At 42.2% G+C, this 61,893-nt stretch overlaps 2 protein-coding genes across 2 annotated transcripts in view; one reads left to right on the top strand and one right to left on the bottom strand.

Annotated features, from left to right (window-relative positions):
* Positions 1 to 2,995: 2,995 nt before the first annotated feature.
* On the bottom strand, positions 2,996 to 27,926 carry pitpnc1b (phosphatidylinositol transfer protein cytoplasmic 1b). The gene is made up of 10 exons (XM_050047071.1): positions 27,302 to 27,926; positions 19,496 to 19,644; positions 15,509 to 15,597; positions 14,473 to 14,480; positions 14,247 to 14,318; positions 11,150 to 11,242; positions 9,026 to 9,181; positions 8,062 to 8,125; positions 7,714 to 7,800; positions 2,996 to 5,074 (listed from the first exon to the last, which is right to left on the bottom strand). Exons 1-10 carry the CDS (start codon positions 27,347 to 27,349, stop codon positions 4,917 to 4,919), a joined length of 924 nt encoding a protein of 307 aa, XP_049903028.1. The 5' UTR covers positions 27,350 to 27,926; the 3' UTR covers positions 2,996 to 4,916.
* A 17,669-nt stretch (positions 27,927 to 45,595) lies between these two features.
* LOC126391796 (glutamate receptor ionotropic, NMDA 2D) overlaps positions 45,596 to 61,893 on the top strand; it is a 64,524-nt gene continuing 48,226 nt past the window's right edge. Inside the window, exon 1 of the mRNA XM_050046737.1 lies at positions 45,596 to 45,872. The gene's annotated coding sequence lies outside the window, so the exon portion shown is untranslated. The remainder of the gene's footprint in view (positions 45,873 to 61,893) is intronic.

Raw genomic sequence — 61,893 nt, 5'->3', positions numbered from 1 at the left:
ATGAATTGACATCATTCCAGACAGGATGTTAGTGTGTCTGTGACTTCCTGTACGGACTGAAGGCTGCTGGAAACTGTCGGGAAACTGTCCGACTTCACCGCAGCTTTTTGTCACTGCCCCCCGCTGCGGCCGCCTGCTCTCGTCTACTTCCCAGGCGAGGCACAGTTAATCTCTAACGACCCTAATGACGCTGTCGGCTAATGGGCTTGTAGCGACTTACGTCTTTCAGATGATACGTCATGTTTGTAGTCGACCAATGAAGATGAGTTTACATATCACCTTGGGTTCATCCTTCACCTTCTCAAAATGATCCCACACTTTGGATTTCCTGCCCAACATGTTATTTACTAGCCTGTGGAATAACCTCAGGGACCAGCCCGGTAAATTAGGGGCTGTACACATGCTGCATCTTTAACTGCCTTGAAAACGTGAGGTCATGTGCTGTGCGGTTGGGAAGGTTGCAAAGACCTTTTAGGTTTTGATTTATTTTGACAAGGCGCAGTTTCACGTCTTCTTTTCTTTTTTTCTTGCGACTAAGCAACCAATGAAATCTTGCCGACTAATGACCTTTCCTGTCGACTAACATTTCGTCGACTACTAGGGGGCAGCCCTTGGTCTTAATTTTTGGTATCTCCATAGTGTCTTCACCAAAATTAGAGCGTATAAATGGGGTCTTTCAACATGGGAAAACCTGCTGAACCTAGGCAATTGATTTTCTTCCTGTTGCCAGTAGACCAAAGCTGTGTGCATGGCTCTGCAGCAGACAGGTATGCCTGTCAAGATGATCAATCAATAACCTATGTCAATCTGAAGACAGAACTAGCAACTAACATTAAATATTACAGTGACAAAATACATTTTCCCCCCTGTTCTCTTGCTACCTTTCAGTTCAGTACAGTGATGAGCTTGAGAATAATTTGGACATCCACTAAAGATGAGCTTTTTTACCTTTTTTATTACCAAACTCTAACAAAAAAATCCTTTTTAAAGAGACTACTTCCAGCAGCAGGTGGCCTGTTAAATAGCCCCACAATGCTCTGAAAGCCTGCCTGGGCTTTCAAACCATCCACACTTTGGAGGAGTGTGAAAAAACAACATGTGTTATAGAGTTGTTAAAATCCCTGTTTCAGCCTGCAGGGGCAGCACTGAGTATGAACTTCACTCATACAGTGATCGTTAAAGCATGACTCATACTGTGTGGACCTCCAAAATGTCCCCTTTTGGCTCGCCCATCCACTGCTGGTTAATTTGCAACAACGCTGAGGTCCCACTGTTGGATTGAGAGCAATTGCATGCATCAGACACACACACTGAAGCCTTATTAAGTCAATGTTGGCATGTGAAATACGCTATTAAGTTAGCGACATACTAAACTACGTGGCTTAATGGTCACTCTGCTTTAAGGACTGAGTTAAAGATACGGCACAGCCACGAAAATGGGGACTCGTTTGAAAGACACCAACACACACACACATGCACGTGCACACATCGTCAAACAAATGAGGCGGTTGCATTAGTGTCTGTCTAGTGAATGGAGAGTGTATATTGATCTGGAGGAGAAGCTCGTACATCAGTGTGGTTTGGCAAAATGCCATTAAGGTGGAGGAGAAATTATGAACACCCACACACATTTATCCTTTTCTTTCCCAGAATAAACTGGCTCAACTTCCTGCTTGTTAAAACCCGCTTTTTATCTACATTTTATTTTTTATTGCTCATTGTGGTGTCTCTCCTTGATCTCCTATTCCTTTTTTCCCTCTTACTTTCCCCCCTATGTCGTTCCAGCGCCCTCCCTCCCTCTCTTGTGTACCCATAGGTGTCCAGCTCAAGGTTTCACATGAAAGTGACTGTACAGTCGAGCACAGTGCTGGGGACGGCAGTGCAGCCGGCTGGTTGCGGCTCTGGAGAGCGTCCCGTCTTTCCTCTGCCGTGCTATTTGTGAGGTCTGACGGGCGGACTGGGAATAGCAGGATGATTCAGCGCTACAGGGTCAGGATCTATGATAATGTACCATGGGGAACATTTCCATATAATGAACACAGTACATCTTCTTTAGAGGCCCTCTTGAGGAACGAAGATGAGGACACACAGATAAAGAGGAACGAGAGAAAGGGAGATCAAGGGAGATTTCAAGAATGAGAGAGGGAGAATACAGGAGGAGGACGGAGAGAAAGGAGGGGAATAGTGGAGACGGCAATAATGAGAGAGAAAATTTAATGGGAGAGACAAAGAAGTAAAAGAGAAAGAGGTAATGTTAATGCAGTGCAGCCGGCAGTTTGTGCTCCCTCTGCAGCACTTGTGAACACTCCTGGCTGTGTTGAGCACTTGCTCTTTCATATCAGCCTCCTGCCGCTACTGTAAAAAGACACATTGAGAGAAAGAGTTTTGCGTGCATTTATTTATGTGTGTGTATGTGAATGCACGTCTGCAAGCCCTTTGTCGCGAAGCTAATAACAAATTGTCATGCTGGCTCTTGATTTGTATGGATAAAAGAAGCCATAATGAGCCCCATAATGCGAGCTATTTAGTGCACCATTTGAAGCAAGCTGCCATGTCTGTCAGTCACAGGAACTTCCAAGTCTCTCCGTGACAAGCCTGGGCTTTTGTCCTGAAGTCTCGAACAATAAAGTGATACAGCGATGACAGACATGCACACACGCCCAACTCACAACCCCGCATCTGTTAAACATTCATTATTCTCCTCTGCGTTGTCTTGCAGAAAGAAAACTGCCACGAGCTACAGAGCCAAAGCAGGCTGGACCAAGTGTCTGCCTCTTTTCATGTCCATTGCTGCTGCTGCTGCTGGAGTCGGTTCCACATGGCACACAAGTGTGAAATTGGTGAGTAGATTACATGTGAGTGCTATGATGTGAGAGCAGCTGCTCCATCTTTACAGGTCAATACTGATCAAACATGGCTGATAATGTGTGTAGGGAGTCAATTTCTTTTCTCCTGCTTATCTAGGCAGATATCAAGACACGTGTGAATCCTCTCATTTGAAATGCATTGTATTTATTTATTGATACAAATCCATTATAAAAGACTATACAATGAAATTTCCACATGCATTTTCCACTTGATTCATTTTTAATACTTCATTCAAGCTAAATGTTTTTACAAATAAGGACAGCGGACAATTATTTCATCGTCGCTGTCGTTGATCCCTGATAATGAAAACCCATTCTCCTGGGGTGTGCATAAAAAATGTAGCTAATAGTCTTATAAACGCTCACATCATTGACTCATAGTTGAAGTTTAACCCTGACTTAACCCATTTGCAGCTCTCAGCTAAGTGATCAAGGAACCAATACAACGCCTCACTGCCCTCTGTCAATACACCTGGTCTGACCTATTGGCGATGGTGGAGAGGGGAGCTGATCCATAGCATTGACAGCCTCCCCCATTCTCCTCTTCTCTCTCATTAGATCTACTCTATTAAACTCCTTATGCATCTGTCTGTAGGCTGCTGGGCTGGGGCTGGGAAACAATCGGAGAACCCCTCTGGTGGTCGCTGATCTCCACTATGGCTGGAAAAGTGCTGAAATGCACTGCGTTTGCAGGTGGTGGAAGACACTGAAAGGTTTTTGACTGCAATAGTAGAAATAGTCTTTGAGTAGGCACAAAGTGTTTGTGTGTTCTTGCGCGGCAGTTATGTGGTGTTTAACTTGCAGTAAAGAGAGAGCAAATATGTGTGCGTAACAATAGATAAATGTATCTACAGTGGTCTTAAAAGACATTTGGGAAATATACTTATTTTCTCTCTGATGGAGAAGATTAGAGGATTGATAACACTCTCATATCTGTGCTGTGAATATGGAGCCAGCAGCTGAGTAGCTTAGCTTAGCACAAAAACAGCTAGTCTGATCTGCACGATTATTTCAAAATTCACCCAGCAGCACGTTATATCTCACTTGTTTAGTCTGCGCAAAAGTCAAAGTGAAAAAACAATTCAGTGTTTTATGGTGATAGAAAAATATTTAATCACCCCTGTAAAACGACCATTTTTATTGTCATTTTCATACCTTTTTTTTTTTGTACAGACTGATAAACAAAAAAAAGGTATATAGATAATGTTTAAGTCCCCTGCCTTTTCTCTTTATGTAAAACCAGGTAAGACAGTTTAAAATGTTCGAAAACTCATCCTACACAGAGGTTTAGCCATTCCAGTGAGATTTTGGGTAACTAGTTGGCCATACTAAAGTGTGTGTGTAAATCCGCACTTCACCGTACGTGGGTTCTAGCAGCTAACAGATCGCTATGGAAAGCGATAGAGAGAGAAGTGTGTTCGGAAATCAGTGGGCAAAATTGTTGTTTTCATTTCCAAAACAATGTGGCGGAAGTCTGATTCATTCATCTCTCCCTCGTCCTCCTCCTGATCTGACAGCGAGGGACGTAATTGAGGAGCCAATGGTGCGCTCAGCAGCGGTTTCCGCCATAGCTCCGTAACGCAGTAAACTGTAAGCCCGCCCACTTTTTAGCAGCCAAATCAAATGTGAAGGATTTGATATAAATCCCTCTTGTAATTGTACACCACTCACTGGGAAATTCGTCACAGCACAGCAGCTAAAGATGCTCTAACTTCTGTTTCACTGGGACTTAAGGAAGTGCTGGTAGGTGGATTTTACTATTTTTGGACAGGCTAGCAGTTTCCTCCTGCTTTCTGTCTTTATGCGAAGCTAAATTAATCAGCTGCTAGCCGAGGCCCTGTATTTGACAGACAGATATGAAAGAGGGACTGATCTTCTCATCTGACTCTCCCCCGGAGAGTAAATAAGTCCAAAATGTCCGTTAATGTCACTGTTTGCATGTGGGTGTGTGAGTATTTGAGAAACAACATCACATGACGCTGGTGAATGTTGACATTGGTTTCTGTGTGTTTGTGCGTACAGTGTTTGAGTGTGTGTGAGAGAGAGGCATCATTCAGGGGTGGAGTTGAGGCGAATGGGAGTTTGTGGCACAGAGGAGGCAGAGGGGTCAGAGATGGCCGCAGTCGTCACTCCCATCTTCCTCAGGGAGCGCTCGTCTGTCACTGAGATGGAGCGAGAGATCGTAGGACGAGAGGCAGCCGGTGGGCCTGAGATAGATAGATAGATAGATAGATAGATAGATAGATAGAAGACAGAGGGTAGGTTCTTTTAATTGTTCCTTTATCCCTGATTCTCCTTCTCTATTTGCTTTGACAACACAAATGCATTTCACGTTCTTCCAATAAAGCAAATTGATGATGACAGATTGAGGAAGAATGAGATACTCATGACATGAAAGAAACAACAAGATAGAGATAAAAGAGGAAGAAAAGCAAAAGCAACACTGAGAAGAGAAACAGAGGGACGACTGTGTTTAGGTTTACAATTTATTTAAGTATACATAAGCTCAATGTCATTCTCTTAGATTCCTATTAGTTAAATCCCTTATTGGTATTCAGCACACACCCGACTTTTTATTAGACTCTCTAGAGTAAATGACATCCATTTACTTTTATTACGACAGATGAATGAAATGAAAACTATGATTCGGTCTGTGCAGAGATCAACGCAGTGGCAGCATTTGGCCTGTAGGGGGTCATCGCGGTGCAGCGAGCTGCAGCAGGTTGAGCAATGACTGCAGATTTGTTGCAGCTTGATGTCTCTCATCATCACACAGAGAGAGAGAGAGGGAGAGGGAGAGCGCACAGGCAGCAAGAAGCTACAGGCCATCCTGGGAATTTTACCTTTGATATCTCTCACATCCAGCTGAGGTTCACCAGACTAACCAGCAGGGGGCAGGGTGACCACACACACATGCACACACATGCACACACACGACACACACACAACACATATGCCCAGACACAGACCCCCACCAGGGCTGACATTTGCAGCTAAGTGCTGCAATGGCTGGTTATTTATGTTGAGAGGACTGGTGATGGGGAGAGTTCAGCAGGTGGCTGCATTACACTGTTTATCAGGCCGACGCAGTGGCATTATCACTTCATGAGCCGGCCTACCCCTCTACCCCCAACCCCCCCCCCCCCCCCCCTACATCTGTCTCTCTGTCGTCCTTTTCTGGGCATACACCCTCTGTCTCTCTCTCCTCAATGCTTCTTGTGTTGTAAAATGCCTCCTGACTGCTCTTCCCTCTCCCTTTTTCCCCCACAGATGTGCACCAGCCATCTGGGTACTTGTAGGGCACAGCTACAGCACTAGTGGCGCAACCAGCTTCTGTTGGAGCCTGTTAGCATTACAAAGTTATTCATTCATAATAGGGATGTCAGTTTTGGTTAGTTTTGCTTTTGATAGATCAACACTCATTGACTGTTAACTAAGTGGCTAATTTTTAAGAGAAAAAACACTAAATGACGTGAAATACAGGAGGCCTTTGCTCTCAGTCTGGCGCTCCATTGACTCAGTGAGCTTTAGCACGGCATTTTAAAACGGTGTCCATTTAGAGATGATGAAATTTAAATATTTTGTGATCTCCTCTGGTTAGCTAATGTTAGCCATGGACGCTCTGCTCTGTGCACCACCTGGGTGGGAGCTAGCTAGTGGCACCACTCATTCGAAGATTACTCATGGTGCATAGACAGTGTTGCTGCAGAAACACGTTAGCCACTCTCTGGTTTCCTCCCAAGGAGCCCTGGAGAGCAAGTGGTTTCTTTTTGAGCTGCAAAATCTCTTTGGCATTGTAAAGCACAGGGCACGTCTAGTAGCTGGTGGAAATCTGCAACACCTGAGTTGTCCTCGGTCAGAAGGAATACGCTGGCAATCCAGGGACTTAACTCAACAGTCGTCTTTATTTACCACAACCAGGCAGGAACAGCAGTCTTTAGAATATTTTGCTACACATGGAAGCCCAGGTAAGATAAGTTGCAAATATCAGGACATATGTGAGGGTGTGTGCTTATTCATATAGACGCACACCAGTCTTCACAAAGGGAACAGAGGAACTGAACTAGATTGAGCAACGGACATGTGGCTCGCCACTTTTGATGCAACTGCGCTGAAAAGTGTAACATGATCAAGCTAGGGCTGCTGGGAAATGGAGTTCTTAAAGGATGACAGTGAGTTCTCTACAGGCATTGTTACTTGTGTCAACACCATTAACTGTGCTGACATGGCTAACAGCTAACAGTGATAACGTTGTTAAACAAGCTAAAGGGGCTTTGTGACAAAATATTAAGCCACCAACTACTCACCAGGGTGACCTGGGAAAGACAGGTGGGTGGGCGCAATGTTTTTGCAGCAGTGCCGTCCTGCACCATGGGTAAGGCGCTGCTAACTAGCTCCCACCTAGCCTAGGTTGTGGTGCAGTAAACTGAACAGCAGCAGAATTAACCTATAGACTGACATGGGCAAACGGTCAGAGTTGGTATTGGCATTTAACCTATTAACGGTTAACTGTTGATATCCGTAAATCATACTGTTCTGTTGACAGCAATGGATACGATTGTGAGCTGAATATATACATAATACCTGCTGAGATTCATAGTAAACACCTAATGATCTAAAAATGTGTTTATTTGCCTGCTTCGTCTACGTGTCCTCTGTATCTGCTGCTTATTAGGCTGAAATCACCACAAATATACACTTCAAACTTACTGCTCTTTTCATCTCTCTCTCTCTCTGCCTTCACTCGTCACACATCCAGCCATATCCCCCCCTCCCTCCCCCTCCGCCTGCCCTCCCTTCCTCTGTGGTATTTCAGCACTGTGCGGGTCAGGAGCTGCAACCTCACCTGTGTTGTTCTGGCTGGATTTGACTTTGCTGTTGGTCTTCTCTTGCATCGTTCGCTCGTACTCCCTCACCTCCTCCAAACTCAGCCCTGTGGGGAAAGTAGAGTACACACACACACACACACACACACACACACACACACACACATTCTTNACACACACACACACACACACACACACACACACACACACACACACACACACACACAAAGCTTCAAAACAGAGTGTGAAATATGTATTAAATTTCACAGGGTGTATATTCACAAATACGACTAAGCACAACAGCATCACTCTGAATGTTTTATCTTTTATCTATAATATAATATTTAAAATGTTGTTCTGTGACCCACCATGCCATTCGTCCATCCATGTTACTGCTTGCCTGTGGCCAACCAGGAGAATGTCCCGGATGTTCTAAAATAAAACCAGGAATAAAGACGGGGCAGGAAAAAGAAATATAAATAAAAATGCCAAACAGGGCTTTGAATTTAGAGGTGTGTGTGAAATGCGACAATCATTGTGTTACAGTGTGTCATAGCCAAAACAATGACGATACCTTTGTGTAATTACTCTAAATAAATGAGATCATGGTTGAGATAAAAGGTAACTTAACTTAGATAAGTTGAAACTTATCTCAACGGTATTATTTGCACTCGCCTTTGTCAAAACCAAAACCACATTCCCATGAACGCACTCTCTTAGCAAAAACAATGTTGGAGGCAGGGCGTCACTAGTTTTGTTCTTAGTGCTTTTGGTTTTTCTTTCATGTTTGATTGTAGAGCATTAATGTGTTGAGAGTTTTTTTTATCAGCTGTTTTAATTGTTCCACCAACTTTCACAGTGAGAAACCTTTGCCTCCTTTGCTCCAGAGGAACAATAGCACTCTTACAGTTCTTGTAAAACAGTACAGCAGCTTTTCCAATAAATCTGACCTAATGTTAGATTTCATAAAATTCAGTGCAGAGGCCAAGAGCATTCGTGGCGCTGGTCTTGGTAATGATACTTATGTCTGGAACTTAATGTCATAATCATTTATTTGTGTCACGAAGCAACACATGGCACATACAACTAACAAATAACCAATCAGGATTAAAGATCACCAATTTACTGCAGGTGTACAAACTGAAAGACTCCAACATGCAGAATGTAGCACAGCACTTTATTGAATCCAATTAGCTGTAAATTGAGATTTTTCCACCTTGTCTTACACCTATATGGACTCGTAACATTAACTGCAGATTGTATCATGATCCAACCGTCTTTACATCAGCACAGGGAAAAGGTATGGTGGAAAAAACACAAGCTCTGTCTCACTTTGTGTATGAACTCCTCGGTCCTGGTCTGGAAGCCGTACACCTCGAAGCTGCAGTGCACCCGCTTATAGGAGCACATAATGGGCTGGTGGTCATTTCTCCAGCCTTTCTCCAGAGGCCCTCGGCCAGTTTTACTTGACTGCCAGCGACTCGGGTCCTGCACAGATTAAGCAGAGGGTCTATACGTTACTCGCTGAGTCTGCAGAAACTTCGGCCCTGTGAGGCGTCTTCGGGAGGGGAACTATGGTTGTGTGTGTGATGATATGTGTGTGGAGGTAGAAGCAGATTGTTGCTCAGCACAGCCCATAGGAGGCAAGTGTGATAACGCACATTATGAAAGTGTTAGTGATATAAAATTTTCACCATTTCACTTACTCTATTAGATTGGTGTGTTTGCCTTTGTGTTGGTTTTTGCATGCATGTGTGCTTGTGTATGTATGTATGTATATTTTTTTCCACCTTTGTCTCTGTGTTCTTGTCTGCATGCGTCTGTATTGCCAGGCCTGTGAATCAACCTTTGTCTCAAAGGACTTGAAGGGAGTAAAGAAGTGTAAAACCCTTGTGGGGAGGTCATGAAGAAAGGCAGAGGAGGTGTGTGGGTGTTTTACTGATTTATGCTCTTTCAGAAGCAAAAACAAAAGCCAGTAGATCAAAGATTACAAGGAGAAAGGTGTTTGTTTTTGCATTTGTACGTCTTCACTTGCAACGTCATTAGGAACCAAGAGAAGTTCCACATTTTGAGAAATATGCTTATTTGCTTTCTTGCCAAAAGGGGAAACCACATACTGTATAAAAATAACGGACACTGGTTTGTGGGCTCCTGTTTTGAAGCCTCGAGTTTGGCATTTTAACTATCGCCATCTTGGGTTTTTGGAGCCAGAAGTCACCTTATTTGGACAAGAGGGGGGAGCTAACCCTAACTGTAGCTACTAGCTTAGTTAGCACAGGGCATTTACTGTCTATGGTCAACTGTGATGATGCTAATGATAATATTCACTAGCAAAAAACAGACTTAAAACCAGTATAACAAAATATAGTTAGATGAAAAACTGAATATTTGACTCCTTAGAGGGTCTCAAGGTACAACCAAATGCTAAACAGATTTTATTTTAGGCGACCAAAATGTTACAATTAGCTTAAATGAACTGAAAACATTGATATAGTAGATATAGTATATGCTTATACTATGTGAATTGGGGGTCAGGCATGGGACAGCAGCCCCTGTCACTCAAAGCGGCCACGTCCTTAATTATGTATAACTTTAAAGGATAACTTTGGTATTTTTCAACCTGGGCCCTATTTCCCCATGTGTATGTGTGCGTATAATTCATAGGTACAACTCGTTTTAAAATTGGTTCAGTATTGAGGGAGGCGGATGCAGCCGGCAGCCGCGAGGTAGATATAGGGAAATAGGGCCCAGGTTGAAAAATACCGAAGTTATCCTTTAAGCTTTGATAACATTTAAACAGGTGATTTATACAAAAGTTCACCCCTCAAACAGTTGTCATCAACGGGGAAATTAGCTATAGAGACCCTAACCGTTTTTTGTACCAGGCTGTAAACATGTTTATAAGTTGGGCATTTTAACATGGGAGTCTGAGGATTTTGGAGCCAGCCTCAAGTGGCCATCAGAGTTACTGCAGGTTTTGTCACCTCAGTGTTAGCTTCATTTTTCCGCCCCTGAGGTTGCCGCTTAGGGGAACAGGTAGCCTCACTTTTTAGCACTTATTGCATTCATCATTCCATGTGTAAGTACGTAACTCCCCTCGTGTTTACATTTCTGTTTGCGTGTGAACTAAATAACAGGATACAGAACGTTAACTAGTTCAGAGGTGCTGGTAGTTATATGTTTCAACTTTTGACAGAACAAGGCCAGGTCTTCCCCCCACCTCCAGTCTTCAGGCTAAGCTATGCATTTGCCTTCAGGCTGTAGCTCAGTACAAGCACAGACACGAGAGTGGTATCGATCTTCTCACTCAACTCTAAAGTGCGTTTCCAAAAATGCCTAACTGTTCCTTTAATGTGATCACACAGCTTTTCCTTTGCAAAACCCTCAACAGGCCTTCTATAGTTTTTCTACACAGGATCATTTAGTTTTGCGTGCATGTATCAGAACAGTACATACCTCTGACTCTTTGTAATGTTTTTCGGGGATGGTATCACTCAGGATATCCAGGAAACTCACACTCTCTGGCGGGGTCGGCTTGTCCCCGAACACCTACACCCAAACAGATGGGGGAGGTCATACGTTATAATGAGAGCAGGCACACATACACACACTCCACCCATACTCTCACATGCATACAGTCACTCACTCAGTGGAGAGGGGGGATGAGAGTAGATGAGTAACTGTGTAGAAAACTGAGGTCACACACCATAACACCCCTCACTGTATCCCACCCTCAGGCCCTTGGAGCAAATCACACTGGAGCAAACAGAGGAGAGAACAGACAGAGAGCAGAGGAGGAGAAGATGGGGGAAAAAAACAAGGACGTATGAGAGATATTAAAAGAGAGGGGGGAAAAAAGAAGAGTTATGAGAGCAGAATACACTTTTCCTTGAGAGAGAATGGAGGGAAGCGAGGGAAAGAGAGAGGGGGAAGCACTTTTATCTGACCTTGTTTAAAATGTGTTCTAATGCCCCGCTGAAGTTGTTCATTTCACAGTTGAAAACTAACAAATAAGAAAAAGCCGGCGTTAGATAATAGCCCGCTACGCTCCTGTGGTGCTGTTTTGGTCTGTGTCTACCCAAGGTCTTGCTCCCTCTTATGGAATGAGTTGCATTAGCTGGATGTATTGTGTTGCTTTTTACAATGTGCTCAGGGCATGACGCTCTCACTGTTTCCTCGTCATTGTCTCTCTGTTTTCTGTGTGTTCATATTCATAGAAACACTGCTGGAGGTAGTAATCAAATCCATTACTCATGTACAAGTATAAATACCACACTGTAAAAAGCCCCCTCATATACCTCTTTACCTATTTGAATCTAATAAAAAAAGCCACTCCCACAACACTAGAGGCAGTCTAACAAATTTTATTCTTATGAGATTTAAAACGTGTTTTGGGAGAAATACTTTTTAATATACAGCCACATGTCAGTGGAACAAGCTGCTTATCTCACTTTAACAAAGCCCAGTTGAGAGGAGTTTTAAATCAGATCTCAATAAGTGACTGTTAAATAATTTATAGGTGTATAAATGCCTCATGTTTTATTGTCTGATTGTGTTTTTTAGGTTTAATGACATTCTGGTTTGACACTTATGTATTCAATGTGGCGTCTTGTGCTGCAGTAGAGGACCACAGTGCAAATAAGGCTTTTTCCACTGTGGTCCTGCACAGTTTTAAATATCTTATATGTAGTCTGTCAATGTAGTGGAAGTATCAAAAGTATTAATTCCCACCATCATGGAAAACTTAGAAAACTCAAAGAATTCTGGAATCTTGTTTTCCAGCCTGGATAAGTCATAGAATTACTAAAATCCTTTCATGAAGAAAAGGGAATTCCCGCACACTGTCCCGTTACTTGCCATAAACAACATTTTGATCGTCAAACCTTCATCAGATTAACCTGATAAAGTTTATTACAAGACAGTGTGTGAGAATTCCCTTTTCTTCACCTATGGATATTTTCCTCCTACACACTTGTCTGCAAGATTTGAAAGGTGTGCATGAGCCTCTATATTCTAAAGACTAAAATCCTTAAAAGTTTTAGGTAAGTCATAGAATTTTGTTCTGTATAATAAAACTAATTGTCGGTAATCTTCCGTGGAAAACCTTCCACATAATGTAACATAATTATGAATTTATTTTTAGTCTCTGTTGATGTAACGTAGCTCTAATATGGGTGGATGAGCAATGTTTGGTTTACCATTACATTTCTTCATTGTCTCCCTGCGTTCCATCTCTCCCTACATGTGTGCCAGATTGGAATTATGCTTGATTGTAAATCTATTTTATTATTTTATTATATTTTTAAAGGAAAAAGTATGGCTGTAGTTTGAATGATTAAATTATTATTACTCATGCTTTGAGCAGCATTTTACCATTTTGTTTTTTTAAATTTTGTTTTCATTTTTAAATTTTTATTTATTTTTTTCAAGATATTTTTGGGGCTATTTGCCTATATTTGAAAGGACCGCTATAGCATGAAAGGGGGAGAGGGAGGGGGGAAATCCCATGCAGCAATGGGCTGTGGGTTGGAATTGAACTCATGGCCGCTGTGGCAAGGACACAGTCTTTGAACATGGGACGCCTGCAGCAGATTATTAGTTTCATTATTGATTGATCTGCTGATAACGTTTTCTTTGAGATATATAATTATCAAACTACTGGTTTGACAAACCAAACAGAAAAGATATTATAGAATAAAGTAATTACAATAAAATCAAGGAAAATGAGCAAACCTTCACATTTTAGACCTGTAATCCTGAAATATTTGGCATTTTTGCAAGAAAAAGGATGTAAAAGATGATTAAAATAGACTTAATTGTTCACCTCTAAATAAGTAAACTGTTGAGCAGTTAAAATTGTAACAAAGCACCATCTTTATAAGCTCTTCAAATGTTTTTATGTAATACTTAATAATAATAATAATAATAATAATAACGTATTACAGCTGTCAAATAAATACATATAGTTTAGTAAAACCTACAGTATGTCCCTCTGAAATGTATTGAAGTAGAGTTCTAAGTAGCATAAAAAGAAAATGATTGAAGTGCAAGTACCTCAAATTTGTACTGAGGTACTTAGCGTACATAATGTGCGTAGATCATGCACAACTCTATCAATTGTTTGGAATAAACTCATGTAATCTCTAACTGCCTGACATAATACAAGATTTGCCACATTTTTTCCCTACATGCAGATCTTCAGACCTCCATATTTTGACATGTTGGTTCTTGTTACTTGGCTGTTTCCTTGATTACAGCGTGCAGACACAAGGGCCACATAGTTTTGCAACTGTCACTGAATTTCTCAGTGTGTGTTGATGTGTGTGGACAAAATCCTGCATGCTCACTGCCGCTGCATGTTTGGTTAATCGATCTGTCAATACTGCATTTTGTGCTTTGCTTGTTTTCCTTGTAATGGGAACATCAATGTGATGAACATTTTCTTTGTGCTGCAGAGAAAATTGCAATTTCTCTCCTTCCCCCTTTGCCTTTCTCCTCCCCCTCTCCCCTAATCACTCCATCTTTTTCACCTCGCGCTCTCTCTCATACTCACATTGTCGTTATCGCCGTTGTTGTTCTCGAATCTCGTCTCAATGCGGATGCTGAACTTGGGGAGGAATGATACCTGTGGGGTGACAAGAGGTAAAAATGGAGGAAAAAAGGGGTTGAGGGTAGAGATAGAGAGAGCGGAAGCAGGCGGCAGATTAGATCCACTGATACTGGGAAGAGATGAGCTCTGTTGCATTCATGTACAGTAAATGATGTGTGAGAATACTTACCGAGTACTCTGCAGCACCAGGGACGTTCAATATGGAAAGGGAGAAACAACATTAGTTACTCATACATGCATGAGCACGCAATTGCTCGCACACACATACACGTTACCACGAGGGGATACATGCATAGTGATGAATATTTGATGGCACTTGGAAAACCAGCTGTTATAAGTAAATAAGTTTTGTATAATGCATTGAGATGAAAGTAACCTGATGTTTAACACAAACAAAGGCACTTATAAACAAGTTCCCATACCCATGGATGGATTACTGAACAAGCCTATCGGGTACAGGCCCAGGGGCCCACAGTGTCAGGGGAGGCCCTGGCCTTCACTTGCAAAAATCATTTGAATTAATACAGACCAGGAAGAGACTCAAAATGATGACAGAGAGATACAAAAAGACCATAAAGAGATGCAAAGGAACCACAAAGAGACACAAAATAATTACAAATTTGAGCAAAACAACCACAAGGAGACACAAAAGTATCACAAAGAGACACAAAATAACACAAAGAAACACGAAATAACCACTAAGGGACACAAAACGACTACAAAGACACAAAATTATCTCTAAGGGACACAAAACAACCACAGGGAGACACAAAATGACTAGTAAGGGACACAAAACGACTACAGAGAATCAAAATGACCACAAAGAGACACAAAACAACCACAAGGAGACACTAAATGACCACAGAGACATAAAACAACCACAAAAGGACACAAAATGACTACAAAGAGACACAAAACAACCTCAAGGAGACACAAAATGATCACTAAGAAACCCAATTACCTCAGTAAGACAAAAACATTACTTAAAAGAGACCAAGAAGACCAAGAAAAGACACAGAACAACCACAAAGAAACACTAAATGACCACTAAGAGATGCAAAACCACAAAAACATTAATAACGACTTCAAAGAGGCGGGAAATCACCACAGTTTGAGTGTCTTGCTTCTACGTAGGAGAGTTGTTGGGGCCCTTTGCATATCTGTGCCCAGGGACTCATTGACTCATAATCCGCCCCTGCAAATACCTGTGATGGTGTAGGGGTAGAAGTTCCAGGCCTTTTCTGTCACGTAGAAGAATCGTGGGACAAAAGCTTTCGCCCAGGACGGCAGTTTGCTGAACACAAAACAGGAAGAAGGAGGAATCACATTCAGCGAGAGGAAAGAGGGGAATAGGAGGAGAGAGAGATTATGGAGGGAGACAGAGAGATCCTAAGTGGTTTTTGTGCCATTTATAGCCAGATTACCTGTAGGCTACTCTCACCACAGCGCTCATTTTTATGACTCATTCCCAATTACACCTGTGGTGATGAATTGTTACTGTAGCTTCTAGGTCACATGTCAGAACATGATTGAGGTAAAATACATTTTGCACTCACTGTACTCATGTATGTGTGGTATGTGTGTGTGTGTGTGTTCCAGCATATCTTTACTAATGAGGACCAAATGTCCCACAAGCACAGAAAGATTAGGAAAATCCTCCACAGTGAGAACATTTCTTTACTTCTGTAAGAGTTTATTTTAGGATTAGGCCTTGGGTTTATAGTGGTGATTAGAATAAGAGTTGAGGTTACATTAGGGTAATGAGTGAGGTTAGCATAGGGTTAGGGAAAGAATTTAGAATTAAAAGCGAATTCTGGGTGTTATTTTAGACTGGGCTTTCACTGAAATCTCAATTCATTGATTAATGGACTGTCACTCTGAGCACAAAGCAAAGGAAACACTTCCTTTCAGCACAGTAATGCAGACGCTGCAGTCATGCGTTGCGTCAGACTTCTGTGGTTGAACAATAATTGCAACATTTCAGTCCTGATGTTTCTCACATACTTCCTTGTTTACTTTGACGACCGTAGCTTCAAGCAAATTCAAAAATCATTTGCAGCGCTTTGTTTTAATACCTCCCTATTTAGGGGGTTGTTAAAATATTTGTAAGCAGTATATAAAAACTTAATAAATGGTTTGTAGCACACTCGTAATAAATGTAATTAGATAGAAGGACAAGTGTTTACAGTCATTTAAAACTGTTAAGCTTTAATGTAAGAGATTCACTCCTGACCTTGGAAACAAACAAACAAAATCTCAACTTAAGAACTATTCATGAATAAATAATTAATCAATAAATCAAATTATAACACACTCCTGATTAATAAATCATAAGAGGTTTCATAGTTGTTAACAGAGACATTAAACGCCCAGTGTGTAGGATTTAGGAGGATGTACTGGCAGAAATGGGATATAATTTTCATAACTATGTTATCACCAGTTCACCTGTAGCTAAAGTTGTTTTCACACTGAATCTGAAGAGTGTTTCCACCACACAAAAAATTCAAAGCCAGTGAGAGAGCGTGAATAGACACAAATTTGTACTGAATGTGAATTATGCTATGCGAAGGACGAGACATCTGTTTTTGCGAGAAACTTGTGTGACGCTGTGTTGTGAAAGCCTATCAGTGTTGAGATCTGGTTGAGCATCTTCTCATGTAACAGAGAATCAGAAATGCAGAACAAACTTATTGTTGCCGTCTGTGGCACCCGGAGCTCTGCCTCTCAGTGTCAGTACTGTACAGAGACAGAACAAACAGAGAGCTCAGAGATTAGTGAGCAGAGTCATAATCTACATGGTAGGTTCTGTAAATATGTATGTGGCTCATCACATAAAGGTGTATAACATCTCAAGGGTTTCACCAATCACCACGCAACTTTGTAGGCATATGACCACACATAATCTGAGGGGACCCCTCCNACCGATCGCTGTGGCTCCCCCTGTGGCCCAGTGTTGGGTTTTTTCCTAATTTTTGGTATGACTAAGTCATGGTATGATATGCTGTACATGATCACGGAAACTGTCAGTGTGTCATTCTGTCAGTCAGTCATTCTGTCTGTCCCACGTTTTTCTACTCACTGACGTGGTCAATCTGCAAACTGCACATAGGCATTGAGGATTGGCATAGGTAGAAGGTGACAAAGCTACCAATGGGTATGGACTAGTATATTGTATTATAAGAATCGCTTGTTTTTGTTACCCTAAAATGTGCTGTTTATATTTACATGGCATCACCATGTTGTTTCTACAGTAGCCCAAAAAGGACAACCCAAATACTCTCTTGAGATAGGGCCATTCGCTTTTGGCATCGGCCATCATAGTTCACGTACTTGCTCGGCACATAGTAGAAGACTAAGCTCTGCAACCTCACTGCTAGATGCCTGTAAATCCAACACACCAGACCTTTAAAGCAACAGTCTGACATTTTGACAAACCCTTATTTGCTTTCTGGTGGTGAGTTAGATGAGAAGACTGATACCACTCTCATGTCTATATGCTACATATGAAGCTATACCTGGCAGCTGGTTAGCTTAGCTTGTTATAAAGACTGAAAACAGGGGAAAATGGCTAGTCCAAAGGTAATGAAATCCAGCTCCCAACACCTGTTCACTTCAGTAAATAACATGTCTTGGTTGTTAAATCTGCATGAAACTCAAGTGTAAAAATGAAGATTTGCTGTTTTATGGAGGGCTATGTGCTGGATATTTGCTACCTTGCAGTTAGGTCGTGTTTACTGTGTTCACAGGAATAGTCCACATGAATGCCCCTCCTGTTTTAGTATTTTCAATCTTGTTAAGTGGAAATTTTCTGAAAGTTTATGCTTTATGAGTTGTGACATGTTTAATGTTTTCAGAAATGGCAGAGGCCATTGACGTTACTTGTTGGAGAATGATAAGGTAATGTAATGTTATTTTAGTCGCTGGAGTTTTCCTTTGTAATTTTATCGTCTGTATGAGGAAAATGTCATTATTCCCAACAGCCTCATCTTTTTCCTCTGTCATTATGCCTTTGTGTTTCCTGCATTGCATTACCCACTTGCTAGCTTGCTCAACTATATGGAGACGGTAGCGTCCATGTTGCCGTTGCCTAGTAGCAGTATTCTTATTACTTAAGTACTTGATCGCCAAACATATTGTGTTCCCATGTTGTAACCTCAAGCTCAGGAGTTCAGTTTGAAGGCAGCTTTTATCTAAGGTTGAAGCAGTAACTGTAGAAGTGTACGGTGGTTGCCTGGCAACTGCTTCCAGCCAACAAATAGCTGGGCAGATAACCAGCCCATGAAACAGCAAATTGTCATTTTTCTGTACAGATTTAAGATGCGAGATATCACTTGTTAAGGTAATTAGTGAGCTTTAGATATGCTTGTAGGCAGATTTTCTACCTCTGGACACAGCTGTGCTAGTTGTTTCACCTTGTTTTCAGTCTAAGCTAACCACTTGTTGGCTTCAGCAACATATATAACATACGGACACAAGAGTGATACTGTATTGATCTTGTCATCTGACCCGCCACCGTAAAGAAAATAAGCGCAATTCCCAAAATGTCAAACTGTTCCTTCAGAAAACTCTTAAAATGTCCTCATATGTGCTCACAACTACATTACAGTGTGCTATTTCACTTGAAGTGTTTAAACATGTTTTGGAAAAGCTAAAGAGGGTGTTAAAGTGCCACCATCATTTAAAAGTATGAACTTCTATCTTTGAATTTGTGCCTTTCTTGTGAGCACACATGGTTACACTGTGACAAGCCTCTGAAGCCTCAAACCGCCGGCTGAGATCTGTTTTTATCAGGATGACGTGTTTTTCTCTGCTGAGAGTCTGTACTTACACAATCAGATAAACACAGTCTGATGAGCTCATGATACAATAATATGTCTACTGTAAACCCACAGTATAGGCCTCAACATGTTTCAGGCAGCTGGTACTTGGACTTTGGATGTAGGCAGGCTGGATGTTACTGTGTTGAAATGATGTTTTATTGCTTGTCAGTAGTGATACCTGCAATGTGGATCTATGGAGCGTAAAGCTTTACGGTGAAGTGAGAGACCAAAGATCAAACACAATCAGTTATCATAATGGCGGAGCTGACAACTGGAGGATAAGACACAGGTTGCAAATCACCAGAATTATTAGTTTAAGTGCGTCATTAGTGCAGCACAGTTGCAATAGAGTTAGATAGAGTTGCACTCTACCTGCTGAGGTAGATTTGCTTCTCGGTCAGCTGTCCCGGGCCGTGCTGGGGGTGAATATCTGACTCATTCCTCACCACCTCCACCCCTTCGCCCCCGCCGCTCTGCTCACAGCTGTGCTTACTGATCATGTACAGCTGGCCAATCCTGTACTGGATCCCGAGAAGAGGTTAAGGATGAGGTATATGGAAGTTGGGATGGGGAGAAAGCAAAAAGAGAGACAGAAAAAACTGTTGTGACACAACGTGGACTACAAAGCTAAATCATCAAAAGCCATCAGAGGTGACAAATAATGAGTGCAGTGTTTGTTTCAGTCACAAAGTGTCTGTCAATGAGTGGTCATGCAACAAGGAAAATTTAAATTGAACAGGTTTATGAAATTATGAAATAGTACTATAACTTTTGAGAAAATGTTTTTCCTCTTACAAATATAATGTTGATTTCATTAGCAATAAAAGGCACCATTGCTGGATTCATGTCTCTCAGAGGTTTTGCAGTTACAGCTGCTCTTGCTTTGGTAAGACCATTAGCTTGAAACTTTGTGTAGATAATAAAGTAGGGCTTTGTTCCATTTGTGTTACTGTTACACTACATTTTAGCATTCAGCATTATCCCATAGGCTAATCATTGTGGCCCCAGTAGTTACACAGTATCAGTTTAGCTTTTGGAGCTTGTTCATCACAAGTTTCTTATTATTTCTCTCTACTGGCAGCCCTCAGGAACATTTTTTGCATCCCCCAAATGTGACATTAATATTGCACGCATTATGTTTTATGTAATACTTTCACTTTCAAAACAAAGGAATACTTCGCACATCTATTTCCAAACAGGTGCGTAGGAGAGGGATGAGAAGAATACTGTCTAACTTGCAAAAATAATCAGGCAAACTGTTCCTCTCCTGATGAGGGTCTCATCACCGAAACGTTGCAGCATTTAAAATCATTATTTTTTCAAGTTAGACAGTGTGCGGGAGTCTCTTCTATAGATCTTAATGCTTTCACTGTCAACAGCTTACATTTAATACACTATTTGGCTACTATGTCAAACTGCAACCCCAACATACCTCTTTCAGATTAGGAGTGACAACTTGTAGAGAGCTACTGGTTGCATGGCAGCTAGTGGCACTTCGCAAGTGTAGCTGGAATTGCGTTCTGTCATCAATGCCAGTGCTGATAGCTAAAGTTAGCGGTTTTGGTGGACAACTCAGCAGTAGAGGTGTGCATTTTTTCTGTGCATCCATCAATCATTTGCTGGCTCCTTAAATTGGTACAGTTATCAAAACTATGCCCTTAAAGGCAAATTTGGGATTTGAATTGATGTAAGAAAAATTACTAGACCCCCCCCCAGCACTTCCAAGTATTGTCGGTGCTGATGTCATGAAAGCCAGTCGGATTGCTTTTAGTTTTCCTCAGAGCCGATTAGGGGTGGGAATCACCAGAGAATCCATGTTACGATATTATCGCAATGCAATATTATTGTGATTTTAAATATGTTGCGATGCTGAGTATTTCGATAACATACATTGAGATATATTATGATTTTTTTGTTTGTTTTCAACTGCTAATGATGTCCTTGAAGGAAAACTATCAAAATCTGTTTAATGTAATAAGATCAAGTTTTAAGTCTGTTCATCTGACTTCAGCAAAATGTATCTAGTGGACTGAAAAAGCAATTGATTATATTATTCTAGTAGGCTACCTAAAGGTTAATTTGTATTTGTCATAATAATAATTTATATAATTAAAGAAAATCGATACTTGGCACTGTGCAATGATACGATATTGCTTCACAAAAATGTCAGGAGCAGAGTAACTATCAACAACACAGTACACACTGCTTTGGCTTTCGACAGTTACTTTGGTTGTTCCACTGCCTGCTTTTCAGCTACAGGGTATAGTAACTGCAAATAACTTACATTCATATTTTTACGGTAACTGGGGATAGCTACCGGGGAAAACAAAGGCGCTATCCTCCTGTTTTAGTTGTGAAAAGCACTTCCTTTGTGCCATAAATCGAGCCTTCATTTTCTGGGAGATTGTACCCAGCGCTGGCAGAGAACTACACGGTGAAAGCGAGGCTAACAGGGAACCAATCTAAACGCTGATGGTGTTATTATTCTGTAGCTATTACATTGTGCAATTAACATTTACTAAATAATGATAAGTTAAAGCAAAAAACTTGTCTGTTTCCATTTTTAGGATTTAATTTGAAAGATGTCTGACATAATTTCTCTCACTGGTGGCCGCAAGCTGATAAGAATTTTCTGAGGACTTCAATAACCAATCAATAATACCACTAATCAATAAACTGCGTATTCCATTGAGAAAATTATAATAACCATCAGCCACTGAGAGGACGTAGCTGGTGGAAGTGATGACAGAGAAGTCTCCTGGCAGCAGGTCCAGCCATAGTTGCTGAGTCCTATTTTGTCTCGACAGGCACTTACTCAGTGCTGCTTAGGAGCACGCTTTGTATTTGCTCGTCATTTTTTAAATAGTCACTTGCTGTGTATAAAGATTTCCCTCAAGTGACCATATCTGACATCAAAATTTAATTTGGCCAGCGAGGGTGAATGCATGGGAGTCTAAATTAAGGGGGGGGATGGGACTTTGTTCTCTGCTGCAGCCCCAGTTTGTGCTCGATGCTGATGAGGCGGGAGTATTTTCTGTTAGCGAGTCGAAAGAGGACGAGGCCTTTGGGCATCTGGAGCGGTCTCCTCGACGAGCTCAGCCTGACAGAATCAGTGTTGCCTTTTGAACAATTTACACAATAATACTTGAGTTTCTGCACTGATGCTGCAATCATTCTCTGTCTTTTCCTCCTTAGCTTGGTTTCTGTGTACAGCGTTGCTTTAATTGCAAATCACTTTGGTGAACTTTGTTTTTAAAGTTAATATGAAAAAGCAATAAAATTATACTGCAAACAACTAAACTGTTCTGCTGTGGCCACCACAATCTAATTCATTATGTTGCCCCATATTGGTGTGCCACTAAAGCATTATTTTAATTAAAAGTAGAAACAGAGAAAGATGGGGAGGACGAGCAAAAGAGGAGGGCACATCTCAGTTTGCTATCCTTCAGTGTGCTCTGCTGACACCAACATGGCACTCCTCCTTCTTGTTCCAATTATGGTGGAATGTCAACATTCAATATTTACTTATTGGGTATTCATGGGACTTAATTAATCACAACGATGGGTGCCTTTACACCGTCTTAAAACTCACAGGCTACAGAGCATCGAGCTCCGCCCACACAGGTTGTGAATCTTTCACTTTCTAAAAGACTAATCTTTGCAGGAAGTGGAAAAGACTTATCTGTCCTTAAATCACTGTTATTGTGCTCTCTGAATAGCTGTGATTAATGATGTGTTGCGAAACTCATCCATTGACAGCTCTTGGCGTGTGTTTTCCTCCTACTGTCTTTTTAAAAAAGGCGAGGATTGGTTTACAAGCTGTGAATTTGTCATAAATTCCAGAGTGTAAATATAGCTCATCATTGTGGGGCGGAGACTCTGCAGATAGTGTCAGTGTGACGGCAACGGAAAATGAAAGACTTTGTGATTAAAGTAAAGCTCATGGCAACTTCTTTTTTAGGCAGTGATAAAGATCTAAGAGCAAAGACTTGAATTTGTTATGTAACCCTGGATGCTGGATCTGTCCTCTGACAATGACAATGAGACTGTTTTTGCAAAACAAATAGCAAAACCTTATCTAAATATTTGTAATTGATTGTATGCTCAGCTCCCACAGAAACAGTATGGAAAGAGTATGACACAGCTGTAAATCTGCCAAGAGCAGGCCGTCCTCAAAAAGTCTGTTGTCTGTTGATCAATGTCACATTAAATCTCCTTTGATTCAGTATTATAAGCCTATAAAACATGAAAACGTCCATTACATTAAGTTACAAGTTGGATGATGGGATTCATTTGCCTCAGTGCAAAGTGACACCCATGGGGAGAAATTTGTGGCTCAGTGTCTTGCTCGAGGACACATTCAGCACGAGGCGGAGATGCTCACAAGTCATTTTTTACAACTTCTAGTCTCAAGTCTCTCATGGTAGTAATGAGCGTTCTGTCATCCGCTGCATGCCATTCGGTCTGCTGAGAACACTGCATAGCTGTATAAGGCACGCAGAGCACGTACCGTATTATCATAACTCTTGTATCTATTATCATACAGTGTCACCATTGATTAGTTATTTGGTATGTTATTATTTTAAACAGGTTATTGCAGCGCAATATGAAAAAAATCACACAATGAAGCTTTCCTTTAAGTTAATAACTGCATTTCGCTGCTAATAAAATGGACTGACATACCCAGGGTAACAACAAAATATTGTTACTAAGCATGCAACAATAACTGTAACCTTCTTTCAGCTACCTTTGTTATGTAATTACACCGGGTCTACAACTGTCTACTGTAAAGGTAATCTTATAAGCCTGTAACATTATGTGCAGCACATTCTTACTCCAACCTTGTCACATATCGATGTTTGGTCATGGGCTTTCCACGCCGAGATACGATGTGCAAGGTACCCTGGATGCATTGGTAGTTGATGCTCTGTGACACCGTGTCAAGTTCTGCCTGTTACATGCATCGTCTGTTTTCAAAATACACAACCCTTTTCACAGGAAATGTACCATTTGCATATAGCCTCTTTCACATTAAACGCACTATGTCAGTACAACATCGGAAATTGACTTTTTTTCCCCTTCTACAACAAATGCATGTGTTTGCATTTAGCCAACACATGCATTTGGTTCTGTTTAGGCAACAAATGTTTAGGAAACAAGAACAGGGTTTAGCTCTACAATCTTACAGGTAGCAAACACTGGCCCAGTCGGTGGTTGTGCGACTCATCCACCACCCATCTTGCCTGCCCTACATGGACTTCAGCTGCCTTAACCTTAACTGTTACTTTGTCTTAACCAGTAATAGCAACTGGCCGCGTATCATGCTGACGTGAAAGGATGTTTTTTTTTCAGTGGTGTCTGCTCTGGAAGTCACTGACTAAGTGCCAGATTTCGCCAACTTCAGAGTGAAACTGGGTTGTTACCTGGTCAACAATAAACCAATTACTGTATATAAAAATGGATGATGCGTCTCCATTTTCTCCCACTGTACAAAAATGAAGCCTAAATATCCCGGATACGCCTGCTGCCATGTTGCATTGGTGATGTCATTTGGAGCCAGAGTCTGCATAGTAGAGATCTTCGTGGAATTGAGTTCCTGCTTTCCGACCTAATTGTGACCAGCGCCATTGATCATATGAATATCGTTTCAGACACTGCTGTTTATCATGCCCCCACTCCCTTCATAGCATTAAATAGCTAGTCATAACCAAACTTATAGGAAAAATAAACACTTGAACGTACATCAACATGATAGGAGCTACCTAAAATGCCAGAAACCATCTTTGGGGAAAATTTATTAGACGCATATCTTTATCTTTATAGTTTGGCCAATCCTATCCACTCACATGGAGGGGGCAGTGTTTATGACCTATACTGCAGCCAGCCACCAGGGGGTGATCGAGATGTTTTCGCTTCACTTTTGTGGAGCTGTGATACCGTCACTCTTTATATACAGTCTATGCAATAAACCTGCAACCTGCCCATAGCTGGCCTTAAAACTTAAGTGCTCTTTATTTCGATTTACCATTAGCCAGTAGATGGTGACAGCAGAACGTTGATGATTAAGTTACCCATCCATTTTTATGGTCATGGAAAACCCAGATCTCTAAGCAAGCAAGCAAACACTTTATGTTTTCAAAATATTCAGCAAACGACAACCTAAATCAAGTTAATCTCCTTTAGCTAAAGTTAGTAACAAGCTGATGTTGGATTACTGATGCAGAGCTAAACATGTTTACGAAGTGACTGACCTGTCTGGGAGCGATAGCAGGTGACTAATAAAGTTTGATGTGGTTGATCTAGCTAGGGCTGCCCCCTGAAAGTCGGAGATTTGAATCATCCATCAGAGACCCCTCAAGCAACCGAGATTCTTCAAGTTCAGCAGTTTATTTTTTTTTGGCAGTCAGTGTACAGTGTACTTAGCAGTCCCTAAATTTAGCGATACCGGTACAGGAAGTCTGAGCGAGACAGAAGCAGCTACCCAGAAGAAGAGAGGCTCTGCCCGGTCAGGCTCGGAGATAATGTTATCTTCTACTTTCTGCTTAGAAGTTGTGAACTTACAGCGCACAGCAACTTCATACGATACAGTGTCTGGCTTTTTCTTGATATCTAGAGTTGGCCATAACCGTTGCACACTCCCAAACCATTGTTTGCATAGTTAGCACGCAATAGCTCCGAGGGCTACCTTGGCTTGTTTACTATATTATGTGAACGTTGCTGAGACCGTTAACGTCTGCCAAACCCTGTTCAAACTTCTGAACTCTCTATGGACAAAAAGAGGAACAAATCATCAGATATTCATACTGAAGAGCCGAATCTGATTTGACTGACAAATTCTGATTATGGTGCAGCCCCAGATCCAGCATCTTTTGTTTTGATACCACAGACGTTGCATTCTTTTGGTTGATCGTTTGGGTCTTGAGCGAAGTTATCATAGCCAAAGGTTATGACAAATGGCACAGCAGCTGCAGGTGTGCTCGCCGTGGTGTTGTTGCTGCAGGTTGCAGTCATCTGTGGTGTCACACACCAGATGTGTAAGATAACGCATGATAAATAAGGGAGGGAATGACATTCAGCTTATCAGACATTTCCTTTATTTTAAAGCCCCAAATAAAATGAAATACAGAGTGTTCACAAGGCCCAAATCTTAAGTCAGAGACGATTCTCAAGTCTTTTCAGGAGGCATCTCAAGTCACTGTACGTTCAAGTTGCAAATTCAAGTCTTTATCTCGGGCATGAGGAGCTGGAGATCGAACCACCCCACCACCTGAACTGCAGCCGTCACCTGTCAGCTTCTCTCACAGCAGAACACAATAGTGAACATTCCTTAAGACATGTTGAGCTGTGTCGTGTTACAGAAGTACCACTGGATATTTCACACCTTAAAATCAACACCATTCCCTTTCTAAAAATGAAGCAAGCAGGGGTTAGAATGTTGTAAATAGCTTGGACTGAGGTAACTGTCACGATTTGATACTGCTTCAAATAAGCTGCACTTAAACTTACATTACATTCAGGCGAAAGAGGATTTGCTGCCAGCTCAAGTTTCTGTGTGCCCTGAACTGATACTGTAAATCCTATTTTGGACTGCTATTTGTCACTGTCATTGTTGTGGTAACAGGTAGAATTGAGGAGAGTGGGGGGAGGACGGTGTAGGAGGTGATGAGGACGTTCCTTTTGAAGGGCACTTTGGCGCATAACTCCCCCCTCCGCTCGCTGTTTCTCTCCAGCGGGTTCACCTTTGTTAATAAACCTGCAGGCCTTTTGTTTGAGTTTGGTCTTGCAAAGCTGTAACCAGTCCGACTAGTTTACACGCTGCTAGGTGTGCTGAAGCAAGCTAGGGAAGTAGAGAGGCAGACAGATGGGGAGATAATTTAGACACAACAACAGCGCTATGATGCTGCTGGCCAGGTGTTGTGCTTTGGCTCCATCAGATTGGCCGAGCCCGGCGGAGCAGAACATAGCTCTGTACCCCCGGTGTGCCAAAGCTCCCACAGAGTAGCCGCAGGAGGTCTGTGTGCTCTGTTGGCACTTTTCTTATCAGCACATTAACACTTAAGATTACAAGTAGAAACAACACTTTCATGATAGAAATAAAAAAAACCCTCGCTTGTCTTTCAATTTAATGTTGTAGGAGGTGTGTTTGTGTGAGAGCGTGGGAAAGACAAACACACTTACCTCATCCACAGTCAGTGGCATGCATATGCGGTACTCTTTCATCAACATGGTGCAGTTACAGAGTGGACTGTCTGTGTGAACCGTGAACTCAAGTCTGTCTATCTCAGCTGTCTTAGTTGCATAGCAGACAGGCTCAGACACACTACACTGCTGCCGGACCACAGTGACCTCTTTTCTGACGTTCTTCTTCCTTTTGTTTTGCTGATGTCAGTAATCCATGGAGTTAAGTCCAGTCCTCTCTGTCAATGAGTATCTGCTGTTTTCTTATTTATCCCCTCCCTTGCTAACTCCTTACAGCCTCCTGTTTTGTTTCTCTTCCTCAATTAATCTTGTGGACCTGACTTTTTAACTGCTGTCTCTCCCTCCTTTTCCTTGTTACTTCTGCTTTCTCTCCGCCTGCCTTCAGCTGCCCTTTTGCTGTTTACCTCACTTAGTTTCTGTTTGCTTTCTTTCGCCACATGGAGAAAGTAGTAATTAGACTCGAAGCCAACCAACTCTACCTGTTCTCCCCCTTCTCTGCCTCTCTGCGCTTTGTTTAAATCCTCCTCACAGTTCTCATGCGTAACCTTGCTGTCTGCCCGGCGCTCCTCCCTTTCCCCTCAACTGCCCTCTGCTGCTTTCAGTTCCTCACAAATTCCTTCGCCTGTTCCCTCCTTATCTTTCTTTTTCACTCCCTCCCATAGTATCCACTCCCCGCCCACTGTACTTTACTACCTCCTCACCTGTGTCACCTCCCCCCCTCCACCTCCTCCCTCTCTCTGATCTTTATCTGTTCTTTCCTCCCTCCGTCACTGCTCTCAACAATAACACCCTCTATCATCTTTCTATATCTGGCAACATTAAGTAACACAGTTTGTCGACATCAGTCCTTGAATGTGAAGCACATTCCTCAGACAGGACCCCCAACACAATATGAATGGCTGACAGACAGGGGTAGTCAGAGTGGGCCATTGGATTAAATATTACCAGAGCCATGAGGACTTCCATTAAGCACAATGCCAGGCTCGCTTACATTGTATTACCTCACGACCTTCAGCCGGGTTTAATTGAATCCGTGTTTAGTCAATGAGTAGAGGAATCGAAGCAGTCATAATTTCTCGCCCGTGTCCGTCCTTGACTCACGGTACCACTCTCCCTTTGTGTGAGCGGGAGCCGACGGTGTCTGCCAAGCACATATTGTTGCCTCCTCATCAAATAAGAGAAGCAGATGTTTGGCTTCTACGGGTCAGTCTGACGAGGGGCCAAAACCAATAACCGGCCCTGGATTCTTAACTCTCTGGTGGAATTCACTTGCTTTACTTAGTGCAGCCTTGAGACTCAGGGCCAGAGTGGCTCTCCTCTCCACGTGTTCTCGCTATCATCCACTCCGCAGTGAAAGAGCGATGAAAAACAAATTCCTGGTGGGGTTTGCTTCTATCTTATCAGATCAGTGTTTAGAGAAGGGAAGCCACTTCAGAGAGCTGAGGTGTGCTTTGCTTGTCTCTGCCTTCATTTTCCCCCAGACTGGACATACACAGAGCTCTGACAGCACCACAGTTTGAAGCATGATTGATTGTTATTCAGATGTGTGTTCAGCAGTTATCGAGTCATTGATGGCTTTGATTGATTATTTAATTGTGGTTTGAGGGTTGGTTAATGGTAACCACGGTGAGGAATGGCAGCGCTCTTAGATCACCGATCCTGCAAATGATGAAACTGAAAGATTGGTTCCTTGATTGATTAACTGATGAGACGGATGTTTACTGTATATTTATCCTGTGCCTTCTTTAAAAGATCAAAACAGAGATGGAAGTAGTTAGTGAAGAAATACTATTTTGAAATGTGTGTAATTTTTTTTTATGTATTTTTGTGTATTTTCACACCTTAATTCGAGGTATGACAGCAGGAGATGACAGGAAATGAGGGGGGGAGATGGGGAAAGAGATGCAACAAAGGCCTCATATACATCTGATATTACAAGTGATCTGTATCTGGACACATTATCTGGAGCATCAAATCTGATCAACGGGGAACCTGGTATTATTAAGCGTTCTCATTATCTTGATTCTGTCTGCATTGTGATTAGATCTCAAATGCAAATCAGTGAGGCGGGGCTGGTGGACTTGCTCAGCGTTGCTACTTGTAGCTTTTTTTTTGTTTTCTTTTCGTAAGAATGTGGTCAAGCTGCATTATCACCCTGCTGAGATCTGATCACAGTTCCTCCACATTTGGTGTGATTGTTTTCGGATCATAATGCCCTATGCGTGCACTCACACAACCTCACATAAATGTGTGTTTTTCCTGATCCGGGTGAGATTGCCAGAAGATTTGAATGCAAATGCCTGGTGTAAATGAGGTCGAAAGTTCTGTTGAACTAGTTCATGTGAAGCCCCAAGGTCACCAAGTCACCAGGGACTTTCATTGTTTGCAACTGAAGAAGATGCACTGTTTCGATAATAAACTTTTGCGTAAAGAGGCTCTATGTTAAATTCAGAGTGTATGAGTTGTTTGGACATGGTTCTCAACATGGAGGTGGCTGAGCTCGTGGCAGCTGACAATGCTAACTCAATGAACAGAGCTAAAAAACGGCATGAGCGCAGTGCAAAGCAGCAACGATTAACAAGCCAGTGGCTTACACACATGGCCAGACACAGAAGTAGAGTGACTTCATTCCCTGCTCAGGACGCCATTACTCCACTATATCTTTACATGGCAAATAGTGGTTTGCTGCTATATTAATGCTCCTAATGTTTCACACAGAACCTTTAAACTGACAATGTGCTGGAAATAAGAAAATTAAAATTGAAAATATTCTGGCGGGTTTGAAATCTAAGAAAGAAACTATGATTAATCTTTCCTCACCTTCAACTTTTCAATGACTTAAATTCAGCTGACGAAGCAGCGCAGCACTTCCACCTGAGTGAAACATTTTGAAACTCTGTCTCACTTCTGTCCAGAGCTGCCCGTCCTTATTTCGTGTCCTGCAGGACGGAGGAGCAGGCGGTGATGGAATTGGAGGGGACTTCATCACGGTGCTTACACCTATCACATCCCCTCACATCATCAAATGAAAAATGAATGGGTGCACTTAAAAAACTGGTGAGGCGTTCTTTGACCTCTGTGTTTCCTGCTCTGATTGTGTTCACGCGCGTGCGTGTATTTGATGGAAAGACATTGTGTCTCTGTGTGTGTGTGTGCATGTGGTGATGTGTCAGTGCTGTGATGGTGGTGAGCGGTACGGATCTGTATTAAGCTGGAAAAAGGAAGAAGCAGATCATTAACTGGTGGGCTGCCTGCCATTGCTGCATTACTGGCTCTTCAATCTCAAGGTGTGGTCACAAGCCAAGGTCAAAGGGTCTCTGGTGTCCCCTCCGAGCGTGTGAATGATGGACCCCTCCCGCCCGGGCCTGGATTAGCGGCGGCTTGGTGGAGGGCACAGAGTTGATACGCTGCAGCTTTTTCATCTCACGGCAGGGTGAAAGGTAAGGCTCTGAGTAAGATTTAAGATGATGAATTCAGCAGTCTGTGCGGATAAGGTTTGACTGGTTTATGAGCTCCATGTTGTACAGTTATGAAGTGTGGTAAGTAGCAGCATCTCTCTGTGAGTGCGTCCGGATCCTCAGCCTCTCTCCCTTCCCTCCACTATCACGACAAGCCCACTGGACGCCTCTGATCTTTGTTTTGGTCCAATCATCAAAAACCTGAAGTATTTAGGTCAGACTTTAGCCTAGCAAAGGGAGAGACAAGAGAAGAGAAAAATAACAGTGAGAGAAAGTACACATTCCATTATTGTCCTCTGTTCATGGAGTGTCTCAAAGCACAAACGCCGCCAGATACAACGGCGCAGCAGTAGACAAAAAGTGGGCTGGTTGTTGTGCTAACATCTCTCTGTGTTGTGATGTGTAATGTGTTGTGAGTGGGGGGTCTTTGTATGTATGTTTGTGTGGCTGTCTCCTCTGTGTTAAGATGTAAGCTTAGTCTTAATCTCCTTGTAGCGCAGTATCAGGCTTGTGCTAAGACATTGATTGGAGCTCCTTAATTGATACCACTGGAGGACCGCCCGCCAGGGGGGAATGTGGTTTCTATGTGTGTATGTGTGCTTTTTGGTGTGTTAGAAGTTAGAAGTGAATCCCCCGGTGACCTGGATGAAACAGAGCGCTCACTTATCCTTATCGAATCCCAATCTCGTGTTGTCAAGCTGTGTCCCGCCGGGAAATGCGCGCACGCCAGTGAGGAAGATGAGGCCTTATCCAACATCGTTAGGGGCTCCAGAAAGCGTTCCAGGCCTCGCCAATCAGTGCAGCACCCCAACATGAGAACTTGGCGCAAGAGAAAGTGCAACTGCCTTCATTAATTCCTCCACATACGCAGTAGATGCCCCCCACATGTGCTCCACATATTAACACATGCCATCGCACACACACACGCAGAGGCTTCTTGCTCTGGTAATCAAGTCCTGAGACTCCAATTATAAAAAAAAAAGAATAATTCATTTGCAGCTTTTCTACATATTCATGAGCTCAGCAATATAGAGTGAATTCCATACATTGTTGTACGCATGTTCCCAGATGAATTATAGATGTTATTTGAAATTGTTCAGTGTTCTTAAATGTCATCATTAATCTGAACAAGGAACAACAGCGCCAGCTCATACTCACAGAGGAGAGTGAAAATGTGTTTTTGTCTCTGCAGAGTTTGTGTGTGCAAAGGAAAAGATAAAGGATCCAGATCTATTCTATAGCTTGCATTATTCCTTTGAGTATTTGTGAGTCTGAGAGAGAGGGTGAGGGAAGGAGAGAGAGTCCTTATGTGCATTGGAGGCAGCCAGAAGCCAGTGTGTATCTAAAGGCGTTCAGAGCAGAGATGATCAGAGGGTGTGAGCCCAACACATTCATCAGGGCTCTCCACAGGGACAGAAGTTGAGGCGAACCACAGAGACGAATAAAAATGCTGCGGACCGAAAAGAAATGAAATAATTTATTCCAGGAATGGAGTGGAGGGGATTTGGAGACGAGTATGTGCGGAAGGGGAAGGGCAGAGGAATGGATTAGGGCTGCGTTCAGTGTCTGCGTGAGATAGAGGCTAGCACTGTGGCCCTGAACTTTTTTCCTATTCCACACACCACCACTGAAAGGAAATTCAATTGCCACTTTCCCTCACTTTCTGCCCTGTGTGCGAGAGCGGGAGGAAAAGGGAAAGAGAGATGGACTCAGCGGCTGAATGCAAAGTAAATGCACACATATAGTGTAGTATGCCAGGTGGAGGAATTTAAAGAAGGTTGAAATCTCTAGCTCTTTTGAAAACATGGCAGTGCTCCGTGGCCCCTTCACTCTTCCTTACCGATCACCTTCCCCACTCCCTGTCTCCAGCCCTTTTTACACAGAGATCGTGTGATATGGCTACAAAGTCCCTTCATTAAGCCACCTTTGGTTTTTTATACAGGACCAAACAACGCCAACATCATGCCGCCCCTGTGTGTGATTTTAGACAGCATGTCAGCGTCCTGGAAGCAAAAGAGTCATGACAGGTGTGACGTTTAAAACGGCAGTGTCATCCTCTAGTGTGACATGTAACATACTTGTCAGCAGTGCTTTATAAAAAATAACAATTGTATAACGTGGCAAAAACAATCATTTACCGTCTCTCATATATGGAGGCTGATCTTGTCCTTTGCTTGGAGGGTAAGGGGCTCCTGGACCTCATTGTCTCCCAAGTGTGGGGTCATTTTCAGCTGCTGTTTTTCTTCTTTGAGTTAGCCGCTAACTGCTGCCAGCTGCATTTTAAATTTTTGCGGTAGATCCCACACATAACAGGTCGTCAAAATGTAACATCCATCCATCCATGGTACCGTCTTGCCAGCTGTCCCTTTAACACAAACATCAATTTGTCGCTGTTGCTACCTCTGCTGCCGACCTAAAGGCGAGACAGCTTTATCCCCTCATTCCACAGTTGTACCATTTATGAAGAACGGCAAGGTGGAATAACGGCGCAACATTCCTGCCTTCAACAGGCTGTGTAAAAGAAGCTTCCATCTCCTCTAACCAGCTCCCCACCACACCGTGTAGCTCCATGTCTTTATTTAAAATACCACACAGTCCACTCAGGCTCAGAAAGTCATCCCAATAGCTTAAAGGCAAGCACTATTCTCCAGAAGAAATAAAATTTGAGTGAGTTGACAAACGGCAGCTTAATGCAGCGCTGTGTGGAAATCTCAGTATATTCCCTGCGGCTCGAGGTCTGTTTGTTTAACAACATCCACGCCAGATGGAGGAACTTGCCAGTCACAGTGAGGGGAAACAACAGAACTGGAAATCTTTAATAATAAAAAATAAAAATACATGATGTGTGTCGTTGAACAGGGTGTATTTCAACAAGTTCAGTGGACCAGCCCTCTCACGCTGCAGTGACCAAAGACAAATGTGGCACTCAAAACCGCCATTTGGCCTGTGTGAACATGCCAGATTCTATTTCAGGTATAGAGGATGCTGCCAGTCTGACACCACCCCTCTGTCTTCTCACAGCCCTGCGATCTCTCACTCCCTGTGGTCAACGTCTTTGTGTCTGTCTTTTTCTTTTTCAGTGGGACCTGATAAACGTCCTGCAGAGACGACAGGAATCTAGGAACATAAAAATGATAAAGGATCTTTTCTCTGCCTTAATCAACCTCATTAACCGCACTTTGAATTGTAGTCAAATCAATTTTAATTGCTTGTGCAGAACATATGTGTGGAGGGTGTGTGTGTTGGGAGGGCGGAGGTTAAGGAAGGTTATTAAGGCCTAGTGATGGTGTAGTTTAATTATTTGCTAAACGCTGTTACAGCGGGGAATTTAAATACACTTTAATATACTGTAAACATAAATTTATACAGTACAATTAGCATAACACTTAAAATATTCACCACCTGGGACACAAAATGAAATAAAATTGGTGTGTCAAATTTCTGTTTCTCCTGCTGCTCCCTGCATTCACACTTAATTTCTTTGGAGAACCAAACTCCTTACTTGGGAAATTATAGTTTCTCAGAGTACAACATCAGCAACAATTAACCGTCTTACCAAGCCAGAAAATCCACATTTCATTTCACTGAGAAGTAAAAACAGCTCTTGTATGAACATGCCCCTTTATCACTTATGTTTAGTTAGAGTCTTAAGTAGCATTTGTTTAGTTTATTGTGTCGGCTGTTTAAGCTGCAGGCCATCCGTTTTTGTTTATCATTTGTCTTATGAGTTGGATTTTTCAATAAAGCAGAAAGTGAAAACAAAGCTATTAAGCAGCCAAGTTGCAAGTTCCAGATGGCGGACCTTCTCTGTAGCACAGGAATGCAGGGTAGAATCAGAGTCTTTAGTAAAGTAAAAGTAGCAATACTGTAAAAATACTCTATTACAAGTAAAAGTCTTTCATTAAAAATATTATTTAAGTAGAAGTACTTGAGTATTCAAGGCAAAATGTACCCCAAGTATCAGTAAAACTCAGGAAAATGGTCTCTGAGAGTGTAAGCAGCCTCTTCCTGTTGTAGCTGCTGTAGCTAACATTAACTTCTGTGTATGCTGCAGGGCAGTTCATCTATAATAATGCATCATATTTTAAAAGCTCACTAACAGGCTGCCAGATTAATTTAGTTGAGTAAAAAGTACAGAATTTCAATTTGTGTTGTAATGGAGTAGAAATTTAAAGTGTGGTATAGTTGTACTTAAATACAGTGTTTGAGTAAATGTACTCAGCGGAGTCTGTCAGTGTTCAGAGGTCTTCTGCAGAGAAAACGAGCAGCATTACTGGAGCAAGAAACACAGTTACAAACAACACATTCTCAGTGAGCTTCATCAGCAGGTAGTGATGTTATTGAGCGGTGAATATAGAGGTGTCGATTAGGAGATTGATCCAGTAGTTGGTGACAAGAAATTCAACTAGGAACTATTTTTATAATCAGTATTTGCCTTATGTTTGAGCAAAATTTCTGAACATTGGGTGTCTTGCAGGAAGCGATATATGAACAAATTTCCTGGTGTCTTAATATTTTGTTGTTACCCATTGATTTCTGTGATTTGCCAATGCTTTCTTATTTTTGCTCATTCTTTAGCAAAAGAAGATATACGAGTGGTCCAGAGCACTCTTACAGAGATAAGAGAAAAACGGTCTAAAAATTACTGTCTAAAATTGTGTCAATGCAAGGAAACACATGTTTTAAATCTGAGGAACATAAGAAAACACATAAATAACATATGATAAAATTTAAATAATATGTTTAAGAGTAATTATAGTGATTAGATTACTAAAATGTGGGCCAAAGAAATACTTTTGGTCCATTGATCCCTTTTAAGACTATAAAAACAGTTGGATCAGCCTCTGAATGGCTTACATACAGCTCTTTTGCCCTCTGTTAACATGGCATATACATGCTGTGTTTTTTAATTTTGTTTTCCTGTAACGCCAGAACTGGCACTCTGGAAAATCACGTTTATCCATCCATCCATTTTCATCCGCTTATCCGGGGCCTGGTCGTGGGGGCAGCAGGCCAAGCAAAGCACTCCAGATGTCCCTCTTCCCAGGATTGCTTTCCAGCTCCTCCTGGGGGACCCCAAGGTTCCCAGGCCAGATGAGATATGTCATCACTCCAGCTTGTTCTGGGTCTGCCTCGGGGCCTCCTACCAGTGGGACCTGCCAGGAACACCTCCAGCGGGAGGCGCAGAGGAGGCATCCTGATCAGATGCCCGAACCACTTCAACTGACCTCTTTCGACGCAAAGGAGCTGCGGCTCTACTCCGAGCTCCCTCTGGATGTCCGAGCTCCTCACCCTGTCTTTAAGGCTGAGTCCAGCCACCCCACAGTGGAAACTCATTTCGGCAGCTTGTATCCACAATCTCATTCTTTCGGTCACTACCCACAGCTCATAGGTGACTGCTGGAACGTAGATAGACTGGTAAATTGAAATCTTCGCCTTCTGGCTCAGCTCCATTTTCACCACGGTGGTCCAGTGCAGCGCCCGCATTGCTGCAGAAGCCACACCAAACTGCCGATCCATCTCACGCGCCATTCTACCCTCACTCATGAACAAGACCCTGAGATACTTGAACTCCCTCACTTGAGGCAGTAACTCTCCCCAAACCCGGAGGGGGCAATCACGGGTTTCCACCAGAGAACCATGATGAGAGTCAGCACCTCCAAATCACATGTTTAGTTTAAGTTTATTTTGCAGTTAGTTGATTTTACTTCAGCACAAGCTTTTCTACTTCTTACAGCCTTTTTTGTGGCATCCTTTCAATTGCACACAGCACACCTGCCCTTGTGTTTCAGGGGCGTTACCTATGCTAATGAGTTACTTATGGTCACGTGAGATTCGTCATTGAGCAAAGGGTTAAGAGCAGATTTGGATGGTTAAGAATGTTTTTTGCATCCGGAGTTGACTTCACTTATTTTTTTCTCTGAACAGAAAATTAAGAGAAAATTAAAGAAATTAGAGAGAATATTGCTGCATGAGGCCCATTGTCTGCCTCCAGCTTCTCCAGTGTGAGCATTTACTGCTCTTCATTGTTCTGTTTCATTGTCAACTGAATCTCTTTTGTTTGACATTTGAAGACGTCACCTCGGGCTCTGGGAAATTGTCATGGGCATTCTTCACTATTTCTGGAGATTTTGAGAAAATAATCATCAGATTAATCTTTAATGAAAACAATCCTCAGTTGCAGTGTTGGGTAAATTAGTTTTTAACACTGTAAGAGAAGCTTTCCCCAAGAAAATTAGTCAGTAACCAGATTCATCAACCGCTGTTGTCTTATTGCTTGTGCAACATTTCAGCATCTGGAACTTTGTTGTGTACAGTGGTGGAAAGTATTCTCGAGTGGGCTGCTGCAGTTTAAGTACAAATCTGAGGTATATGTACTTTGGAGTATGTCACGGCTGCAGTTACTTTAAAATTAAGATTTTTTCATACAGAACACAAGAAGAGCTGATGAAATATGATACATTATCATAGATTAAACAACCTAACAAAACATACAGGTAGAGCTAAAATGATCAATTAACAGAAGATTAATAGGACACTATTTTGATAATGACATTACATTTCATGGTTCTATGAACTTCTCAGATGTGAAGCCCAGTTCAGACCAGTGATTCACGACGAGGCGAAACCATTGTAGAGCGTTGGAGAGAAAAGTTGCAGCGGTGTGAACAGGCCGGTCTGAGCTCGACTCAAGCGGGCTGATGTCGTCACCTGCAACTCAGCTGGTCAAATCGCAGGCGCCTGGTTTTAGAACATAGAGCATGTCACCTGTTTCAACAGCCAATAAGCTTGTAGTGAAGTCTGTTGGTCAAGTCAGAATGACTGCAGATGGTGTGTGTGCTTGCTGCAGCAGGTGCTCCGTCTTTGCCGAGCCTTCTGTTTCCGCCCTCATGATGTACCAGTGTCAGATGATGGGTCACTGCTGCTGCTTGGCGCTGGTTATTTACATTATGATGGTGTATTTATGATGAATACAGTCCATCTGATGCTCGTTTTGTTTTTCACTGTTGCATCAATACAACAAATGCAGCTGTAGCCAGTATCTCACTATCACTATCCTCATTCATATTTTAAGAAGCTACAAATTACATTCAACCACAAAATCAGCCTGAAAAGCTGGAAATCAGAACAGAGGAACAGAGAGTTGTTGACTAGAGATGATACACCTTCTCATCTAGTTGCATTGGTGTGAGCAGACAGGTTTTTAGAACGCTGCAGAAGGGCACATTCCAAGTATTTGCCTGTTTCAACTTGTCTCGTCGCAAATCTTAGGTCTTAACTGGGCTTGAGGATTTGCTGCTTTACCTTGTAATTATTTAAGTGTATATATTTTTTTTATATTTTTTGTGTTCGTGGTGTTGAGATTTTTCACATTCAAAGTACATTTTTCTCATTATACCTACAAACTTTTACTTGTAATGTAAATCACCATGTTTTGGTAAAAATGTATGTGTTTGGGAAGCACTGGGCGAACAACTGGATAAATGAGACTTTGATTATACTGCATGAGTTGTGTGAAAGTTTGTAAAGAGATTTTTTTTTAGATATTTTTGGGGCCTTATTTGATAGGAGAGCTATAGCGTGAACCACTGCGCAAGCACACAGCCTGCTCTACCAGGTGAGTTAGTGGGCGCCCCAGTAAAGAGATGTTTTGATATATTTTTGCTGTTATTACACATGGTCCCACATTAATCAGTAAATCAATATGTTCGCCATTTTCTTTGGAGGCATGTGAGAAAAAGTTTTCTTCACCAATTCAAGGTAACGCGGCGTTACTAACTGATTAACAAATGGTCGTTTTGTTGGTGAAGTATTCCTTTAAGTAAAGGATCCGAATACTTCCTCTGCGACCGGCTGTTTGCCGGGTAATTCTGCATTTATAAAAACAAATATTCATTGACAAATCTAGATTTACATTTGCTATTTAGAAAAATATTTCAACAGCGTAAAATGTTTCTGTGCATCTGTGTACACAGTATATGTGTAATTGTGTATATGTGTGTATTAGAGAGAGACAGAGGAAACCTTATTGTTTGACTGTTAGCTCAGAGCTAAACAGATGCGTAAATAGAGATAGTGGATCCCAGTCACATCAGATTAGACCAAACAACAAAAATCAAACTGTCTGTCTCACTCACTCTCCCACGCACAAACACACACATGCTCTCACAGAAAGAAGGTGGAAGTTGGAAAACAAACAGACAGCAGCGAAGCAATGTGCCTGGATAACACGTCCAGCCTTTAATAACCACAACAGGAAAACACGCTCTCGCACTGTAGCTATCATGTAAATGTTCTCTGACGTTGTAGGTCTTTGTGCGCTACACAAGCATACCGACACACACTGTGGAGTAAATACAGTGATGACGCATACCATCACATGCCTCATAAACCCTAATGTTACCACTCCAATATCTCCATAGGCCCCGGGCGAAACACAGAGGCCGCCATAGAGACAGGAAGGAAGAGAGAGAGCAGCACGCGGGCAAGCTGTGATGATGAATTGATTGATGAATGCAAATGAAGATGAATGCATGTGGCAAATGCAGATAACAAGAGGAATATGAAGAGCACAGCGGCTGGTTCACCTTTTCCTCGTAGCAGAAAATATGAATAGCTGATGTGTATCTGGCCTATTAATACCTCAGCAGTGACAGTGAACGCACCACTAAACCAGATATGGATCCCTTATCACAAATCGTATGGCCCAGACACAGCGGCCACCAGTCTTCCTATACCATCTGGAGCTAATTACTGGACACGCAGATCTCCCTAATCACCCTACATCCTAACCTTTATTGCCATATGTGCCGAGTCCCCAAACTGACCGTAGATCAGTGTACATGTAGCAGCAGTTTATGTTCTTAATTGTTTGTTGTTTGTTAGTGGAGCATTGTGCCATTACAAAACATGCAGGGTAGAAATTGGTGTGTGTGCATGTGCGTGTCTTTGTGCAACTGTTTTAATAATGGATTCTTTTGAGTCAGTTTTCAAGCAAAAAAAAAAAAAAATCCCAACATTCTCTTGTTCTCGCTCTTCAAAAACTTTCTCCGTCTTACATCATTGTACTGTAAACGGAATATCTTTTAGGTTTTAAACTGTGGGTCAGACAGAACTAATGAGATGTCTTCATGAGATTCAGTGAACAGTGATGGACACCTTCCACTGTTTCCACAATTAATCTGTGAACTGAGAACATAGTCAGTAAATTAATAATGAAAGCAATCCCTGGTTTCTGCCCTGTGCAGCTGTAGGTGCAATGTGAAGCCGACATGTTATGACCCAAGGGTGCGTGTGTGAGTCTAGATACCAGGGGCCAGATGCATGAAGGCTGTGTACGCACACAAACCATGTGTACGCCTTTTCCCACACATGAACTGGTGCTTATAAAGGGAGAATGTTGAAATGTGTGCACCTCATGCACTTCCTTATACCAGGAGTATGCACAGCTGTAGCTGAGATAGCTGTGACATGATGATGAGGAGATTAAATATACGCTTAGAGACAGATAACTTTGTTTGTTTGCCAATTTCCCTGATTGTGTCATTATTTTCACAGGCTACACAGCGTTCTGTAAAATGTCAAAGGTGCATTTATAGCATTTATTTTAAATTACTCATTTTTTATTTACATCCATCTTCCTGTTAGTTAGTTTATTGTTGTGAAGCACTTTGTGAAGTCAGTTCTAACATGAGCTCGATGAATGAATCATTAATTATCCTTCTGACGCTCAATAATAATGATAATTGACATTTCACCACGATGATGGTTTGCAGAAATGTGATGAATCAGTGGTACGGACGCTACAGATATCCACAGCCATGTGTAATAACAGCAGCTCCACCATCAATGGAGAACCTGGTTGATGTGAGGCAGTCAGTGAAGTCGCACTTTCTTTGCCGTATTTCTTATTGACAGGTATAATGAGTGGTGGAGGGGCACAATGATCAATATGCAAACAAATGTGTCAGGGCTTTTACACCCTCATGTGCCCAGTTCCAGAATAGTGGAGATTTTTAAAGAAGAATTAGGCATACACACGGCATATTTCTGCTTTGTGAACTCACAGTTTTAGTTGTAAAGTACACAAAGTTTTATGGATCTGGCCCCTGGATGCATTTCTTATAGAGGATCTCTTCAGGGACGTGTGCAATTAGTCAGCTTGTTGATTAAACGTTGCTAACCTCACTAGTCGGCTCCAGAAATACTAGTAAACGTAACATTATCAAAATGAAATGGTCGGAAGCCAACACAAGAGCAAATATTATGTCATGAAGTGTTTTTCATGTTGATGGTAAAATAGCAAGATGCTTATTTTTCTGTACTTGGATCTCCTAATGCAACAGTCTGTTCCATCCATATTAAACAAAGGCTATTTTTAAAACAAACATGAAGAAGTACTTGTGGTTAGAGTTGACAGTTCACCTTTGATTTAGGAAATTCTGACCATAGGCATGGAGTTTAAAGGAGGACAAGTAGGTTTAAAATTGGTTTATAATTATTTATAATTAGTATGTTTCTATGTATGGTTTGTTGTTACCATTGAGGAGCACTTTGTAAATGTGTTTTTAGTAATGCTTTTAATTAAGTGCTGTCCTTTTGGATTTTTGTGTCATGATACTCTTTTTAGTCATGCCTTTTAATTCTTCACAATAATCAATTCAAATCAAATGTTCGCCGTGCCGCACAGGACGCGAGTTGGAGAGGGACACAAAGATGGCATCTTGGAGAACCAGTTCGGTTTAGCAGTATTTTGATTTTATTTAGTGAGTGGACGTGATGTTTTTAGGATAATCTTCATATTGCCACACATTTCAGCGGCATTTAGAATACGATTTGGTGATTGAAAAATGTGAGTAACGATTTTAAATGGCTCTTATATGCATTATTTAAAACAATCCTTAACTTTATAGATTAAATTGTGCACAATTTTGATTGTTTTCTGAGTTGTCTGAGGTCCTGTTTATACGACAACGATTTCAAACGAAAAGGGTAAACTTTGGTTGCGTTTTGGCTGATCGCTTACACGACAAATGCAACGTTTTGAAAGCTGGTTCCAGAGTGCAATTTTTTTGAAACAGCGTAGTCTCCAATGTCATGTAAACTCGCAATATGCTGTTCATCTGAAAACGGAGACTTTTAGCACATGCGCATTACGGTTCCAGTCACTAGGCATGCGCGAGAAAGTCAACCATCACAACAACAATGGCGGACTCCCGAGCTCTGTTTGTGCTGCTCACCCTAGTGAATTTATCAACGCTTCTTCAGCAAAGTGCAGATTTACTGTAGCAACTCCACCTCGTTGTCCGTCCAGACAAACGTTCGTGCAGTTGCCATTTTGTTTGTTTATGCGTCACCACTCTGTAGAAGGAAGCGCATGTGCGCAGACGCGTGTTGTTCCATTACAAAGTCACGCAGCCAACTACTGGCCTGGCACGTATACTACAGTGTTTTTGGTCATTTTTGCGGATCCGTGTGCACGGCAATTGCACTGGTTCCTGACTGGTGGGTTGCGGTCCAAAAGTGGATCGCAAGTCCTTTCGAAATGGACTGCAGGTGACTCGCAAACAATTCAAGTTTGTAAAAAACACACTTTATTTTGAAGTGCAGTGTATTGCTGGCACAGTGCATTTATTTTCATGTGCTGTTTCTTGCTGTGGAGTGAGTGACTAACAATAAGTTACGTAACAGAGACAGCAAACTAGTTTGACAACAAACACAATCACAAGTATGACACTGAATGTATTAAACTGTGTGGATCTTGAGCTATCGACCAAGGAGAAATCTGGATCCTGTGGCTGGACCAGTTGGGAACCACTGGTCTAAAGTTCAAACCTCTGCTTAAACATCAGGAAAATTGGTCATTAGTAACATCTTCAGATCTTAGTATGACGTACTTATACTGTGTGTGCTTTCAGAATCTGTGTTGTGCGATTGTTTCTAATCAGTGTATTGTCTTGTCTTGTATGTGGAGCCACGTCGAAGGAGATTGTCTGTTACGACAGACAATAAAGTTTTCTGAATCTGAATCTGAATCTTTTAGGCTCTCTTAGAACGTCTGGAGAGCAGGGATCTTCTGGTAAACATGTCGATGTATGGATCCATAATGTAAGACTGCTGGGAGCCGAAACCTGACAGCTTTACTGCTTTACAATTTACGTCTAAGTAGAAACCATGACTTGAGACTGACATGACTTATGACTCTGCTGACTTTCAGAATCTGTAGCTGCGTTCTCTGTGGTGCTTTGTGACCACTGCTTTGTATTAAAATGCCTTTTAAACATGATCACTATTGTTGCCTGATAGATTTCTCCTGAAGTGATCGAACACCAAGAACTTCATCTTGCAGTGTGTGTGACTTTGCTCAGTTTCACCTGTAGGATCCTACAGGCAGTGGTGATCCTAGACTCTGCCGGCCCCAGGCAGAGAAGCCCATCGATGACCATTGAGGTCATACGGTAGCTAGAAGGGGAGCTACTTAGGGGGTTTTGGGGCAGCAGCAGTGCACTGTATAGTGCCTTTATGGGAGGTTAAAGAGACTTTATAGTTGTCATTGCAAAATGTGCCAATATAAGTGGCCACTGGGGCATCTTTTCCCAAATTATTTTGTCTGGTTTGCCTCTCCTGATGGTGCACCCCTGCCCACACTTGGATTTAAGGGCAAGTTCACCAACTTAATCCAACTAATCACTGCTTATCTCACCTCTGCTGATATTTAGCGCTACAGACAGATGTGGTTTGTTTGCTCAGGTTTAGAGATCCTCATCTCTGAGATTTCTGCCTCGCTGTCAAGAGTTTTTACTGGAGCTACGTATGAAAACTATGACAACTGTTGACAGCTTGTTCTGTGGATTATCCGGAGTAATGAGGACACTGTTTTTGGAAAGAGATGTTGAATTTTTTAAAGACTAATTTTTCAATCCTGTGAGAAGCAGAAGCGAAAATTCCAGTCAGCTCTGTTGTAGTGTGGAGACAGAGACACTGTATCTCAAATCCAGGGCAAATACACCCAAAAGAATGCATCAGCTGGAAATACGTTTTGTTTTATTTTACATTTTTGGTAAATTGATCCTTTAGGAATGACGACGACAGGAGACATGGATCCCTCGATATTTAAAATGTACGTTTTCTTTTATTTTGACAAAATCAGATACATTAACATCAAAAACTGATGCAGAAAATGCGCAAATTTACTAAATAAAAAAAAGAAGAAGAAATGATGTGTTGCAAAATTTTCTGGAGGAAGACCCCCTGTTTCATATGTTCACGCCCAACGTAGAAACGAAATCTATGCCACACACACACTATAGTGACCTATCTAGAGGCAAAGCCTAGCAATGAATGAGTGTTGTGGAGACTGATGCAGGTTCCACAGGACAAATCTTTCAAAGCCTGGTAAAGGGGACATCTGGCTTTAGGCATTGATCCCACTGCGCACACACACACACACACACACACACACACACACACACACACACACACACACACACACACACACACACAAACCTATATACCCAAATACTGCAGCTCTGTGTATTGCTTGGAGTCAGCCTCATATTGATGATTGTTCAATTAGATTGAACTGAGTTGTGCGTCCATCATTTACCAAACCTCCGGGGGCCAAACGACACATTTCTATCAATACAGTGAGACCTTTGCTCGCCCTGTCCCTGCAGCACTTGTTCCATTTAAGCACTCGGTCCATCTCTGTCTGTGCGTTTGTATATACTGTATATGTGTTCTTATCTGTGTGTGTGTGTGTGTGTGTGTGTGTGTGTGTGTGTGTGTTCCCGAAACAACAACAACAACCCGAGGTCTGATGAAAAGGTTAAATCCCAATAACCAGAGCATTTACTGAGTCTCCTGGTGCACAGTCTGCTGGTGATGAGGCTAACTATTGCTCCATTGATTAGTGCTGACACACAGAGGAAGAGGGAGGATGACTGAGGCGAAGATAACAACACATCCCCAAATTTATTGTACTTCACAGCTGAGAGAGATTCACCTTCCTTTGGATGAAAGAGAATAGTAAACAGAACATAATCCAGCACAGCCTCCTGTAGCATCTCATACTTCAACAAATGGTTATGAAAAGTTACTCCGTTATAAATATTTCAGCTCTGAAGCCAGCACGCGAGGAGTTCACTAACTGAGGCTGATGCTCTCTGCAAAGCTGCACACACATGGTCACTGACATGCTGACATGTAGTTTCCCATTCACACACGCGCGCGCGCACACACACGCACGCCGCATCAGCTCGCCATGCAAAGACGCACCGGGCAGGGTGACACTCACATGTGGATCCACAGACGCTGGTGTGGCGCCTCCGTTTTGCTTGGAGAAGCAGAAAGAGGCGATAGGAGGCAGGAGGAGGAAAAAAGGCAGGACGGCGAGGGAGGGAGCCAGAGATGGATGGATGGATGGATGGATGGAGGAGAAGGGAGGGGAAATGCGGAGGGACGCAAGGGAGGAGGGGGTTGGGGGTGGTGGTGGAGGGGGGGCAATGAGAGGGCTGAGTGGTTCTAGTAAATATTTATATTGCAGTATGATACGCGCGAGAGTGAAAGAGGGAGAGAGGGGAAAGGCAGAGAGAAAGGGGGGAGATATAGAGCGTCCATCCCTTTATTAATTTTATTCCGGACCGCTAAGTTTAGCATTCAACACGTGTCGCCAGTGATGGAGAGAGGCAGGGAGGGGGGAGGAAACGGGAGAGAGGGAGAGGGAGCGAGAGAGGGAGGTTGACGGTTGCTAGGTGACGGGGCGCATATACTGAATTTTAACAAAAGAACAGGGAAAGAGGGAGAGGGAGAGTGTGTGTGTGAGAGAGAGGAGAGGAGAGAGGGAGGGAGAGAGGTAAAGAGAGAGATCGGAGAAATTGAATACATGTAGAACATATATATATTTAGATATATATATATATATATATATTTTCTCCCCCCCTGCGCGTGTGTCTGTGTGCGTGTTGTGGTGGCGGCGGCGGCGGCTGGAGAAGAGGGGGGGGACACCCGCAAAACGGATACCTCAAAAAGGAAGGATGTGAAAAAGGATGGAGGGACGCAGGAAAAGAGGGGGGACAGGCTGGTGAAAAACAGTAAGTACATTTATTTTCAATGATATTTGCAGTGCGGAGGCATTTTCCCCCTGTTCTCCGCACACACACACGCAAACACACACACACACACACACACACACAGGGACGCACACAGACTCTACTGCTTAGATTAATTGCGGCTCGGGCAGTGAGAGGGTGCTACGCGTCATTGAGACAGGAATAAGGGGCTCGGGTGTCGGCATCTGTACGGTCCGTGATGGAGAGATGGATGGCCGGGGGATGGAGAGGTGGACGCGGCCGGCGCACCGGGGCTTTGACCCCTCTGTCATTGCTGCGCCTGGAAAACTCACAAGCCTCTTTAACGCATAGGTTCCTCTCAGCAGCAGCCGGCATACATATTCCGACATGCACTCACAGATTACCGGCAGTTCAATTAATCATATAGACCAGAAACCTTTAGGCTATGATTTTGTCTGCCAGGAATTTTCTATGCATTATTAATAAAGACAGAGTTTGGGTTCCGTTTAAGTCTTTAAACACCGGCGCTGGCTGCAGTTTCCCCCTCACTCTGCTGCGGATGTATTAATTGAGGTGATCATATCTGTTGATGCTCATTTTCTCAGGCTGCCTGGTCAATGTTAGTGCGTGAGTGTCTGCCTTTTTGCTCGTCTTATAGAGCCACCGCAAGATTGCCGATCAGTTTTTCCCCTCTTGATCTATTTATATCCCGATACGCTGAATATTTGGGCGTATGGCAGCACACACAGTTTTATCCCTCTGTTGCCACCGAGGAATCTTCCCCAACGGGCTGACTTGCCTCAAACACTCTCAGACAGCTGGAACAGGCGGGTGTTTTTTTTTTCTCTCGTCTTCCAGCTGGGTGAAGAAGGAGTGTGTGAGAGATTTCACTTTGTAGGTAGATTTTTTAAATTTGCAGCCCCTGTGGGCGCCCAAATAACTTTTGTTTTTGCCTTGCACTACTTGAATATGGAGAGAAGTGAATAACAGGTGCAAATACACACCACCACCAGCAGCACCACCACCACCATCAGCAGCAGCAGCAGCAGCAGCAGCACTCCAAAATAAAATAAAATTTAAAGGCCTTGGACTACTGAGACCACCAAGGGAGAAGACCATGCCATTGACCTGTAAAATGGAGCAGCACAGTGTTGCTTCTCGCACAGATTTGCTGCAGTGATTGGGAGTGCAAGATCAAATTTATTGGCCTACACCGTGAGGCCACTGAATGCATTTATCCAGATGGAAATTGGAATTAATGTGTTGTTCTCCCCCGTTTCTGCGGGGTGTTTCGGTGGTCTCAGCTCTCTCCTCTCTCTCTCTCAGCTGATATCCATTTCAATCAGCTCTTTCACCCACAGGTGACATGCTCCGTTCAGTTGATCATCTTCCCCTTCGCGAGCAAGCCCTGTGAAATGTACACACATGCGTACTGCAGCGTGGTGCATGCACTGCTGCCCGTAAAGTGTTGCCTTCAGTGTCAGCCCCCCCTTCTTTTCTTTTTTTTCTGCCGATCTGTCGTACAGTTGCCCTGAGAGATCTGTACTGTACCAGCTGTGAGTAGGGGTAGACAGGAGGGGAGGGGAGGGAAGAGGAGAGGTGATGAGAGAGACAGAAGGTGTGGAGGGAGAGAAGGTGTGAGGAGGAGGAGGTGGAGAGAAGGCATAAGGGGAGAGCCGGGGTGAGAGATTGGAAAAAGCAGCAGAACGAAGAGGAGAGTAAGAAAGGGTTGGTTGGAATTGAATATCAGAGGGGGGACATGGTTGGGAGGCGCAGGAGAAAGAGATGAGACGGAGAGAGTCAACATTTGTGTGCTTGTTTTCTCCAACCCCCTGCTCTTCATCAATTTCACCTCATTGATTCATTGACTTTTGCACAGAAAACCTTCAAGCTTAGCTCAATCCCCCCCTCGCTTGTCTCTCTTTTCTTCTGCCAATCCCCCTGTTTCTTCTTGCCTCAATCCTTTCCGTCTCTTCTCTCACCCCTTGCAACCTGTGACTTCCTCTGCACAGTTTCCTTTTCCTCTCTCCTTCTCCCGCCTCCCCTTTCATCATGTGTTTGATGCAACATTAGTGGATAGTTTCCTCAATCCTGCCGCCCACCCAAAACCCCTCTCCCACCCTCTCCACACGTTGCACCCAGTGTTCTTTTTAATACCACTAATTAAGGTAAAGCTCGTTAACATAGAACATCAATTAGTGTTTAACGAGATCAGAGGCTGGTGTTTTGGAGCGATTACAGTACTCCCCTCTCCCGGTGTTCCTGTCTGGACTCTACTCCGGGTTGTGTTGATGAGCATATTCGCTTTGGCCCTGGAGCGATGGCGAGGCAAGGATTTTTCTACATGTGGTGGCAGTGTGGGTGTCATGTGGCGTGGGTGGTTTTGATCAGTTATTTAAATGTAGTATTATGTTACATAAAATTCTTGGAGGGGTTATTCACACTAAAAATCTAACTCATCAACTAGAAATATTTATTTTCCCAAATAACATCTCTGACTGATGCTCGTTAAATAAATCTCTATAATTTCAAGAAAGAATGCCCCCCATTGAAAGCAGCAGGGGACACAATTTATCAGATTCACTCTTCTCTAAAATTAAGCACTGAATTGCACTTAAGTCTAAATTGCTCACTATAGTTGTCTTCTTTAGTGATGCAGGCTTTTATACATTCGATGCAACAGTTAGAACCGAACTTTTATCACACATCTGCGGCTGAACATACAGGTTGAAATAAATGTCAGACAGCGGACAGTTTATTCTCCCTCTTATAAAGACTGAAGACTGTAAAAGTTTAGAAATTCTGAACAGTTAAGGTTGCTTGAGTGACAGTCAGTAACGTTCGGCTGCTGATGTGTGTCAAGTGAATTTGACGTAGTTGTAGGTTTCGTTGGGCAACGCAGGGGATACCCCAATATTTAGAACATGTGCATTTGTCCAATAAAAACAAGACAGTTGCAGAGGATTTTCATGTTGACAAACTTAAAGACATGTACACCAATAATTGATGCAGAAAAGCCACAAATTAGTGCATAAACATTCACCAGAATGCAGGAAATTAAGTGCTTGATGCTCAAGATTTTCTGGCGATGGGCCCCCAAATTGAAACTAAACCTTTGCCCTTGCCCTTTGAAGACACCTGGGGTCTATAAGTTGATTAATTGATTGCTTGATCAACAGAAAAATATTTGATATTCAATCAATAGTTTCAGAAATCTTTTGTGTAAAAGCAGAGAAAAAATGCCAAATATTTTCTGGATCCATCTGCTGTTTTCCGCTTTATATCACGTAACTGAATATCTTCAAGCTTTGGACTGTTCGTCGGACAAAACAAGACATTTAAACGCATCACCTTGGATTGTAGGAAGTTGTGATTGCATGTCTTTTTTGACATTTCGATGACTAATAGATGAATTACCTGCAGACTAATCAATAATAAAAGATATGTCAGTTGGGACCATACACACAGTGGTAGATAGGCAGGCGTGAACAGAGAAGACTTGTGAAGACTCTTTTATTACTGCATGTATTCAAGGAAGTATTTCACTGCTGGAAAGATGGCCTGTTTTATAAAACCAGGCTCTGTGTGTAGTAGAGAGATGCAAGTACTTTTAGAATAAAATTGGGGCCTCATGATCAGAGAGAAGAGAGAAAGGGCTGTGGCATTTGCTTTTACTCGAGGTAGAAAACCTACAGCTACCAGAATGCACTGCACCGCACCAGATGAGTAAACATTCCCCCTGGTGGGTGACTTTATGCAGCTTGGCTGTTTTGACACAGGAGACAATATCTCAGCCGGCTGGTTGCAAACAATTTCGAATAACAGTTAAACAGTTTCTGTTGGGGGTCATGGAGGAAATGGATGCCTGTCCCAGCTGACACTGGGCGAGAGGCAGGTTACACCCTGTACAGGTCACCAGACTATCACAGGGCTGACACATAGAGACAGACAACAATTCACACTCACATTCACACCTATGGACAATTTAGAGTCACCAATTAACCTGCATGTCTTTGGACTGTGGGAGGAAGCTGGAGTACCTGGAGAAAACCCACGCTGACACAGGGAGAGCATGCAAACTCCGCACAGAAGGGCTCCCCCACCCTGGGTTCGAACCAGGAACCCTCTTGCTGTGAGGCAACAATGCTAACCACTGCACCACCATGCAGCCCTAGTTTAACAGTAAGCAAAAAGATGTTTCTGAAAACATTTTAGGTGAGAAATCGGCCACGCAGTAACAGAATCTTACCGTGTATTTCTTTAGCACTGCTTAGGTTTACAGCTTGATTGGAGTTTGGTTTGAGTTTGAGAATGACAAAGAGAGGGATGTAGGTCTCTCTCGATCCACGTCTATACTCTTTGTGGCGTACGAAAATGCAGAGGTACAACCTTTAGTTTAAAGAACACCCCTAGAGCAAGAGAAAATCGTATGTTATCTACAAACCATTTTAGAACATTGCAGAGAAAAGTTGCAGTGGTGTGAACTGGCCAGCCTGAGCTCGACTCAAGCTGACTGATGGTGTCACCTGCAACTCCGCCGGTGGCTGGTTTTAGAACGTAAGGCACATCGCCTCTTTCTACAGCCAATCAGCTTGTAATGAAGTTTGCTGATCAAATCAAAATGACCTCAGATGGCATGTTCATTTACTGGGACAGGTGCTCCGTCCCCGCCGAGCCCTCTGTTTCCGCCCTCACTGTATACTGGTGTTGGGCTGTAGGTAGCTGCTGCTGCTTACTGTATGAGCTTATGCCCTGGTTATTTATATTATTGTGGCGTATTTATGATGAATACAGTCCATCTGATGCTCGTTATGTTTTTTGCCGTTTCATCACTAGTACAAATGCAGCTGTAGTCAGTATCTCACTATCACTATCCTCATTCATATTGTAAGAAGCTACAAATTACATTCAACCAAAAAATCAGCCTGAAAAGCTGGAAATCAGAACAGAGGAACAGAGAGTTGTTGCATAGAGATGATACACCGTCTCATCTAGGTTTTTAGAACGTTGCAGAACGGCGCATTGCAAGTAGATGCATGTTTCAGCTCGTCTCTTTGGAAATCTTTGGTCTGAACTGAGCTTGAGAGATGAGCAGGGAGATCTAAGCGCTGCTAAGAAGGAGGGAAGTTACTGTTGTTGGTGTGCACATACTACCCACATTGTTGAAATTATTTTAAAGCAATGTTGTGCTTAGCAGTGGCCATATTTAAAGGCTTTAATATATTCTGATTTAACAGTAGCTGCTATGGGCAAAAAACTTTCATGGTAACATTAGTGAAGGTACAGCAAATCTCTGCTGATAGGTTCTGTCACAGCTGCCAAGCTATCAGTGACAACTCAAAGTACCGACCACTAATTGGATGTAATAGTGACATTATGATGTATTTCATTGTGACAAGCTGCAGGAAAAACAAAAATGATCTCGTTCCATGAAGAGAAACTGGGCATCATTTGTGAAGCTCGGTTCACCACAAGTTTCCGGAGTCTCTAAGAGAGGAAGAAGAAGAGCTGCATTCAGACACTGAATTACAGCAGTAAGCAACTGCTGGGAGAGGTACAAGTGGGTGTGATTAAAATGCAGTTTTTCAGAGTGAAGTATGGTACAGTATGGCAATAATCAATATGAAAACAGTTATTATGCTGCAGAAACTTAGAGACAACTTTAGCATCATCTGAACATCATCTGAGGGTTTCTTTTCAGCGAGGTGGCAGCTGCTGTGGTTTAGCAACCCTGAGGTGCCGCCCCCGGCCCAGTTACAGCCCAACTCTGGGCCGGGATGAGCAAAGACAGTCAGACGCATACTGTAGAAAAAAATGACAGGAAGTCATTTAACAAACAGGTGGAGACGGAAACAGACAGACATATGGACAGGCTGGCGGGGAGACACGTTCATAAACAAAATCACACAGACAGGTACGGACGCACACAACAGTGAGGGAGAATTTAGCGTGCACTGCTTGAACACAGTCGCTATCAAACAGGTGCACACACACACACACACACACACACAAACCTGAGCCAAAGCCCCGCGGCTTGTTTTGGGAATACAAGTCTGGAGGCAGCTAGCAGGCACACAGCTTCACATGGCTGCATGCAATACACAGTCACACACACTCTCACAAAGTACATTCAGGCAGATACCCATGGGTATGCAGTCAGACACACACGCACTGAGAGCATACCCAAAAATACACACACAATGAATAGCGTATTGCACGCAAACACACACACTAGTAGCAGTTTTGGATGAGAGAGGACCTTGGGACCTTGCCCATGGGATCCACACACTTACAGAGACGGCACTGTATATATACATTTGAGTGCACACCACATAGACACACACACAGCGGAGGAAAAGGAGGATGAAGAAAAATAATGAAAGCGGGTGGAGAGATGTGCAGAAATGTTTTGCGGCGCGCAGCGTTTTGCAGCAGTGTGGTGTGGTCCTTCATGATGATGGATGGGGCAGGAAATGACAGCATAAGTGGTTATTAAAAAGAGGAAATGGGAGCATTTATAAAAACTAGCCTGTGTCCTGTGTCTGCGGCCCATGTCGCATGTCACCCTGGGCTGCTGTGTCATGCCTCCTGATCTGTGAGACTTCCCTGCGCTGCATGAGGGCCAGCTTTGTTAAAACCCTTTGTCATTCTCTTCTCAAAGAACCCAGGCGCTGGCATTTATAGCAGGCTTTGTGCCGGAGTGACTGTGCCGGATTTACGAGGTGCAGGTACCAGGTGCAAAGTTGAACCTGTTTCGTTGCCTTATCACTTCATATAAAAATAGCTTTGCTCCATTTTCTTTCAAGTTTGAATGTGGAATTCCTTCATAACCAGGTGCCGACTATACAGCTGTTACAAATGCAAATATGTGCGTTTGCACCTGAATGGAATTTGCACAGCGTGTTATCTACAGTACAGCAAGGAGGGGAAGACAAGGGGAGGAAGAGGGAACGTCAGCGCGGAGATGGAAGAAAGCCTCTGATGAAGATAGTTTGATGTTCCTGGGCTTGTTTTAATGTGCTTCATCTCTGCATGTAAATAGCTTCTAAAACTGGCCTTTTGATTGGAGACAGTCTCGCAGATCCTCTCCTCTTTTTTATAATTTTTTGACGCCGAGAAGAACGAAATGTACAATATGCTTTGGATGCAGGTAGTCTGACTCGGGGTCGGGATTCATTTGTTCTCAAATCAGGTTGTGATGTTTCATTATTCAAATTAGACTTTTTTTCCCCTCGCGTTGAAGCCTTCTTTAGTTTATCTCGTGAAAGGTGATTAGGAGTGAATGCTCTCTTTTCAATTATGTAAGAGCAATTTCAATCTAATTTTTTTTTTGAACGAGCCAATAAATGACCCAAACCTTGGTCTGGTGCTGATCAGGCTCATCAAGTTGATTGTTATGTGATCTGCTCAGTGTTAACTGAGGCATATTCTCTATCAAAGGCTGCAGCTTCGGGAAATAAGAGACACTCATTCACACATTTTTGCACCGAGCAGTGATGGGAAGCAGCGAGGAGATCAATTGTTGGCACTGGATGCTCAGTGACATCCATCCCCAAATATTACGACGGCTGATTACAGTTCCCATCACACAGTTGTCCAAAGGTAGTGTCGTCCTGTGAAGGCGGTCAGATGTTTTCTGAGTCAGTATGTATGCATGTGTCATGCTTCTGTGTGATTTCAGACACATGATAATGTCGACTCATCATTTTGGCTGAGTGATTAAATCAGGAAAACCTGTCGTCATTGCAACTCAGGAGCTTTGGCATGTTATTCCAATGTAGTTAGTCGCACCATATAAATAAAATGAAGCTTAATTAGCCGTATTTACTGTACTACGTACATTAAGCGGTTCATTACCAAGTAAACCAGAGGTGAACAAAAAAAGCTTATTCTTAAGCTGAGTTGATTGTATTAGTGTTAACATAGGATTTCATGTAGGGGATTACTGAGGGCAAGCGTCACAGTCTTGCACCATCGTGTCTGCAGTAATGACCCGCTCGCTGTATGTTATCCTGCTCATGGCACCGTTGTTTACTAACGAAATCAATCATTTGACACAAAATATGGTTTTGAAAATGATTTCATGATTTTGAAATGTATTTCTTTTCTCTCTACGATCATAACTGCATCCATAAAAATTCATAGCAGCCTTGTAAACCAGAAAAAGACGACACTTACAATATTATAATTAGAGTTGGGCGCAGTTCACATTTGAACTGGTGCCTGTAATTCAGTACCGGTAACCAATGGTACCTTTTACAGTAGTTTCTTTCTCTTTATTGACAAAAATGCAATTTCTGAAGAAGCTGGGTGACATCGTACTGTATACTATAAAGCAATGCTGCTCTGTTCTAATCACACATGGAGCTAATGCTTTATATCTGTCTGCCTTTTTGCTTGTGTGTGTAAGTGTGTGTGTTTGTGTGTGAGCGTCTGCTTGTCGTGATACAAGGCCACTACTAAAATAATATAGAAAAGAACATAGACCTAACGCCGAAACTATCGTCGCAGATCAGCGCTGTAAAGATAATTTTGGCTCGCTAGGAAGCCGACGGAGCAGCTGAATAAGTGGCTGTGGAGCTTCGTGGCCAGCGGCTCCACAGTCCTCTGTTTCTGTCTTCAGAGCTCCATGGCTGTTCTCAAGGCTTTAGGGTGCTTCACGGCATGTTCTCACCCAGATGAGTGCTCAGATACCGAAATTTGGCACTGGTGGATTTAGATAAATTGTAACCTGGTAGTAACTTTTAGCATTTGAGAAGTAAATGAAGAGCTGTCATCTATTTCTGAATGGTTTCAGATGAACAAACTCTCTCTTCATGATATTTTGAAACAAGAAAATAAAAAATATAACAAAGATAAAGCCAAAATTTTCACAGACAACATCGAAATAACTCAGGTTCCTCACATTCAATTTCCAGGGGTCATAGTAGACGAAAAACTAACCTGGAAATACTTGGGAATAACTTGGAAATGAAGTCAATTGGTACCTTAAGTAGAGTTCATTCACTGGTCCACCATCCCTGTATGCTAACTTTATATTACAGCTTAATTGACCCTCATATTTTGTATTGTAATACTGCTTGGGCTGCCACATGTCCCACATATTTCAAAGACAGTTTTTTAATTCAAAAGACATTTTTGAGAGTCACTAGCTTTGCTAAAAAAAAATACAAATCATCTGCTTCTCTTTTTGAAAAATATAAACTTTTATCCATTTTTATTGTGAACATAAACCAGACTTGTGTATTCATGTATAAATATGTACATCTCACTCATGACTTGCTGAGTGTTTTCAGAACTTTTTAAAGTCTTCCTCAGACATTCACTCATATTCCTCAAGACACTCTAAGGACCTTTATCCTCCAAATTGTTGGACTTCTTTTGATCAATATCCATTGAAATACAGAGGACCATCTTTCTGGAACAACCTTGCTCCATCTCTACAATCATCACCTACATTATAGTTATTCAAAAAACATCTGAAAGGGACTCTAATTTGCAAAAAAATTTAACACTTCATTCACACAACTTTTTTGTTGTTGTTGTAAATTGTTCATCTTTAGCAATCTTGTACGAAATCTTAGTCTAGAGCTCTTATTCAACCATGCAGTCTTCCTTGTTATCTTTTTCTTTTCATGTATGATTGTTGTTATTTGATTGGGGAGGTATCGTCATGAGGTATTTTTGGCTTCTAACCTCGCCCTTTTAATTTCTTTTCCCTGTATTTCCTATACATGTATGTGCAAATAAACTGAACTAAGCTACCCTCGTCATTCGGCTGGTACCCTTGAAAGAACCCAACCTAATTACGATATCCAAACTCAAAGACAGCATCCAGTCTCATATCATGATATCAATATAATATCGATATACTGCCCTGTCCGTCCAATTAAAATGGCTTACTTAACCAAACTGTCAGATGGTGGCTTTTTAGCCATTTTAGCTTTTTTTTTTACACACTTGAGTAGTTCTTTTCTTCAAGTAGAAAATCCTAGCTGTCAGAAATTTCTGATATCTCATGATATGAACAGTTTTCCCTCCCAGCTGCTCGTAATTACGCGCAGCACAATACGATGTGAAAGCGCCATAAAGAGCTGTGGCCATCTCAGACTACTGAACACCTCTCTGATGATGAGATACTGTTGCTTCATGTGTCAAGACTTGAGAGATATTTTATATTTGTTGCTGTGAAACAATCAGCACAGGATTAATGGGCTTCTGTCTTTGTGTGAAGACAACACAGTGGGGTTCTGACATTCCCTTCACTAACCTCTCATCACCTTCTACTCTTGAGAATCATCTGAGGCTGCGCTGAGGAAAAGAAAAAAAAAAGCTTCACTGGTCTCAATCCTCAGATTCCTCTCTCTCTGTCGGGCTTCTGCCTGCATGGGAGTGCATTTCCTGAGCCAAACTGATCCACCAACGTTTATAGGATAGGCTGACAGAAGTGTTTCTAACACCTTTGCTTATGAGCGGGGGCAGAGCCAGATGTGCTGTGAACGCAGCTGAAACCTGTGCACAACATTGTGACATTGCAGCGTTAGGTTTTAAGCAGACACAATCCGGCTCGACTTCAGCAACATGTGGCATCTGCTGCTGAAGGAGACTTCCTTGCCGTTTCCCTCCCATTCTTAAATGTTTGGGTGTGCGTGTGTAGATGTGATCCGCGCACATTCCTCCATACGTTTAACGTCTGCTTGTGTGTGACCTTGTACAAAGGCGCGATAGTTATCAGCGAAGGTTTCCCACACCAGTTTAATCTGTTTATCCTCAGAATAAGATTGTGAATCATTACTATGCAGAGCTAGGTGCTCCTTTTTCTGCCGAGAGTCTCGAGCAGCTTCCTAGTTTGTAGTTGTTACAGAATGTTTCACCTTACGGGTCCTGAAGGGCTGCAGTGTCGGCTGCTTTTCATCTTGCTCTTTTAATTAGTGACTGATTTAGATCTGGCTAGGTGATCCCAGTGTCTGGCCAATCAATGAGGGAATTAATGGAAGCGCTGGTGCAAGCAGAGTGGAGCAACACAGTGGCGTTGCGACAACTGGCTCAAAATGGAATGAGAAAATAATCCGTTTAACATTATTGTTAAAAGAAAAACTGAGCATTTGCTCCGTGCTTTAACATGATTTCACTAAATTTTGAACATTCTCAGAGTTATTTCGACCGTCTCGTCCCATCTGCTGAGAATCTTTCATCCAATTTGTTCCTGATTTCAATCTCAATGCTTGCATAAAAAACCCCACAACAATCAGCCAAGCATTTCATTCATGAATGTACAGTACATTATGTAAATGCACAGCGGGAATGCATGTTTATTCTTAGATGATTGCGCTGCATTGATAGCGCTGTGATATTGAAGCTATTTTCCCCCCAAACACAAAGCCCTCAGAGTTTCTGGATGCCTGTAAGAGGTTGAGCAGTGACAAATTATTCCTTTTAAAACAAACATAATAAGATAATCCCCCAGGTCGTGCGTTGTAATCTTGACAGAGGATTCGGGAAGAAGAGCAACTAAAGAAAACAATTTATATGTACATTAAATTCAGTAAATTATGTGGTTAGAGTCAACCTGGGACCAGAGGGGGGCTGGCCAGGGAGCAGCGCTGCAGTCCTCTGCTCCCAGCTGTATTAGATGTCAGGTGATGAGGCGGGGGGATGAAATATTCTTACTCCTTGGCCAGCCTTAAAGTAAGCACTTATATTATACAAGCATTGGCAGTGGGCATACAAACTATGTAGTCTCCTTATAAAACCATTTTTATTCATTCAAGTCAAGTAAGTATAGGCCAGTTAGGCTTATTGAAATAATACCCAGCACTCTGTCGCGTGAATTCCTGATGCAAGATCCCCAGACGCTGGCCTTTCCACATGAAAGGATATGACCCCACTGATATTTATGTCTCAACACTCATGAGGGTAGTAAACCATTTGTAGCTGTTTTCTGAATGGATGTGTAGGTGTGTGTGTGTGTGTGTGTAAGGGAGGGAGACGATAAAATAGAGACAGTCTTGAAATATTTCTGTGCATCATTCACACACAAATTGACGTTGTTTATGCAGCCTGTATAACCGAAAATATAGCGTGTATGTGCGAGCGTGAGCTTGCAGTGTCCTGAGGATTAAATGAATGACAGGAGGTTGAAAGATAAAACACACACACACACAAACTCACGCACAAACAAAGTGGAGAAAAAAACCTCAAGATGCCAAGGCTGTATTACAAAGCAAAGTGAAACAACTGACAGGCCTTTATTTTTATCAGCTGATTCCTCTCTCAGGTTACACGAGTTCATTTTCGAGCATTGCTGCAGTGACTAGACGTGCGAGGCTGTATTAAAGCAAAATTAAGCACATTCTCCAATTAGATAATTATATACTCTGAGCTTTGGAGAGATGAGATGTGGTAATGTCAAATATTTCAGTAATAATCATCCGTAATGATGTGATTTCCAGTCGCTGCTCCTCGTGTCTCGTGTTTGAAAAAAGCACAGTGGGTAGCACTAAGACGTTTTCTTTTTTGTTGAAAAATGAGGTCAGAGAATTGTTAGTGCTACAGTGTGGCAGCGTCCAGGGTCAGCTTCATCTCATTTCCATCAATCCATAGAGGGAAGAGAAACAAGGAGTGTCCTCCCATTCAAATAATGAAATTCATTCTCTGAACGTACAGAAGCGAAGTCCAATTAATCGACACTGTCTCTTGGCAAAAGTGTTTAATCCGAAACCCTGTGAAAAATAACATTTGAATTTAAAAAAAAAAAGGCAAGATACTCTGAACTTTGGAGTGAGATTCGTTTTGTTACGACCACATGGAAATTAAAGGGGACCTGAAATGTCAGAATAAAATGCTGTTTTGCACTGAAGAAACAAAGGTAGACGTCAAGGTGACTGTTTCATTTTGTTCTCGTAAAAGGTTACAAAATACAGAAAGGACAAATGGAGAATGTGTCATGCAGAGCCAATGGAGATCTCACGTTTACCTTTACTGTAACAGTACACGATATGAAATAATATTTTTTGAATTTGCAGCTAGATGCAGGAGAGAATGCAAAATTACAACACAGTGTACTTTCATTTGACACATTACACAGTGTTTATTTGTTCAACATCCGTCCATCCATTATCCATAACACCTTTTTTAACCTTTATTTAACCAGATAAGTCAATTGAGAACCAATTCTCATTCACACTGACTACCTTTACATGCACACTGATACTCCACTAATATTACAAATATGACAATATTCAGAATTTGATCCGAATCATGTAAACTATATATAGATATTCTGAATTATGTCTTTTTTCAGAATGAGGCATTTTCCGATTAAGACATGTCGGACATATCTGTATTAGACGGCTTTTAGGAGCATTCTATGGACGTGTTTACAGAGAATTCACCATATGTGCCTCCATTAGGGTTATTACAGCAGTTCGTGACACACAGCCTCCTGCCTGTTTATGTCAGCTCTGTGTGTTGTCATGGATACGTTGTAAACAAACCAACAAGCCAACAGCTTGCAAGGCTATGGTGGAGATGCATGCCCAAAAGAAAAGCCCACATTTCTGGTCAGAAGGAGAACAGCCACTTTAAAACATTATGAAAGACTTGGATATCAACAGGTTTTGGATTAGGGTTGTGTTATATCATCTTGTTCACAGCTGTGTCTCAATTCAGGGGCTGCAGGCTTCGAAGGCTGCATTTGAAGACCGATTGTGTCACATCGGTGCGACCAAGGCCGTCCCATTTCGAAGGCTCCTTCAGATGTAGCCGAGAAATGCAGCCTTCTTTCCCAGAATTTGGAGGATGCAACAGATGAATCCTTCATGGCCCAGCCTATCCCAAGATGCATTGTGCATCCGTGACGATTATATATTAAGTGAAGTTAACTAACAGTTAACTAGCTTTAACAATCTTAATTTAATAAGTTAACTTAAAAAACGGTCCATCAGCCTGAAATATATCAAATGGCGATGTCTCCGGTAATGAATCATCTCCTCAAGTATTAAATAAAAATATATATATAATAACAATCTCTGGGTCCATGATTTAGGGCTAAGTAACTTACTAGCTTACTCCTTCTTTTGTCAAGTCCAGCTGGTTGCTAGGTAACAGCAACACCAACGGGTCGGGGTGAGAACAGCTGGTGATGCAACAAGGAAATCAGACCAGCAGACTAGACTGTCCCATTTCGGAGAGTGTTCGGTTTGGCTGATGCGGTCTTCAAAGGATGTGGCTGACGTAGACCGTGAAAGCCGCGTCCCTTAAAGGCTGCAGCGCCTGAATTGAGACACAGCTAATAATACCGGTATAGTTTTTAGAATGATGTGAAAAATTCATATTGTGATACTTCAACAAATATGCAACAACAAGCATGGCTGAAAGTGAAATTATTACAGACTCCTTGGTGGTTCCAAAAAGAGGAGGAGCTTCAGTAGTGTGGAATAAACTGTGGCGTCCTGAATGTTTTATGAACAGCTCCGGACTTCTCAGACTCTTTTAGTGACTTACCGCTCAGAGGGAACTCAGTCAGCGGCTCCTCTGGCAGCAGCACAGTGTCTCTCCCTCTTTTCTCTCGCTGTGCGCACATGGGAGTCGGTGTCGTCAAGTGATTTTGTCATAAACCTTTGGTAATGTAAACCTATGTGATGCTTGTGGCTCGACAAAAAACTCCATATATGTGAATGTGTGATAGTTGTGGTATCATAACAGCCTGTCACAGGTTACAGTGTGATGATTAGAGGAGAAATGGCAGAGCATAAAGGTCCAGGTGGAAAAAAACCCAACTCAGTCATTTAGGATTTTTCTTAAAGAGAATGAAATCACCTGTTGATTTATATTTATACATCCCAGGGTACATTTTTTGTATTTGGGAGCTGTTTTAATGTGTAATTTGTGGTAGACTTTATTTTGTTGTTATTAATTTTGTATACAGGATCTGAATCTCACTCTGAGTTACTGTTGTTGTTTACAAACTAAAGAAATGAGAGATCATTTTTGTTTAGTTTTTACTTAATATTTGAAGGCAAACTGTAAAACTATATCATTTTATTTTGTCTATTACCTAGATTAGTAATAAAATATTAATTTTTACTAATTTGTCATATCATCAAGAATATCGTTATCACAAAAATACAATGAAATGTCATGATATTATTTTAGGGCCATATATCGCCCACCCATAATTTGGATATGCACAAATATCACAGTGCCGACCTTTTGAAGAAGGTGGTTTCCTATATTTTGTCGTGATAAACAACATGTTAGGGCACATTGATTGGAGCATTCACGGCTGCATGTGAACAAGAGTATTCAACGAATATTCTTTTCTTTTGTGTACATATGTGTTAATATGTTTTACTGATTTTCAATGTATTTATCCCACAACGAAGATACAAAACATGTATATCTGACATCAATCCAACCATTCCTCCCCGACTATAAAGAAACACTGTTCATCATATATACTGACAACCTGAAATCAAATTCTTGATTCCATCCGTACCGTCCTGCCCACCCATCCATACGATTACAGGTTACAAGACACATTCAGGTAAAGGAGGGAAGCTACCAGAACTTCACCATATAATTGTACTGATTACTCAAACACATGTAGAAAGAGAGGGAAGAGGGGCTGTCTGCTGTCAGGCAAGATTTATAGGTAACACATTCTTTATCGAGGGCTCCTGTAGTGAATCAAAAGGTCCAGAAAGGGGCTCCATATCTTAATATGGTTTGAGAGGACCCTTTGAGTAGGAATATGATTTTTCCTGACTTAGTTGTAATGTTGCTTTTTTTCGGAATAAGGGCAAAAAAAAGATTATTTTGTGCATGTGGACGTAGTCACCGACGAGCTGGTGAAGAGGCAGCAACAGGATACAAGACGTTAAAAAACATAGATGCAGCTGGTGCAGTAAATCAACATTAGACAAAATTAGAAACATCACAATATACACATTATACACAACAACAGTACGAACAGTGTTCAGGAGAAGCAAGTTTAAAAAGCGGTGCAGTGATCAGACACTTTAAAGGATAATAACGGGAT

Source organism: Epinephelus moara, chromosome 6, assembly GCF_006386435.1.
Source record: "Epinephelus moara isolate mb chromosome 6, YSFRI_EMoa_1.0, whole genome shotgun sequence".
Classification (NCBI taxonomy): Eukaryota; Metazoa; Chordata; class Actinopteri; order Perciformes; family Serranidae; genus Epinephelus; species Epinephelus moara.
This window is presented reverse-complemented; position numbering and strand designations above follow the sequence as displayed.

Bases quoted from the DNA above. Each gene is read 5' to 3' on its own strand.
- pitpnc1b (XM_050047071.1), bottom strand. From the start codon at position 27,349: ATGTTGATGAAAGAGTACCGCATATGCATGCCACTGACTGTGGATGAG. The intron at 15,598-19,495 runs GTAGAGTGCAAC...TTTTGTGTTCAG, and splicing joins AAGCAAATCTACCTCAGCAG to CAAACTGCCGTCCTGGGCGA. The intron at 7,801-8,061 runs GTGGGTCACAGA...CTTTCCCCACAG, and splicing joins ATGGATGGACGAATGGCATG to GGCTGAGTTTGGAGGAGGTG.